This window comes from Populus nigra, chromosome 2 (assembly GCF_951802175.1).
Source record: "Populus nigra chromosome 2, ddPopNigr1.1, whole genome shotgun sequence".
NCBI lineage: Eukaryota > Viridiplantae > Streptophyta > Magnoliopsida > Malpighiales > Salicaceae > Populus > Populus nigra.
The window spans coordinates 270,675-342,763 of record NC_084853.1 but is presented as its reverse complement, the minus strand read 5'-3'; positions in this window follow the sequence as shown (position 1 = coordinate 342,763).

Here is a 72,089-nt window from a genome sequence, read left to right as displayed (position 1 = left end):
AATACTTCAACTTAAAATGATAACATACTAACATGATATCTTTTAAATGTGGGATATAAAACTTTTTGAAATAATCTTTTAAATTTCATTATTTATAACATGTATAGCCTATATTCATATGAATTGTTTCTTAATTTTACACTATCATACAATGAAATTGTTGCAAGCATTTAAGTTATTTCCGAATGGGGAGTCTATTATAGAAAATCAGCAATGAAAACTGGTTTGCTGCTGACCGCACAATTCGACAGCAGAAACTGTTTCACTGCAGACACTTCAATTTCGGCAGCGAATGCTCTACTTCGCTGTAGCCAACACACTTTTAGCAACAAATGCTAATTCGCTGCAGACAACTCAATTTCGACATCGAATCACAATCTCGCTACAATCAATACACTCTCAGCAGCAAACGCTGATTCGCTACAAAACAACTCAACTTCAGCAGCAAATGCTAATTCGCTGCAGCCAACACACTCTCGGCAGCGAATGCTAATTCGCTGCAGACAACTAAATTTCAGTAGCGAATCACAAATTCACTGCAGAACTACACTTTTGGTAGCGAACGCTGATTCACTACAAATAACTCAATTTCGGCAGCGAATCACAAATTCATTGAAGACAACACACTTTCAGTAATGGATGCTGATTCATTATAGACAACACAATTTCAGCAGTGAATGCTAATTCGCTGCAGGCATTCGCTACTGACAGCTTAATTTCAGCAGTGAATCACAAATTCGCTGCAGAACACACACTTTCAGCAGTGAATGCTAATCCATTGTAGACAACTCAATTTTGGTAGCGAATCACAACTTTGTTGCAGAATACACACTTTCAGCAGTGCATGCTAATTCATTACAGATAACTCAATTTCGGCAGTGAATGACAAATTCATAGCAGAACACACACTTTCAGCAGCGAACGCTGATTCACTGCAGACAACACAATTTCAGCAGCGAATGCTAATTCACTGCAGACAACAAGATTTGGCAACGAAAACTGATTCGCTGCAGGGAACACCATTCGATAGCGAAACCTAATTCGCTGCAGACAACACAAATCGACAGCGAAAATTCTTTCACTGCAGATAATACAAATCAGCAGCGAAACTAATTCGTTGCATACAACATAATTTGACAGCGAAACTGGTTCGCTACAAGCAACAAAAATCAGCAGGGAAACTATTTCGCTGCAAACACTCCAAATCGACAGCAAAACTAATTCGCTGTAGACAACACCCTTGATAGTGAATCTAATTCGCTGTAGGTAACACAATTCGGCAGTGAAATTTCCTTCGCTGCAGATAACACAAATTGACAACGAACTAATTCTCTGTAGACCACACAATTCGGTAACGAACTAATTCACTACAGACAACATAACTCTGCACATAACATCATCTTAACATATTATTATACAATTTCATCAAACACAAGCAGAAATTTATGTCATCAACACCAACATAGTTCTAGTTTTGGTTTCAGTAGGGTCTAAGGTCTTAATGACTACATACATGCAAGAATCAAGATAATAACGCCATCATGCATTTTGTTTTAGTTTAAGTATGTCCTTAAGAGTTCAACAAGATCATAATTTATGCATTTCTTCATCTCATTCCACATTTCATTCAAGTTCATCAATCATTCCACTTAGATCTCCCATTTAATTATTTTTGAAACCATGAGTGCATGAACACTAAACATTCTACTTTGGGGTTTTCATCCACTCCTTTTTCTGAAATCGTGAGGCAGTAACAAGCCAAGGAAGAATACTTCTTTCTTACCTCATATTTTTTACAATTTTAGAGCAGGTTTTGGTGACATGGTTCTTTCCTTAATCTCTGTTGTTTCCTTCTCTTCCATCTCTATTGTATAGCGGGTCCGTCACACTCCCTCTCCTCTCATGGTTTCAGTCATCAACATAACTCCCTAGCTCTCTTCTTCAAACAGTTAAGGTATGGAACATGAAACTAGTGTAGGTGGGTCTTCTTCTTGGAGAGGGTGGTTGTTGTTGCAATCATAGCTACTGGTCAGTTATGGGGAAGGGGTCTAGACTCCTTCTCCTTCCATGGCTTCGACCACTTCTGTCTTTCCTAGATTTTTTAGGGAGAGGAAGAAGGCAAGAGCTGCAGCCTGTTTTGGAAAGAGTGCCCCTTCCTTTCTCATTGCTGCATTTATACCCCTCTTAAATGCAAAAAGGTGTTTGGATGTTGGACCAAGGCTATCCTTATCCCCCTTTTGAGTTATCCTTGGGCTGGTTTCTATTCCCATTCTCCCTTAGGGTAGGCTGGTCCAACACTAATTCTTTGTTAAGTTTTACTGTGTCACTGTCGATTTAGAAATCGGTAGTGAGAACTGTGCCACTGTCGATTCATAAATCAGCAACCAATAAATGCGTCGCTGCTGATTTAGAAATCAGCAGCCAAAAATTGTTTCGCTTTTGATTCAGAAATCGACAGCAAAACACTTTGCCGTTGCCGATTCAGAAATCAATAGAAAAACTGCAGCGTTTCCGATTTAGAAATCAGCAGCCAACTGTGCCGCTACCGATTTTTGAAATTAGTAATGATGGTGGAGTCATTTCGGCTTTACTTCTCTTTTTTTTTTTGGTGTTTACACTCATAAACACAATTCCAAAGAAATCCAACACACATCTAGGATAAAAATAATGACTGTTGCCTAAACAAAACAAAACCACTTGATCTTCGCCACATGTGTTGGATCCTGCATTATTACCTTAACATTTAGTAGCCTCCAACAAATAATTTGATGCTTCATCGTCGATCAACTTCCAGACTGGATAATCATTGACGTGATGCCTTATTGGATGGTTGAAATTGCTAAAAAAAACGAAGTTCCTCTTATTCTTTTCTCTGTTTTCTCTGCTGTTGCATATGTGTTTCTTAGGTATCCAGAGTGCTTAGTTGGCGATGGTTAAAAAAATATATATACTTCGTGGCCCCAACTGTGGCTTTACAACGGCACCTGCGCCTGTTTCAAAATCACATGTTTTGGCAAAAACTTTTTGAATCCCACCATTATCGATGATTGCTGCTGCCTCAATTGCTGCATGTACATCTCAATTTCATTGCTTTGACCTAAGCTCCTAGCAGAGGCAGCTCTAACAAGCTTCCTGTAATCGTCATTTTCGTTAACCCGCGAATCACTTCTTCCTCCCCTCTCTGCAGCTCCAGAACTAGATAGTGCTACAGTACTCGCTGCTACACACACACACATATATAGTTAGTTAGTTATTACTTGTTGTACCATGGATGTTATTTTGTTTTTTGCAATCTAGGGGTTTGGACTAGTTTATATGTATTTTGACTAATCCCTCGAAACCTTGAAGTTAATGACCAGGTAAGCCTCTAGTGACTCTGAGATTTGTAGTACTTGAATTGATAACATCTGAAGAATAAATTTAGAATCTGATCAATTGAGCTATATCCTTCAAGATTACCATAGATTCCATTTTATTAATAAAGATATTGACATACGATAGCAAGGTTGTTAAAAACGTTTTTTTGACACGACATGAAATATACAATATAAACTCGGATCGTAAAATTATCAGAAAAATATTTTAACTAATTATATATTAACAATTTCAGTCAAGTAGTAAATAATAATATAACACAATTAAAATAAAAGTGAAATAAACAATACAAATGTCCAAACATCTTAAAATACATAATTCAAATAAAAATTCATGCATGGTTTAAATAACTTAAAAATACGAAAAGAAAAAAAAGTAAGATTGAACAACTATGTTTTATTGATAGAGTTTCAGAACATTTTTTAGAAGACAGGTCTTGAAACACATTGCAGGCAACTAATGAGATTATACAACATTCTAAGGTATATCACCAACTTCAAAAAAAATTTAATAGAGACCAATACAGTGAACCCGTGACAACGAGAACAAAAACGTATAAAATGACATCAATTTAATCTCATGCCACCTCACCTTCCACCCTTTTTATGTTAGTAACAAGTCCTATAAATAATGTCCAAATATCCCACCAAGCAAGACATGTATTTCAAATTCTCTTTGAGCTTTTGTCGTCTCTCTTTGTAATTAACAAATGGTTAGTCTAAAACATAATATTTCTCTCTATATAAGTATTCATATATCTTATTTTATTGCTTTGATTCCTCACCATCTACTTCTGTCTTCCCATGGTTTCGATCCTTCGATCATGCCTTCTCGGCCTAAAATACAGTATAAGGCTTTCCCATACCCAAGATCCTCTAATGCCGGTGTTAGTTTGCTAAGATTGAAAATTTGAGATTTGGGCAACAGGGAAAGGGGAGAATGGAGAGTGGGGACTATGTAGTGGAGTATCAGGGAACTCGGACAGGGAGACAGTAAATTTTTTAACTTTTGCGGGTTAAAACTCGAAATCGGTCAAACTCGATCAAAATCAATCAAACTCGGTCAAAATCGATCAAACTTGTAAAATTAGTCCGATTTTACCGATTTTAACCGAGTTTGACCAATTTTGATCGAGTTTGACCGATTTCAAGTTTTAACCCGATTTGACATGTTATATACATATTGACTCGTAAAATCATAAAATTTTAAAAGTCAACTCGTGATTTTAACAACCTCGTACGATAGTACATAAAATAAATATAGATGAAAAAATTGATTTGCATATCACGTGTATGAAAAAATATTGTGTCCGGAACCGTTATTTCTTTCTTTCTTTAATTTTTTCTTTCTCTCTCTTGTTTTTTTTTTTTTTTTTGCCTCAAGCTTTTTGTATTGCATTTCATGGATAAGAAAAGGTGCAAATGCACGGGTTGGCATTTTAATTTTCTGGTCATTTCCTAGCTGTTTGGGCTTGCCCCAAGCACCAGAGTTTGCCCAGCAAAAACTATAACAAATTTAAAAATTCAGACAGAACATTCACTTTAGGAACAGAAAGTAGAGAAAAAAAGCTCGATACCCAGTGGTTAAACATATAGTTTCTCAAACTTGCGAACTACGATACGGTCAGTAGTCATTTCATCTTTGTCAAAGAATAGAACTTGAGGCAGCTTTTTGACTAAAAAATCCTGTCTTGACTATTCCTTCAGTCTTTTGGATTAATGCAAGCAAGAAATATTTGAGATCGTGGAAGTGATAATAGTTTAAAGTATTGTTTTATTTAGAAATATATTAAAATAATTTTTTTTATTTTTTAAAAATTATTTTTGATATTAGCATATTAAAATAATTTGAAAATATTATTTTTTTATTTTTAGAAAAAAAATCAATATTTAAGGTAACGTGGTTTGCACGGCGTTCCCAAACACAACCTTATTCGGATTTGAGACCAGCCATGCGTAGCTAGATTTTTTTTGTACTGTAGGTATCCGGGTTAGTTTACATATACCTTTCGACTAATCCCCTGAGACCCTGAAGTTAATGACCAAGTAAGCCTCAAGTGACCCTGAAGTTTATAGCACACAAATTGGTGACCTCTGAAAAGCAACGTAGCTAGATTTTTTTTGGTAACCGTGAGTGTCTAAGCCAGCTTACATATATCTCGAATAATTCCTCAAGACTCTAAAGTTAATGATCAGGTAATAGCTTTAAAATTTATAATATTCGAATTAACGACTTGCATGCCCAAAATTTAACCGGTTGAACTCCACTCGTAATTAATGTAGCTAGATTTTTGTTAGGAAGAGATGGAGAGGTTTTGTCACATTGATTGTGTCAGGTTAACGAAATAAATACAACAAATCTTGGGTAAGATAAATTGAAAAGGAAAACTTAGTTATAAGGGATCAGATTCACCAAGAGAAGATATGACCAGTCTCATCGATTCTTGGAAACAAGTTGGAAGGAATCAATTGTTTAATAATTGAATGCGATTTTCTGCATTTTATCAACTTGGAACTGGAATTTAAAGTATTTATATAAACAAAATAATAAATGTTTTGTATATTTGAGTTGAGTTCAGAATGATATCTATCGAGTTGGAATAAATTGTCATCCTTATCCCTTTATTAGTTTCTTGAAAAGAATTTGCTCAAGAAACAGTTCTCATGTGATGACTGGTTGGGATAATGTTATTGGGGGAATATATGCATCGACTCATAAAGATTTAACCTCCACGTTCTGTGTCGCACACCACTTCGCAAACTTAGGCAAAAAGATCAATTCACATACCCTGATGATCATATATATATATCTTCCTTTTCCTTCCACGATTTTTTGCAATGTTGTTGACAAACACGGGAACATGGGGTCGGTCGTAGAGAATTTTTATTCACAATAAGTTTATTTGTATTTCATTGGGTCTGCCAACAAGGATTGGAATCACCAAAAGCAGGAATTTCTCGTTTTCTTTAGTCACATTATCTGATATTCTCATTTATTTCATTGGGTCTGCCAACAATGTTATCAACACTATTCATTAACAGATGCTGTTAACCAAACTTTTCCCATCTATATAAAGGTTGGCTTGGCCTCACACATATAAGCCATAGCAAGCAAACCAACAAAACATACAGACAACCACTTGTCTTGTGTGTTGATTGAGTAATTGTAGTTATTAACATGGCACGCCAGGCAGATCGCCTTATTAAGATTGGGTTGGAGGGCTTTGCGGCCATAGATGAGAGCTTCGGCCGGGCAAAGAGGCCACCAGTTCTGAAGATCCCCAATGCTCCTCCGACATGCCAAATTCCTGCAACAAAAGTTATCGACAGCGACGAGGCAGCTCAACTCTATGGCGGGAGGGGTTATATTAATTATCGCAAAGGAAAACCAGTTCCGTTTTAAAGATCTAGATAGCTGGTGCTTAATTGGCAATTACCATATCTGTCTTGCATGCATCACATCCTCCAGTACTTGTATTATATATAGTCCTGCTGTGATATATATATTCTCCCTCTACTAAACTTGGACGAGGAGAGGTAGAACTAGAGTCAACAGCTTGTTAGTTCTTCTGTGATATAAATAGAACTTCTGCTGTTATAGTCAATCTGTGTCTTCTCTGTGATTTATCATCATTTTCTATTTGGCTGTTCATATATGCATGGTCATATTAATTCTTGCTAATTATCACCGATTCACCTCTTAGCATGGAATTGAAAGATGACATAATTTGCTGTTCATATATGAAACTCTACAAGGTGTGATTTCACTGACTTGTGAGTTTAAAATTATCAGCACAAGAAGCAAATGACGCGAGGGAAGCGTACGACACTAAGATTATTGTACTGCAAGCAAGAGGATAAGATCATAAAGAGCACAATGAACATAGCTCTGCTACTGTCACGTGCTTGCATAAATCGCAGGATATGAAACCACAAGTGATGACAAGTTTCCTATCGATCTCTATCCTGGGTTTAGGGATGCAGATTTGAGTTACTATCAGAGACTTTTAAATACCAATGACAATACCGATAGAAAAAATAGTATATATTTACTAATTAAAAATCATGACATTGTTTCAAAGAAATTACAGGTGAAATTCAAAAAATAAAAAAAACAAGACAAGTATTCCCTCGTTAATTTTGTTGGAAAATCTGACACGTGTCAATATTTCCAATAGAATTACCGATGATAATTTAACATCGTTAATTTCTATCGGGGAATCTATCGGTAATATTAAAAGTTATAACTAGCAGCACGACCCCCCATTCCCCTTCTCCCATTCCTTCTTCTTCTTTTCCTTTTCTTTCAACAGAAAACAATAACCTTCCCCCCTATTTTGTCATAAATTTAGCTCTCATCATTACAAATCTGACTACCTCAATACTCAGTTTGTCAGTATTCCTATCCTGGTTCAATTTTGTTTTGAAGATTCATTACATCAAGTAAGCAAACGTAACTCTTTTTTTGTTGTAACCCATTTTTTAATGTTATTTTCATGGCTTTTTTGTGTGTTGTACATATAGTTTTTTTTGTGTGTTTACTTGTTTTATAACTTTTTTCTAAAGAAATTTATTGTATGAATAAATAATTTGTACATGTTAGAGTTTGTTTGAGATTTTAAAAAATTATATTTGTTTGTCATTTGATGAAATCGAGTTTGATTTTGTAACTTAGGTGTGCTATAATAAAAGAAATAATGAGTTATTTAATGGGTATGTTTCATATTTTATCAATTTTATTATTAAGTTGAAAATTTCAGTAAATTTGGAGAAATTTGAATTTTTGAATGATTAAAGGGTACTATCAAATAAATTGAATAAGTTTGAATTGAGCCTATGATAACTAATTAGTTGGGTATTGATAACTTGTTTAGTACACATTATTACTTGTTGTCATCAATAATCTATATATAGTTTATATAAGTAATGAATGATCGTTCTTGGATATATCAAGTTCATCTGAAGGGTTATGTAAGATAAATTATTGTAATAAGGTTGAGAGTTTTATTAATTACACACTATCTAATCCGAAGAATATCAGTGTAAACCCCCGGTTATAATTTTTTTGGGTTATTAAAATATGAGAAATTTAACCAATAGTAAAATGGGTTAAATTAAATTAAAAAAATCTCAAGATAAAAATAGTGAAATTAATGAAATGAAAAGTGAATATAGCACTAAATTGTTGAAACGAAAAACAGTTGTGGGGACAAAATGAATACGTAAGACCAAGAGAGGTCAATATTCAAATAATAGAAGGTTAGGAGTTTATGTACAAATGATAAAAAAGGGTGTTGATAAATGTGCAATTAACAAGATGATAACACTATAAATATCATTCTATTTTTTCTCTTGGAGTGACTTGCAAGAGCAAGAGAGAGTTGAGAGAGAGAAGACATACTAATGGCAGAACATCCGACAGCTATAACTCCACCTTCCACCGTTGGATCAGAATAATATTTAGATGTGTTGTTCTACTCCATGTTGTGTACAGTTTCACCAAAGGGATCTTCTATATCAGTCTCGTTTCAGAGATATTGTAGAAGGAAATTTTTTGGGAAAAAAAACTTCTGGATAGTTTTCGTCACCGACTGTTTTCTCCTTCGTCCACCATCAAATCGGGCTATAATTTGGATATGTTGTTCTTCCTGATTCTGTCTAGATTCTTAAAAACAAACACTTGGTATAGAAGCTGTGCTTCTCGCACAGTATGTCTACAAGTTTGAGGTCAGTTCGGTTAAACCCATATTTCTGGAAATTTCACCATTTGATGAAGTTGATATTTGGATATGTTATACTCATAATAATGCATTATAACTTGACCATATGGATTGTTTGTAATAGTATTTGGTTGTTATTTATGGTTGATTGAAACAGTTGTCAAAATTGGTTTTGTGTGAATTTAATGAAATTAGCATGAAAAGAGTGAAGGAACTCTTGGTTCCTTAAGGCCATGCTTTCGGTCAATTATGCATCAAAGATGGAAGATTGAAATAAATAAGATAAATTGGCTTTTAAAAAGATATTTTTGACACTCTTAAACGGTATGTGATATGGCTAGGGGTTGAGATAAAAGAGAAAAAGTTAAATTGTGAATGTTATGTGTAAATGAAAAGGTTGATGAATCTAGACAAATTCATCTCCTGACTTTTAGAGAGAATTCGAGTAGGATGATGAGGGAGTTAGGATCACATTTCTTCATAGTATTTGTAGTCTTGGATGTTAACTAGCTAAGGAAGTTGGTTTTGCTCAAATTAGAGCTGTAGAACTCTAGTTTTGGGTCACCAATTGAGACTGGGTCATGACTGACTCTATAAGGCAATAGGAGTGATTAATTGATGAGCAATTTTGACTATCTTAGAGGCAGAACTAGGTTCTCTTTCATTCAGAGAACTTGTAGCCTCATGTATTAGCTTTCCAACGAGACCAATCTCGCTTGAAATGAAGTTCTATAACTCTAGATATAGTTACAATTCTGAGGAGAGTTCGGACAGTAATAGTTCAATGTCAAGACAGTAATGGTTGGACAGTAACAGTCCAATGTCTAGACAGTAACAGTTCAAATATAAGAAAGGAATGATAACTATGGTTGGATAAAGGATGACAACATTAATGGATGTAATGAGAAAAACGTAAAATATAAAGAAAGAAATGATTGAAAGAAAGATCTATTAGTTGTTGATATGATTATTATAAAACATATCCTTAAATGAGGAAAATTTATGAGATTAGCCTGTTACTGCAGGAGGAACCACCGGTGTGGTGCAACAGCAGCAACAGGGGAGCATGAGTAGAGCTTCTATTGCAGGTAGTTGACTTTCACCTTCCTTTTTAATAACGTTGAATAATGAAATACTTTATCATGAATGTTATTGTATTGTGTTAATTTAGATATCAGATTGCCAAATGCTTAAATGTTGACAAATGGTTGATTAGCTTCGGCTAATGGCAGCCAAATGGATGACCGGGACAAACAATTGATAAGCTTCAGCTAATGGCATCCAAATGGACAACCGGAACAAACAGTTGATTAGCTTTGGCTGATGACATTCGAAGTGGATGGATGGGGTGAGTGAACGGTTAACCTCGACAAATGATGCCTTAAGGGGATGGTTAGATTTAAGATTATGGCTGATTGCAAGAATTGGTGCTTTTATATGTACTACAAGTTGTTTATACCAGAAACATGAAGGAACTACAAATGTCACGCTTCAAACATGAGATAATGTTAATGCTTCATTAAACTACTAGACTGTTTCTTATCATCATCATTATTAAGTAATTGCATTATTGTAAATATTTTGTATTACAGCAGAAACGTCACACCAATAAGGTGCCTAGAAAACCCAATACACGGGAACCTACTTTTACAAGGAATCATGTAGTTGCATTCTAAATCATGATGTATTTTGTATGAATCAATGTATTGAATGTATAACTATTATTAGATTTTTTTTGTTTAAATTTATGATGACTATTTGTAGGATAGAATACAAACTCATGTCTATGCATGTATATTTTTAATGTGAACTTCTAATCATGCATACATAATATTATATGTTTATATAAGATTCACTTTTAAGTGAAATGTTGATTGTTGTTGATATATGTATTGTATCTTGATGATGTGAGGGAACAAGTTCGCCGATTACCGACACGATATGTGTCAAGTATAAAAAAATAACATTTACTGTTGTTTTGGGCTTGAAAAGCCGGGTTGTTACAATTAGTGAAGGCGGTATTAGATATCCATTTAAGAGATGTAAAAATAAAAAGTTCCTTGATCTGGATGTTGTTACAATGTATCTTCTACAAAAAGAGTTCATGGAAAAATACTTGTATACGGAGAACCCTATGTTTCTGATGAGACTATGATAGAAAGGATGGTTAACTCAACTTTTAGTTCTAGGAACATGCATGAAGTTATAGATGATAATAGTAATCATTATAGAAGTATGGCGATGGATGCAATGAGAATGAATCAGGATTATGCAGGTGAATGTTCAAGTGTATATGAGAACTAAATGCATATGTAGATATGTTTTTTGAACTTTTGAAAGATTCCAACAAACCATTATGGGATAGGTGCACAAATCACAGTAAATTATTGGCCACTATATATGTGTTCACCATTAAGTCATATCATGAGTAAAGTAAAACCAATTATGAAAAAATCATTGAATGAGTGAAAGACATTTTACTTGAAGGGAAAAGGTTGAAAGAGAACTTCTATAATGCTAAATCCATGACAAAACCCTTTGGCATAGAATACCAAAAAATTGACATGTTTCTAAGCTTCTGTATATACTACCGTGAAGATGTAGATTTTACCGAGTACAAAACCTGTGGGTATGCTCGGTATAAACCTAAAACTAGTAGGGGAATGACTCTTATTGCATTTAAAAAACTAAGATACTTCCCAATCATTCTTAGGCTACAAAGGTTATTCATGTCTTTAAAGATCGTTGAGCATACAACATGACATCATTCATATGATGCAGTAGATAAAGTCATTGCATCCTTCTAATGGTGAAGCTTGGAAGAAGTTTAATTGGTTGTAACCTCAGTTTTCAATGGAACAACTAAATGTACGTCTTAGGTTATGCACAAATAGATTCAATCCATTTAGACCATTTGCTACACTCTATTCTTGTTGGCCAATGATAGTCATAGTTTACAACTTGCCACCAGAGATGTCTATAAGGTCGAAGTTCATGTTCTTATCTAGGGTCATACTTGATCCTAATAGTTAATGTAGGATAGATGTTTGTTTTTGATCATTGATTGATGAGTTGAATTAGTTGAGGTTATTTAGGACTTTAATGTATGATGTCTTGTGGAAATATAATTTTTAGATGAAGACAGCTTTTATATAGACTATTAATGATTTTTCTACATATGAGATGATTTTTAGTTGGAGCACACATGTAAAATTATCGTGTCCATATTGTATGGAAAATAATAAGACCTTCACCTTAACAAATAGTGGAAAAATATCTTCTTCTTTTTTTATTGCCACTGGTGCCAACTAATTATAAGTACTAAAAGAACAAAAAGAACTTATTTGTAAATAAAGTTGAAAGGGATGTTGCGTCACCAATACCATCGAGTGAAGAATTGTATGATGTGGTCTTGCAATACGAAGACATTATATTTGGTTTTCAATTTTAAAAGTAGAAGTTTCCTAATTTTGATGTGACCTATAATTAGGTAAAGTGAAGTATTTTTGGGAACTTTTCTATTGAAAAACTAATCTTCTTTGTCGTAATCTAGATGTCATGTATATGAAAAAGAACATGTTTAAAAACACTTTTAACATGATGATTGACCTGAAAGGGAAGAAAAAGGATACCATGAAGGCTAAAATGGATATACCTTTGTTTTGTCATGGTAAGAATATGAAATTGATTTATGATGGACCACGGGTTGCAAAGCACAAAGCAAGTTTCATCTTAGAAAAATAATGCACAATCACATATCTACCAATATCTTAAAAGTCTATGTTTTCTTGATAGATATGCTTTGAACATATCTAGATTGGTGAATTTAGAGGAAGACAGATTATATGGAATCAAGAGTGAAGAGTACTATATGTTTATACAAACACTCTTTTGTAAAACCAAAAAATAAAATAGGATTAGGCCGACCTATGCTAAGAAAGAATCAAAGGAAACAAACCGATTTGCTCTAAGTGGACATTATGGGAGGAAAAACCCGACCTATGCTAGGTAGGGATTGGGGAAGTAGAAAACCAACCCTAGGTTATCCAAATAGAGAGAATAGGAACAAGGTTAACCAGCCCCCTAAACATCCCATCTTATGTATGAGTGATATAAATATAAGAGGGAGAAAAATAGATGACTCTTCCTCTCCCCTTAAAGCTGACAATAACCATAGCTGCAGTAGCTCACCCCTTTCCAAAGAAAAACTAAACCAAACCAGCATGCATGTCATTTCCTTGAATGTTTAAGTGAAGGAAGAGTTAGAGAACATAAGAATAACTGAAAACATGGAAGAAGAGGAGGCTTAAAAGGCCGGTTGGAACAACCCAAGAAAGAGAGAAGAAAACTGTGAGGAAGAGAAGAAGAAATCTCCAAACCTTTCTAAGATAAGGAAGGGGGAGAGAAACTTAAAATAAAAGGTTTAGAGTTCTTACATCTTTAACTCAAGATTTAACAACTAAATGAGAAGACTATAGTAGAATAAGGAATGAAAGGACACAAGTGCATATTTTTTAAAAAGAAATATGAATGAATATGAATGATTTGGAATGTATAAACCTAAAGGGAGGGCCGACCAAATTGAAGGGCCGGACAAAATGCGAATTGAGGTGATGAAATGCATGAATTATGACCTTGTTAGAATCTTAGAAAATGCTTGAATTGAAACAAAATTTGTGTTTATGTTATTGTCATGAATTGCTTATATGTCATTGAAGGATTTGTGTGACTATGAATCAAAAGTATGAATGTATAATATAGCATGTTAATGCATGTGAAAGATTGAAAGAGAGGGATAGCTATGTTTCGACCAAGAGGAAGAATCTTGAAGAATCTTTGCATGATGAACACCTTTAGAATGACAAGAGATAATGTGGAAATAGAACTCTTATGTGTTGTAGAATTGCTATTAATTGTATTGATGAATTGGGATAATACATTTGAGAACATGGGGTGAATGATTGTTGGCAATATCATGTTGCGGCCTTGGAAAAGTAGTTAGAAGAACCTTGAAAAATATACATCTTGAGATTTAGTTGTGCATTGTTTGATAAATTTGTGATAAATTGAATGTGGTTGGTTATGGTCTATGTTCAATTCAGTTTGGGTGTGTTATAAAGGGGGAAAGCTTAGCACAAATCTTATAAGTAACCTAGGGAAATAATAGAACTAGAAATGACTTTGTGTTCGCTGGCGATTCCATACGTCAGCCATGAAATTAGTTTTCGTTGATGAATTCTAGGTCAGCAGAGACTTAGTTTTCGTTGACAATTTCTGAGTCAACAGTGATTGTGATCGCTAATGATTCCGTACATTAGCCGTGGAAGTAGTTTTCGTTGATGATTTTTGGGTCGGTAGCGCCTTAGTTTTCGCTAATGATTTTAATGTCACCATTGACTTAGTTTTCACTGATGGTTTCTGAGTCAACAATGATTGTGTTTGCTGACGATTTCATATGTTAGCCGTGGAAGTAGCGACCTAGTTTTCGTTGATAATTTGTGTCTCCAACGACTTTGTTTTTGCTGATGATTTGCGATCTAGTTTTTGCTAACGATTCCTGTGTCACGAGCAACCCAATTTTTTCTGACAATGTTTTATGATAGCAGCGGCTCAGTTTCGTTGATGAATTTTATGTCAGAAATGATTTAATTCTCGTGATGATTTCATCGTCGATTTGACCCAACTCACTATGAAACTCAAGAATTTAACACTAGGATGTTCATGGGTGACCTACTTTTTAAAATAAAAAGAAGTTTCTTAATATGATGACTTTCTTTGTATGATTGTATGATGGCTGAACACTTGAATGTGAACATGTTGGAAGGAATCAATTGTTTAATAATTGAATGCGATTTTCTGCATTTTATCAACTTGGAACTAGAATTTAAAGTATCTATATAAATATCAATATCGATAACTATTTATTATTAAATAGAAATAATACATAATGGTAAAATAATAAATGTTATATATATTTGAGTTGAGTTCAGATTGATATCTATCGAGTTGGAATAAATTGTCATCCTTATCCCTTTATTAGTTTCTTGAAAAGAATTTGCTCAAGAAACAGTTCTCATGTGATGACTGGGTGGGATAATGTTATTGGGGGAATATATGCATCGACGCATAAAGATTTAACCTCCACGTTCTGTGTCGCACACCACTTCGCAAACTTAGGCAAAAAGATCAATTCACATACCCTGATGATCATATATATATATCTTCTTTTTCCTTCCACGATTTTTTGCAATGTTGTTGACAAACACGGGAACATGGGGTCGGTCGTAGAGAATTTTTATTCACAATACGTTTATTTGTATTTCATTGGGTCTGCCAACAAGGATTGGAATCACCAAAAGCAGGAATTTCTCGTTTTCTTTAGTCACATTATCTGATATTCTCATTTATTTCATTGGGTCTGCCAACAATGTTATCAACACTATTCATTAACAGATGCTGTTAACCAAACTTTTCCCATCTATATAAAGGTTGGCTTGGCCTCACACATATAAGCCATAGCAAGCAAACCAACAAAAAATACAGACAACCACTTGTCTTGTGTGTTGATTGAGTAATTGTAGTTATTAACATGGCACGCCAGGCAGATCGCCTTATTAAGATTGGGTTGGAGGGCTTTGCGGCCATAGATGAGAGCTTCGGCCGGGCAAAGAGGCCACCAGTTCTGAAGATCCCCAATGCTCCTCCGACATGCCAAATTCCTGCAACAAAAGTTATCGACAGCGACGAGGCAGCTCAACTCTATGGCGGGAGGGGTTATATTAATTATCGCAAAGGAAAACCAGTTCCGTTTTAAAGATCTAGATAGCTGGTGCTTAATTGGCAATTACCATATCTGTCTTGCATGCATCACATCCTCCAGTACTTGTATTATATATAGTCCTGCTGTGATATATATATTCTCCCTCTACTAAACTTGGACGAGGAGAGGTAGAACTAGAGTCAACAGCTTGTTAGTTCTTCTGTGATATAAATAGAACTTCTGCTGTTATAGTCAATCTGTGTCTTCTCTGTGATTTATCATCATTTTCTATTTGGCTGTTCATATATGCATGGTCATATTAATTCTTGCTAATTATCACCGATTCACCTCTTAGCATGGAATTGAAAGATGACATAATTTGCTGTTCATAAATAAATGAAACTCTACAAGGTGTGATTTCACTGACTTGTGAGTTTAAAATTATGAGCACAAGAAGCAAATGATGCGAGGGAAGCGTACGACACTAAGATTATTGTACTGCAAGCAAGAGGATATGATCATAAAGAGCACAATGAACATAGCTCTGTTATTGTCACGTGCTTGCATAGATCGCAGGATATGAAACCACAAGTGATGACAAGTTTCCTGGGTTTATGGATGCAGATTTGAGTTACTATTAGAAAATTTTAAATTCCAATGACAATACCGATAGAAAATATAGTACTAGTAAATTACAATAATATTTACTAATAAAAAATCATGACATTGTTTCCGTCAAAAATAACCAACATAAAAAGTTTTCTTGATGAATATCAAAGAAATTACATGTGGAATTCAAAGAATAAAAAAACAAGGCAAGTATTCCCTCGTTAATTTTGTTGGCAAATTTGACACGTGTCAATATTTCCGACGGAATTACCGATGATAGTTTAACATCGCTAATTTCTATCGGGGAATCCATCGGTAATATTAAAGTTATAACCAACAGCACGACCCCCCTTTTCCCTTCCCCCATTCTTCTCCTTCTTTTCCTTTTCTTGCAACAGAAAACAATAACCTTCCCTCCTATTTTGTCATAAATTTAGCTCTCATCATTACAAATCCAACTATCTTAATACTCAGTTTGTCAGTATCCCTATCCTAGTTCAATTTTGTTTTGAAGATTCACCACATCAAGTAAGATAACCTAACTATTCTTTTTTTTTTTGTTGTAACCCATATTTTAATGTTATTTTTATGGCTTTTTTGTGTTGTACATATAGTTTTTTTTTTGGTGTGTTTTCTTGTTTTATAACTTTTTTTCTAAAGAAATTTATTGTATGAATAAATGATTTATACATGTTAGAGTTTGTTTGAGATTTTAAAAAATTATATTTGTTTGTCATTTGATGAAATCAAGTTATTTAATGGATATGTTTCATATTCTATCAATTTTATTATTAAATTGAAAATTTCAGTAAATTTGGAGAAATTTGAATTTTTGAATGATTAAAGGGTACTATCAAAATAGATTAAATAAGTTTGAATTGAACCGATGATAACTAATTAGTTGAGTATTGATAACTTGTTTGGTACACATTATTGGTATTGATAACTTGTTTGGTACACATTATTAATCAATACTTGTTGTCATCAGTATTCTATATATATTTCATATAAGTAATGAATGATCGTTCTTGGATATATCGAGTTTCACTTGAAGGGTTATGTAAGATGAATTATTATAATAGGGTTGAGGGTTTTATTAATTAAACACTATCTAATCCGAAGAATATCAGTGAAGGCGGTATTAGATATCCATTTAAGAGATGTAAAAATAAAAAGTTTCTTGATCTAGATGTTGTTACAATGTATCTTCTACAAAAAGAGTTCATGGAAAAATACTGGGTTAGTTTGTATACGGAGAACCCTATGTTTCTTATGAGACTATGATAGAAATGATGGTTAACTCAACTTTTAGTTCTAGCAACATGCATGAAGTTATAGATGATAATAGTAATCATTATAGAAGTATGGCAATTGATGCAATGAGAATGAATCATAATTATACAGGTGAATGTTCAAGTGTATATAAGAACTAAATATAGATGCAGATAGGTTTTTTGAACTTTTGAAAGATTCCAACAAACCATTATGGGATTGGTGCACAAATCACAGTAAATTATCGGCCACTGCATAGGCGTTCACCATTAAGTCATATCATGAGTAGAGTAAAACTGATTATGACAGAATCGTTGAATAAGCGAGAAACATTTTACTTGAAGGGAAAAGGTTGAAAGAGAACTTCTATAATGCTAAATCTATGATAAAATCCTTTGCCATAGAATACCAAAAAAATTGACATGTGTTCAAGCTTCTGTATATACTACCGTGAAGATGTAGATTTTACCGAGTATAAAACTTGTGGGTATGCTCGGTATAAACCCAAAACTAGTAGGGGAAGGACTCTTATCACACATAAAAAACTAAGATACTTCCTAATCATTCTTAGGCTGCAAAAGTTATTCATGTCTCTAAAGATCGTTGAGCATATGACATGACATCATTCATATGATGCAATAGATAAAGTCATATTGCATCCTTCTAATGGTGAAGCTTGGAAGAAGTTTAATTGGGCTAACCTCAATTTTCAATGGAACAACTAAATGTACGTCTTGGGTTATGCATAAATGGATTCAATCCATTTTGGTCATGTGCTATTGTTGGCCAAAGATAGTTATAGTTTACAACTTGCCACCAGAGATGTTTATGAGCTCGAAGTTCATGTTCTTATCTACGGTCGTACCCGATCCTAATAGTTAAGGTAGGATAGATGTTTGTTTTTTACCATTGATTGATGAGTTTTGAACTAGTTGTGGTTATTTAGGACTTTAATGTATGATATCTCGTGGAAATATAATTTTCAGATGAAGATAACTTTTATATGGACTATCAATGATTTTTCTGCGTATGAGATGATTTTTGGTTGGAGCATGCATGTAAAATTATCTTGTCCATATTGTATGGAAAATAATAAGGCCTTCACCTTAACAAATAGTGGCAAAATATCTTTTTTTTAATTGCCACTGGTGCCAACTAATCATAAGTACTAAAAGAACAAAAAGAACTTCTTTGTAAATAAAGTTGAAAAGGATGTGGCATCACCAATACCATCGAGTGAAGAATTGTATGATGTGGTCTCGCAATACGAAGACATTATATTTGGTTTTCAATTTTAAAAGTAGAAGTTTCCTAATTTTGATGTGACCTATAATTAGGTAAAGTGAAGTATTTTTGGAAACTTTTCAATTGAAAAACTAATCTTCTTTGCCATAATCTAGATATCATGTATATAAAAAAGAACATGTTTAAAAATACTTTTAACACGATTATTGACCTGAAAGGGAAGAAAAAGGACACCATGAAAGCTAAAATGGATATACCTTTGTTTTGTTATGGTAAGAATATGAAATTGATTTATGATGGGCCACGGGTCGCAAAGCCTAAAGCAAGTTTCGTCTTAGAAAAATAATGCACAATCACATGTCTACTAATAGCTTAAAAGTCTACGTTTTCTTGATGGATATACTTTGAACATATCTAGATTGGTGAATTTGGAGGAATACAGATTATATGGAATCAAGAGTCAAGACTGCTATATATTTATACAAACACTCTTTTATAAAACCAAAAAATAAAATAGGATTAGGCCGACCTATGCTAAGAAAGAATCAAAGGAAACAAACCGATTTGCTCTAGGTGGAAATTATGGGAGGAAAAACCTGGTTTATCCTAGGTAGGGATTGAGGATGTAGAAAACCAACCCTAGGTTATCCAAATAGAGCGAATAGGAACAAGGTTAACCAGCCCCCTAAATCTTATTTTTAGTGATAAATAAAGGGGGGGGGGGAAGAGATGACTTTTCCTTTCCCCCAAAAGCTAACAATAACCATAGCTGAAGCAACTCAACGCTTTCCAAAGAAAAACTAAACCAAACCAGTATGCATGTTATTTCCTTGAGTGTTTGAGTGAATGAAGAGTTAAAGAAAAAAAATAACTGAAAACATGGAAGAAAAGGAGGCCTAAAAGGTCGATTGGAACAACACAAGAAAGAGAGAAGAAAATCGTGAGGAAGAGAAGAAGAAATTACTGAACCTTTCTAAGATTGTTAAAAATCATGAGGTAATGGTGGTATCATTTCCTTGGTTGGGTATTATTTCATGATTTCAGATAAGGAAAGGGGAGAGAAACTCAAAATAAAAGGTTTAGAGTTCTTACATCTTTAACTCAAGACTTAACAACTAAATGAGAAGATTAAAGTAGAATAAGGAATGAAAGGAAACAAGTGCAGAATTTTACAAAAGAAATATGAATGAATATGAATGATTCGAAATGTATAAACCTAAAGGGAGGGCCAACCAGATTGAAGGGCTAGACAGAATGCGAATTGAGGTGATGAAATGCATGAATTGTGACCTTGTTAGAGTCTTATAATATGCTTGAATTGAAACAAAATTTTTGTTTATGTTATTGTAATGAATTGCTTATATGTCATTGAAGGATTTGTGTGACTATGAATCAAAAGTATGAATGTATAATATAGCATGTTAATGGGAATCTATATATGTTAGATTTGATAAAATGCATGTGAAAGATTGAAAGAGAGGGATAACTATGTTTCGGCCAAGAGGAAGAATCTTGAAGAAACTTTGCATGATGAACATCTTTAGAATGACAAGAGATAATGTGGAAATAGAAGTCTTATGTGTTGTAGAATTGCTATTAATTGTATTGATGAATTGGGATAATACATTTGAGAACATGGGGTGAATGATTGTTGGCAATATCATGTTGCGGCCTTGGAATGGTAGTTAGAAGAACCTTGAAAAATATACATCTTGAGATTTAGTTGTGCATTGTTTGATAAACTTGTGATAAATTGAATGTGGTTGGTTATGGTCTATGTTCAATTCAGTTTGGGTGTGTTATAAGCGGGGAAAGCGTAGCACAAACCTTATAAATAACGTAGGGAAATAGTAAAACTAGAAATGACTTTGTGTTCGCTGGCGATTCCATACGTCAGCTATGAAATTAGTTTCGTTGACGATTTCTGAGTCAATAGTGATTGTGTTTGCTAACGATTCCATACATTAGCCGTGGAAGTAGTGTTCGTTGATGATTTTTGGGTCGGTAGCAACTTAGTTTACGCTGATGATTTCTATGTCACCGCCAACTTAGTTTTCACTTATGTTTTCTGAGTCAACAATCATTGTGTTTGCTAATGATTTCATATGTCAGTCATGGAAGTAGCAACCTAGTGTTCGCTGATAATTTCTGTGTCACCAACGACTTAGTTTTTGCTAATGATTTGCGATCTAGTTTTTGCTGACGATTCCTGTGTCATGAGCGACCCAATTTTTGTTGACGATGTTCTGTGATAGCAATGACTTAGTTTCATTGATGAATTTCATGTCAGAAATGATTTAATTATCATGATGATTTCATCATCGATTTAAGCTAATTCACTACGAAACTGAAGAATTTAACACTAGGATGTCCATGGGTGCACTACATTTAAAATAAAGAGAAGTGTCTTAATATGATGACTTTCTTTGTATGATTGTATGATGTGGGAAACACTTGAATGTGAACATGTGTATTCTTGAGATATGTATGGTGATGGTTTATATGATTGCTGAATGTGAATAAGCTAATTAATGATCATTTGATGTGTCAGGTGGTACGACCGGATGAGAACACGCCACGAGAGGAACAAGTAGGTAATCTCCACCCTTTTCTTAAATAATATCGAATATATAAAATGATGTCGCATAAAAGAATTATTCTATCTTATTATATCTTGTTGTGACTGATAAATTGTTCATGGAATATTTGATTGGGTATTGTGATTACCCTCGACTAATGGCATCCAAGATAGATGACTGAGTTTGGATATTATGATTAACTTTGGCTAATGACATTCGATTTGGATAACCAGGTTTGGATTTTATGATTAGCTCCAGCTAATGGCATCCGAGATGGATGACTGAGTTGGGATATTATGATTAACTTCTTCTAATGACATCCGAGATGGATGACCAAATTGGGATGTTATGATTAGCTTCTTCTAATGACATCCGAAATGGATGACCAAGTTGGGTATTACAACTTAGCTTCGCCTAATGGTATCTGAATTGGATGATTGAGTTATGTGATTGATCGTGGTTAGTGGTGTCTATAAATGATGACCTGGTAAAGTGAAGTAACTTAATCACGATCGACGTATTAACTCTGGTCCTTGCAACTCCTATGGAGAGGTTGAGACATATGAATAAAGATAATATAATTGATGAAAAAATGAGGGTTGAATTATGTATGTAAAGAGTAAAGGAAGAAATATACTCGCTTAGGTTATTAATAGAAAGTAGTAATAATATTCTTTTAAATATTTATTATCATGTTTAGATTGTTTATAATTCTTGTATCCATTTTGCATTGTAATAGGGACGCCATACAATTAAGGTGCATAGGAATCCTGACTCATGGGTCCATATATTTTGTTATGAACTATATATCTATATGCTAAGATGTTATGTATTTCGTTTGAATAAATGTACTAGTTGTGAAATTGTCGTTTGACACTTTTGTAAATACTTGTAATGATAACTATATCAGAACATGAATGTAAACTTATGATTATGTAAATATAATGTTATGGGTATGTGTATTGAGTTCTCTTTTATGGGGATGTTGATTTACGAAATCATATGGGTATTATCCTATACCAATGAATGAAACCTATTGGTTGGTTTTGGAATACTATTGTGAACAATATCGATGATGTAACAACTTACAAAAAAAAATATTACCATGAATTTTGATCATGAAATGATAAGAAAGCTTGAGCTATTACACATTTCTCTTGCTTACAAGAATTTATTGCCAGAAGAAATATGGGATGCACTTATGAAGATTAATAGCTTTTTTTAATGATATATGCTCTAACAAGTTGCATACTCAACACATGAAAAAGTTTGAAACGAATATCATTCAGACAATCTGTAAACTTGAGATGATATTCCCTCAATTCTTTTTCGATTCAATAGAGCATCTACCATACATTTACTGTTTAAGGAAAAAATTGGAAGTGTTGTCCAATATAGATGGATGTATCCATTCAAAAGGTTATGAATTACATATGCGTCTTAAGTAAATTTCTATTAACTTGTTTTTTAATTTAAAAAATTCATTTATTTAATCTCTATTTAGTTCCATGCAGATACTTGTCTAACCTTAAGAAAAAAATCTAAAAACAAGGCGTATATTAAGGCTTCAATACACGAGACTTATATTGTTAAAGAGATTTTAATATTTATCTCGTACTATTTTAAGCTTTACTTGATGTCAACAAGAATCAACCACGTTTCAAGACATGATGATAATGAAGAAGTGTTTTTTAGTGATAATTTGTCAATATTTTCCCATCCTAGATGAACTTTATCAAAAAAATATAGTGAGGGGGAGATACTTGACATAAATCGAATTCAAACATGCATATAATTATGTGCGATTTAACTATGATAAATTTAGATCTTTTATTCAGTAGGTACAATATTAACATTTTGCTATTTTTAAATAATTTTATCTTATACTCTCATATAAACTGATAGATTGAATAATTCATTGTAGACAATATCGTTAATATTTCCAATCCTAAAATTCACTTATAACTGAATCTTAAATTTTCCTATTACAAGATGAATAATTTTCCATATGGTTTAAAACACATGTAAGCAGTACTTAATAATTTTTAACTCTCATAATACTTAATTTTGTTAGACCCTTTTCTTTAACAATTAATGTTTATAATCTTGTATCAAGTTTATCAAATGGAAGGTAATGCTATTGGTAGCTTGAATTTACTATGTTTGGGTCATGAAAGAAATGTCAAGTGTATTAATGAGTATTTCATCAATGAATTTGTCTTTTATACTGAAGAGCATGGTCATGGTAGAAAGACCTATAATAGTGGAGTTTGTGTTAAAGGATCTACTTCTAATGAGGTTATAGTTGATTATTATGGAAAGTTAGAGGAGGTGATTGAATTACAATATCATAGATAACAAAATACAATCTTTTTATTCAAATGCTATTGGAATGATACCACTGATAGAGAAATAAGAGTAGATCTCAACTATGATTTGGTCAAAATTAATACAAAGGGTAAACTTTATAACATTGACGATGACTTTGTTTTTTCTAAACAGTGTCAACAAGTTTATTACACATACACTTATTTTTATAAAAAAGATCCTTATAAAGTTGATTGGTTATCCATTGTGAAATCTAAATTTAATGGTCATATCCAAGTTGTTCAGGATGAAAACGATGAAGTGACTGCGAGAGACAATGTTTTTCAACTTGATGAGTTAGTTAATCCATATCAAGTTGCTTCGTCTATCGACTTCGAAGAAAATTCAAATTTTCATGTCACTGAAAAAAATTATGTTTATGTTGATGCTATTAAGTTAAAAGATATATTGATAACCAGTGGATATATAGAAGTCAATAAAGATGATGAGATTGATGAGGTTCAATTGATGAAGACGATGACGATGGACATGATGATGAAGAAATTAAAGAAGATGAAGACAATTTTGATTAAAAGGATTTCAAACTAGTTTTATATGTAAAACATCGATGTGTAATGAAATTGACATTAATATAATGTTTCCGTAAATTGTTGCTTTACATTAAATTATTGTTAACACAATTGGAACGTTTATTATTGTGATTTTATTATATTTGCAAGTTAGATACATAGGGAATACAAAAATATTGGGAAAATAGAAACTTCTTTTATACTTATAGAAATATTGACAAAATGTGCAATACCAACAAAATTACCGACTGATTTCATTCCTCAAAGAGTTCTAAAGAGTTAAAAAAAAATTACAAGATTTTATCACTGGACATTTGAATCACTGATAGAATAAAATGTCATCAAATAATTTTTTTTTTGGTAGTTTGGAAAACTTTGAGGGATTCTAAAAATTTTTAGTGTTAATTAATTATCAATAAAATTATCAACGGACTGTAAAAACTATTAAATATTCTACTTATTATTAATAATTTTGTTGGTAATAAATGATGTGTTATTTTTACTAATAGAAATATCATGAATAATTCCATCAGAAAACAAAGCTAATCAACAATAGACCAAAATCTCTAATTCCAGAACCCTCGTTCTCTCTTCCTCTCATCTCCTCTCCCTCCATCCTCCTCTCCTTCTCCTCCAACTCAAAATTCCTTCCTTTTGATCAAGAAGACATGCCCCGTAACAAAGACAAAGAAAAGATTATTTCTTCACTGTTTGGCAGCCCAATCAATCTATTACTCTTTTATTTCTTCACGTCACCGTCTAATTCACCAGTACTCACTTTTTTTTCCTTCACTAATTGGCAACTGAGAAAATCGAGAAGAAAATATTTCAAATCAAATTAATTAGTTTTGATTACTGTTAATATTTGATTGATTAGTTTGATAATTTTTTTTTATTTTTGCATATTTTTTGTTTATGAAATAATAAAGAAGGAAAATTGATTTGTATTGTATTATTTATAGTAGATTCGAATCTGCAAATATTTCATCCATCAGGTTCGTAGGAGAAGATTTCAGGTGGATCCCGCCCGCCACGTGATGCTGATGGTATGCTATATTACTTTTGTTTTTTTATTTGGGTTTTTTTTATTATTATTATAATTAGCAATATGAGCTTAGACATTGAGTGATTTAGGAGAAATGTGATAGTTTGGTCATTTGCTCGATTTCATGTTGAAAACCAAATAATGGAGCCAGTCTTCGGATGTAAGATAATAAAAAATTTCCTTTTTATTTTAGCTGAGAAGTTTTAATCAAGTGGTAAGTGTGAATTACAAACCTCAAGCAAATATTATTAGGGTATGGGTGTTCATGTAAGAATTTATGTGTTTCTTTTTTATTTTTTAATTATTAACCAAACGGACGATGGGAATGTGGCTTTTGAGATAGTATCATTTGATTACATAATCATGAGTTACAAGATTTATGACTTCTAATGCATGAATTTGGTCCAACTTGAATGAGTTATTGATGCGTATTTTCTTGTTTTAAAATTTTAAATAGGCTCCCATATATAAGAGCTACTATCATTTTATTTTTTAAATAGGATATTGTGATAATATTATTAATATTTTTTATCAAATTTATTTAAATGAGAAAGAGAAGATTAGTAGAGACAAGGATGGAAAAGAGCGTTGCTGGTTCTTTTGACAGCGTTTTTGATGAGCATAAGTAGGCAATGCTACTAGGTGTCGACCATGATGTGACGCCTCAAACATTCTCTCTCGACGCAGGCTTGTCGGGTGCAAGTGCCACTTATACAGTGGGTGTCTCTCCTAGGTGAAATGTTTACAACGAGAACTATATTGCTCAGTGGATGCCAACCACAACATGTAAGTTTGTTTTTCTTTCCCGTGCGATAAAAAAATAAACAACAATGGATAAAGTTTGAATAATTAATTTTAATGAGCAAATTAAAATTTACAAATATTGAGGTTGCTTGTATGATAACATTGACAATGAAATTGTTGATGGAAGTGCTTTTGTTTCAATGGAGTCAGGTTCCTATGATTGATGCTTGTTTTTTAAAGTTCAAGGTTGGTATATATATAAGCAATTTATTTTTTTTAAAATTTAATTCAATTAGTTTTTAATTTTAATAAACTAATTATTTATGAAATTCACGTTTAAGGAAAATTTTTATTGGGAGGAGATTGACAATGGTGTGACCAGGAGAGTGGGAGATTCATAACGCTATTATGTAAGATTGAATTTAAATTGTGATATTATTTTAAAAAAATATTAAAATTTTGTATTTTTTATATCTTATTCAATTTTTTTTTGAATCAGGTTGTATGATTTCTGGTACAATATCTAAAAAAAAAATGCAAAAGATAAAGGTTTTCCATGTTGGGAAAACGTGGGCATGTGAAAAAATTTTCAAACCTCCATACATCACAAAGGGTATGTGGGACACTTATCTCCAATATATGACATCTTAGCATTTCTTAAGGCCATCAAAATCTGCTTTAAAGAACCAGATCAAGGAGATTCATGGTTTCATGACCATATATAATACCGACAAAATTACTATTAGTTTATTTTCTCGGTAACATATATATAAATGTAATTCTTCAACGAATTATTTCATTTGAAAATATGCATATAATCACTGATGAATTTACCATTGGTTTATTCCATCAGTAACATAAATATTATAAATCTCGGCTTGAAATTTTGTCAACCTAGGTTAAATAAAGTACTTTCACTAAAAAATAATAAATTCAAAGGGAAAATTCCTATGAATGGGAATGAAATCTTTTAATAGTTTGTGTAAAATCCGGGGTAAAATTTTAAGAAGTTGAAGATGTTTTAACTAGTCTAAATGAGTATTAATGTGACAAAATTGTTAACCCATAAAAATTTAAAAATAAAATAAATAGTAAATGAGTAAATAAAATTAAAATGAGTTTACATACGTGATAAATAGGTAAGAAAAAAGAAAAAAAGAAAGACATGAAAAAGTATTGGTATAAACCTCGGTTGAAAAATCAATAATGGTACTATGAAACGGTAATAAGCCCGTAAACAAACTAAATGGTGGAAAAGAAAAATAAATATATTGCAATAAGAAAATGGTCATGAGTATTTAGTAGAATAATTAGTAAATTCTATGGAAGGATGAAACAAGAAAACTTGGTTTTTTAGTGTAAAATCACCTATTGATTAGTTTTACTCTACCAGCATAATTCTCAATCCAACTGCCTGATCGAGATGAAATTTTATAAGGAATCTTTTGACACTGCTTAATCTTGGTTAAAATTGTAGGGAAATCGGAGTTCAGAAAGGTTATTCAAGAATAAAAATAGTCAGATAAAAAATAACATATATGTTCATTAATGATAATTTCATTAATAAGCTAGCGAAACTGAAAATTTAGCTTCTTCTTCTCTTATAACTGCTAGCCAAAAAAAAAAAAAAAAGGAAGAAAGTAAAATAAAAATTATGAGAGCATCTACCATTAAAACAACTTGAGAGAAACCAAAAATTTAGGCAAGATAGTGAGGGAGTAAGGGTTTAAACACAATCAACACAAGATTTAAGAGAAAAATTAAGTGAGAGAAAAGGAATAAAGAGAGAAAGCTCATGGAAAAGAGGAAAGAAAGAAACGAGGAGCTGAAAACTTTGACTAGTTAGCATTTAAAGTTCATATTATTGTCACATAAGATGTTATAAATTTGTTTGTACAAGTCTAAGTAAGGATTAATGAACTTTATGCTAAATTCCTAAATTTTAAACTACGGTTCTTAGATGATAAAATTAGGAAAATGACAAATTGTGATAGTGTGATGTTCTTGGGAAAGAATAGGAAGTACTTTAAATGATGCATACTTGACAAAGAAAATTTGGTGTTTTGCGAGCATTAATAACCGACCACATTAAGGGAAAATAGGAAAGGGTCGAAAACCAAATTATTGACTTATGTGTATTTGGTTTGTGATGGTGTGTTAATGGTGCTTTGAAATGAATCTAATTATTGAAGTTAAGTTCCAATGTTCTTGGACTAAGAACTTTAAGGGAGGTTTAGTTAATTGATTGGATAATTGCATGAATTGAATGAGTTCACGTAAAGGGAATAGATAATATGTGGAAATGATCTTGGAACTTGTTAGTAGGAATCGAAGAATTGTTAGTATATTCACAAGAAGGGTTTATAAATACAATGAATTGAAATTGGATAAATAGAGAGGGATGACGTTTCATATGCGTGGAAAAATATTAATATGAATGGTTGTGTGTATACGTGTGTGTATGTACTGAATAGGTAAATTGTGATTTCACTCTTTAGGTGTAAAGTATAAACGAGTGCTTGAGATGCATACTTGTGAAGAATAAGATTTTGATTTACATGCGTGTGTTCGATGAACATGTAAAAATTTGATGTTGAAGTTTATGTCAAAGAACCATCTCAACCCAATAGCTTAAGCTGTTAGGTGAGGTCCCATGATATGATTTATATTATTCTTTAACACACCCCTTCAAGTGAAAGCCCTTTAGCCTTGAAACTTGCACAAGCCCAAATTACTTTGTGCTTAATTTTTTTATCAAATAAATGGGGATGGTGAGATTCGAACTCGAAACCACTTGGTCATCAAGGCTTTGATACCATGTCAATGAACCATCTCAACCCAATAGCTTAAGCTATTGGGTTGAGATGGTTCCTTGACATGGTAAGCTATTGGGTTGAGATGGTTCTTTGACATGGTATCAGAGCCTTGATGACTAAGCGGTTACGAATTCAAATCTCACTATTTCCATTTATTTGATAAACAAATTAAGTACAAGGTAATGTGGGTCTGTACAAGTTTCAAGCCCAAAGGGCTTTCACTTGAGAGGGTGTATTAGAGAATAATATAAATCATATCCTGGGACTTAACCTAACAGCTTAAACTTTTGGGTTGAGATGGTTCTTTGACAGTTTAAAGATAGAAGACAAGGAATATTATTTAATTAAAAGTAGTTAAACCTACTGGAATGAATGAAATGAATTATCAATGAAATGTATCTTATTGATACAAGCGAGGCTTCGAGAGTGGTGTCACAGTCCTAGGCGCGAGGGCGCGCCAATGAAAACACTGCTGGGATATCGGCAGCATGCATGGGCAGAGGCAGCATGCATCGGCATAGGCAGATTCGGCAGCAGTGCGTAACGGGTGCGTGCGAACATCGGCAGCATGTTCGGCACGACTTCAGACTTGGATAGAGGGCTGTCCAAGACATGCAGTAGCACAACAAGGTTGGCAGAAAGGGCTCAGCTAACTGGCTTGAAGGTCTGTGAGGTGGCAGACCAAGGGAAGTTACAAAGGGGCAGTTGGAGGCAATTTTCGGCAGTTACTGTTTTGGTCCAAACTGACCAGCTGTATAGATCTGTCTAGGGGTGACGATTTTATATGTAACTTCCATGTTCTCTTGAGATAAAAGAGAACTAATGAAGTGTAGCCTGCAAGCAGATTGGTGCATGGCACACACAACTAGTTTTGTGTATCCTTTGTTTCGGAATTAATAAAGGTTGGGAATATTTCCTGTAAACGGTGCTTGCATTTCTGATTTGATTACTTGTGTTCTTATTGATTGTCTATTACTTGAAAGAATTCGGGGAAAGATCTTTGGGTGTGTGAAACACCTTAGTGGTAGGCTAAACACGAGTTGGAATTGTGAGGAAGGCTGAGTCTAGTGTGGGACTAGACTGCCGCGCTGGGAGTAAAATCTTGTCGAAAATTTTATCCCCGTGTCAAGTGGTATCAGAGCAAGGTCTGTTCTGTTTTGAGGACTTGGTCCGAGAGTGAATGCCATCAGGCAACATGGAGTCGATTCAAGAGAGACTCTCTCATCTCGAAACTGTTCTTGGTCCTGTGGCCGAAAATGAAGAGCAATCTATGAACGAAAAACTTGCATACGCAGTAGAAATGGCTGAGAGGGCTGCGGGGCAGTATGTGGACTTTGCGGCAGATGTGAGTCGTAAGTTCAAAGATCTTGAGGGCGAGATCGCTGTTCTGAAGAAGGCAGTAGTGAACACCCCTGGGGGCGGTGGTTCATCCAAACCAAAAGTTCCAGAGCCAAAGTCGTTTGGTGGTGCAAGAAATTCCAAGGAATTGGAAAATTTCCTTTGGGACATGGAGCAGTATTTTGGTGTGGCAAAGATTGGGGCCGACGAACAAGTGAACATCACAGCGATGTATTTGTCGGGGGATGCAAAGTTGTGGTGGAGGACTCGGATCAAAGAAGACTTGAATGCAGGGCGTCCCAAGATTGATACTTGGGATCGGTTGAAACAAGAATTGAAGGACCAGTTCTTGCCGAACAACACGTCCTGGCTAGCGAGGGAAGATTTGAAGAAGCTGAAGCAGGACCGATCGTTGAGGGATTATGTCAAAGAATTCAGTTCTTTGATATTGGACATAGAGAACATGTCCGAAGAAGATAGGCTATTCAATTTTCTTTCCGGTTTGCAACCTTGGGCACAGGCAGAATTACGTAGGCAGAAAGTGAAGGACTTGTCATCTGCCATCGCTGCCGCAGACAGTTTGGTCAATTTCAAGACAGGGACGCGAGAGGGAGCTGTTCTTGTCCCTTCAAAGTTTAAAGCCAGAGATAAGAGGGATGGGAAGAGTAAGAACAAGAAGCTTGGTGGGGGTGGATTTAGACCTTTTATTGACAAAGGAAAAGCCAAGCAAACAGAAGCGTCGACGAAAGAAGCCAAGCCAAATGCTGGATGTTTCATATGTGGAGGGCCGCATTATGCTAGGGAATGTCCTAAGAGAGAAAAATTGAATGCCATTCTGGTGAATGAAAGTGAACCTGAAGAGACAGTCACACGCGTCAACCCAATACGTGTGTTGAATTGTTTGATTGCGGTGGATGATTCGGTGGACGAATCCAGCCCTGCTGACACTGATTTGGTGTGTCTGGATGTTTTGAGACAGGGTAAGTTGGGTGCTGTGGACACTCTAATGTATGTGAAGATTAGAGTGAACGACATGGAAATCAATGCCATGTTAGATTCGGGTGCAACGAACACATTTGTGGCTGACAGGTTGGTGACGCAGTTGGGGTTGCGGCTGAGCACTAGTCAAACAACGATGAAGGCGGTGAATGCCAAGGCGCAGCGGATAATGGGAACTGCTTATGGGGTGCCTCTGACATTGGAAAAGTGGCAGGGGAAACATGATTTACTGGTGGTGACCCTTGACGACTTCGACTTAATTCTTGGCCTAGACTTCTTGAAAAAGGCTAAGATTGCTTTGATGCCGTATTTGGGTGGGATTTTGATTGCCAGTGAGACATGCCCCAGTTTTGTGCCTTGTTACAAAGATTCGGTGGCCGAAAGCAAGAAAGGCAGTAGTAGCATGATTTCGGCCATCGCAATCAGTAAAGCCTTGAGGAAGGGTAACGAAGTATATGTGGCAGTAGCAATGGGAGGGGATTCGGGACAGAGTGAGCAGGTGCCGGATGTCATTGCTAGTGTATTGGAGGAGTATGGGGATGTTATGCCTCCTGAGTTGCCGAAACAGCTTCCACCAAGAAGGGCTGTGGATCACCGAATTGAACTTGTGCCAGGTGCGACACCACCGTCGCAGCCTCCATATCGTATGTCGCCTAGAGACTTGGGCGAGTTGAGAAGACAGCTCGAGGAATTGATAGACGCTGGGTTTGTGCGTCCATCAAAAGCTCCGTATGGTGCTCCTGTTCTATTCCAGAAGAAGGCTGATGGTAGTCTTCGCATGTGTGTAGATTATCGTGCACTAAACAAGGTGACGATAAAGAACAAGTATCCGGTGCTGCTGGTGCAGGACTTGATGGACAGGCTGAGTGGAGCATCTGTCTTTATGAAACTGGATTTGAGGTCTGGTTATTGGCAAGTGAGGGTTACCGAAGGGGATGAACATAAGACGACTTGTGTTACGAGGTATGGGTCTTATGAATTTCTGGTTATGCCATTCGGCTTAACCAATGCTCCAGCTACATTTTGCAACTTAATGAATGATGTATTGTATGAGTTTATGGATGATTTCGTTGTCGTATATCTAGACGATATAGTTGTGTTCAGTAGAAACATGAATGAGCATGTAGTGCATCTTTCTAGAGTTTTGTCCCGGCTGAGGGAGCATAAATTGTTTGTTAAGAGGGAAAAATGTGAATTCGCATGTGCTGAGATTATGTTCTTGGGACACTTGGTAAGCATGGACCAAGTGCGGATGGATCCGAAGAAGATACAAGCCATTGTAGAATGGGCAGCCCCTGCTACGGTATCGGATTTGCGATCCTTTTTGGGATTGGCTAACTATTATCGTCGGTTTATCAAAGACTACAGCAAAGTGGCCGCTCCCCTTTCTGATCTGTTGAAGAAGAATTGGAAGTGGAACTGGACTGATGGGTGCCAATGGGCATTCGAGAAACTGAAAAGGGCTGTTACGTCAGCGCCAGTGTTGAAGCTGCCTGATTTTGAGAGACCGTTTGAGGTGCACACAGATGCTTCGGATAGGGCTATTGGAGGAGTTCTTGTTCAAGAGGGACATCCAGTGGCCTTTGAGAGTCGTAAACTCAACGAGGCAGAGCAGCGGTATTCAACGCATGAAAAAGAAATGACAGCAGTGGTCCATTGTCTTGGTGTATGGCGGGTATACTTGTTGGGGCCGAAGTTTGTTGTGAAGACAGATAATGTGGCCAACACCTTCTTCAAAACTCAGAAGAAGTTGTCGCAGCGGTAGGCTCGGTGGCAAGAGTTCTTGGCCGAGTATGACTTCGAGTGGGAGCATAAGCCTGGGCGACACAACCAAGTTGCGGATGCACTTAGCAGGCGTTGTGTGCTTGCTACTGTTTTTTCTTCTGTGCAGGTGGAGTCGGACATGCTAGAGAGACTTCACCAAGCTGCCGAGGAGGATGCAGCTTATAAAAAGATGGCTGATCACGTACGAGAGGGGACTGTACGAAGATACTGGCTGGAAAACGATCTCCTATATGCCAAAGGGGGTCGAGTCTACGTGCCGAAAGGGAAGCTGCGAAGATTGTTGATGTCGGAGACACATGACCCGCAGTGGGCAGGACATCCAGGGAGGGAACGGATGATTGCCTTATTGTCCCAAACATACTATTGGCCGAAGATTGATGAGGATGTGGAGTTGTACGTAAGGACTTGTCTAATATGTCAGCAAGACAAGACCGTACGGCAGCGAGAAGCAGGCTTGCTTCAGCCCCTGCCGATTGCGGATAAGCCATGGGTTTCGGTTTCGATGGATTTCATCGTGGGATTTCTGAAAGTGGATGACATGAATGCAGTGATGGTGGTTGTGGATAGGTTCTCCAAATATGCAGTGTTTATTGCCGCTCCATCAGTGTGTACAGCAGAGGTGGCAGCGAAGATGTTTTATCGGAATGTGGTGAAATACTTTGGGGTTCCGACAGATATTGTTAGTGACCATGATGCACGTTTCACTGGCAGGTTTTGGACAGCTTTGTTTACAATGATGGGGACACAACTGAAGTTTTCCACGGCTAACCATCCTCAGACGGATGGGCAAACAGAAAGGATCAATGCTTTGTTGGAGGAGTACTTGCGGCACTATGTGACAGCAACGCAACGGAATTGGCTAGAGCTGCTGGACAGTGCTCAATTTTGCTACAACCTCCACAAATCATCTGCGACGGAGGCAAGTCCCTTTGAGCTGGTACTAGGGGCACAACCCCAAACTCCCATGGAGATCTCGGTGCAGAAATCAGGGGGGAAAAGTCCAGCAGCATACCAATTTGCGATGGAAAGGCAGGAGTTGTTGGAACAAGCTCAGGACAGTTTGCGGAAGGCCAGCAAACGAATGAAGAAGTATGCTGATTTGAAGAGAAAGCCACTGGAGTTTGACGTTGGTGACAAGGTGTTACTGAAATTAACACCTCAGATTTGGAAGAAGATTACAGGCAGATTGGCTCAACGGGGGTTGATACCAAGGTATGACGGGCCTTTTGAAGTTAGGGAGAAAGTGGGGGCTGTTGCGTACAGGCTGATCTTGCCAGAACGCATGAAACTTCACCCTACGTTTCATGTTAGCTACTTGAGACCCTACTACGAAGATAAAGAGGACCCGGACAGGAACAAGACACGGCGTGCTCCACCAACGGTTCGGAAGCAGTTTGACGATGACATTGTGAGGATAATGGATCATCGTAGACTTGGGCAGCATAGAAAGAACCGGAGGACTGAATTTCTAGTGAAATGGGCTAAAACCGAAGAGGTTTCGTGGGAGAAAGATACTGATTTGTGGCAGTACGAGGACAAGGTGCAGGATTACCTCACATCGATTCCGACGAGGGCGTCAGACTCTTTAGGTGGGGGTGGTTTGTCACAGTCCTAGGCGCGAGGGCGCGCCAACGAAAACACTGCTGGGATATCGGCAGCATGCATGGGCAGAGGCAGCATGCATCGGCATAGGCAGATTCGGCAGCAGTGCGTAACGGGTGCGTGCGAACATCGGCAGCATGTTCGGCACGACTTCAGACTTGGATAGAGGGCTGTCCAAGACATGCAGTAGCACAACAAGGTTGGCAGAGAGGGCTCAGCTAACTGGCTTGAAGGTCTGTGAGGTGGCAGACCAAGGGAAGTTACAAAGGGGCAGTTGGAGGCAGTTTTCGGCAGTTACTGTTTTGGTCCAAACTGACCAGCTGTATAGATCTGTTTAGGGGTGACGGTTTTATATGTAACTTCCATGTTCTCTTGAGATAAAAGAGAACTAATGAAGTGTAGCCTGCAAGCAGATTGGTGCATGGCACACACAACTAGTTTTGTGTATCCTTTGTTTCGGAATTAATAAAGGTTGGGAATATTTCCTGTAAACGGTGCTTGCATTTCTGATTTGATTACTTGTGTTCTTATTGATTGTCTATTACTTGAAAGAATTCGGGGAAAGATCTTTGGGTGTGTGAAACACCTTAGTGGTAGGCTAAACACGAGTTGGAATTGTGAGGAAGGCTGAGTCTAGTGTGGGACTAGACTGCCGCGCTGGGAGTAAAATCTTGTCGAAAATTTTATCCCCGTGTCAAGTGGGATCGCAAATGAGCGAATTTAAACCTATAGGGAAGATGAGGTGATGAACTCCTACCTAATGGAGAAGCAGATAGGTCTTCGTCATCTCATCTTTTCACTTTGATGTATTATTTTAGAATTAAGTTTGTTATCAAATGAATCTTAAAAATGAAAAGGCAAATAAACAAATAAATAGTTTGGTAATATATAAGTCGGTCGCATAAGCGGGGCCTATTTTTATATAATATATGATATAAGTTGGTCGCATGAACGGGGGCTATTTTATTTTATATAATCTATGATAAGCGGACCATAAGAGCAAGGGCTATTGTTATGATAAGCTAGCCACAGGAGCGGGGACTATTGATATGATAAGCCGACTGCAGGTGCAGGGGCTGTAAATATACATACATGGACAAGCTGGTCTCTAGAACGAGAATTATTTGAATATATAACTGATGAGTTGGTCGTAGGAGCGAGGGCCATCGCTATATGAAATTTAGTCAACCATAAAAGCATAGACTAAATTGTTAGAGTGTTAAACCAATTTCAGAATTTATAATTTCGATGCATATAACATAATTTATTACTCGATGAAGATTATTGGTCTAAGGCAATGATAGATCTTTTTTTGTGTGAGAATGTTGGATTAAATCATGCATATTAAATAATGAAATGGCAAACGAAATGATTTAATAACAAATTATATTATGTCTTTTTGAGCTACAAATGTTGGGCAACAAGTTGAAGAATAAACATAAGTTTTTTTTTTTGTTTGTTTGTGGAAAAACAACATTTTCTTTATAAGAAAAAAGATTATATAATAACTTATTAAAAATTAATTGGATTCGTAACTTATCAAAGATTAACTGAATTCATGGTGTCATTCATATATTTAGCGTTCTTAGATATAATGTTATATCTAAAATCAAGCCTTTAATTCTTAGATATAAAGTTACCTCTGGATCAGAGTGCTATTAAACTTGATTTTTAACTTTTTAAATTATTTAATTTGTTGAGAGTTGCTTGAACATATGATCAAGAGTTCTTCGTCAAGAAAGTTCTTTATCTCCCGTCATAATGAGATTCGTAGGCATCCCCTCAATGCTTTACATGCCTTTAAAAAACAAAGGAAGGAAAGAGGGAAATGCTATGGGAATATACCTTTTCTAGCTCTTTTCCAGTCCACAGAACGCATCTTAACAGGATGAGGATTCTTTTCATCAACTTTATCTACATGTGAACCTCTATTATTAAATGTAATGAGATGTTCTTTAACTTTCTCCATGTTTCATCTTAGCCTAGAAGGATTATCCTACCTCCTCAGCATCTCACTGCACTTGTCTACAGATAAACAAGAATATTATTGCTTCGGAAACATACAGATTGAAGCATCGGATTTCAGTGAGGTTTTGATGGCATGAAAAAAAATGGGTCCTATCCCAGAGAGTTTTCTTTTTCTGTTCTGCATATAAATGAAATATACAAGTCGCGATCAGAGTACCCCTCCAAGAAAATGATCTCTCTTGGAAAGTTTCGAGGAAACTGAGGCATATAATACAACATATCCTGTCCCATAATATAAAAATGATAAATCTTAATCTTAGCACATGATCAGAACCCATTTTCCTTTTGTTCTTAACAAAAGGGAAAGCCACATCTGTTTGTACTCTAATAATGGAATGGAAAGGTAAAGTGTCAATAATGCCTTCCAAAGGTAACCATGTGCCCATATCTATAAGTTCTCGATTGATGTCCATTATTACAGAATCTAGCATATCCTTAAATAACTAGAACAAAGCTAGAATAAACTGCCTTCATTGATTATTTTGCATTATTGGGTAGGACACATCTGCACTGGTTATTTCTTAATAATCTATTTTGTGGGATTGCGCTTAAAATACATAACTTGTTCTTGTTAATTGAAATACAGAATTTATTGAGTAGGACACATCTCTGTATACCAGTGCTTGTATTGCGTCAAAAGTCAAAGTAACAACAGTGTGTGTCTGTCTGGATAGACTGGTATGCTTGTGAACATGGAAGCATCCAAAGTCCAGAAAGCTTTAATCTAAATATATTATTTAAAATATAAAAAAATAAATTTAAAAGTATATAAAATTAAAGTGAAAGTAAAAATAAATTCTTTATTGAAATTACACTCTTCGATATTTTGTGAAATAAAATTCATCTATAATCGAATCTGAATCGATATCTTCAACAAACTCTCGTTTAATGTAAATCATCATAAAATATGCTAAGAACTCCTATTTCATTTTATTGTGAAACATATTTTTAATATGCTTCATAGCTAAAGATTTTCACTTTTTGGTGGCAATGAAAACATGCATAGTTAAAATAAGACGATTCAACTTGTTAATAAAATTATTGTGTTGCAACTTATTTATTTCGATTAATCCTCGATATAATTTGAAAATGGTAGACATGTTCTGAAAGATCTCATGATATCACATCAATATGATAATGCTCTCGCTAAGATCTTAAATAATGCATCTTTTATTTATTGAAATCTTCATAATAGAAATTATCAACAAGCTTGCAAATAACATCAATTTTAAATGATTTAAAGTTGTCCTTAGGTTCTAAAGCAAAGCTAAGTATAAGAAGTTGTCATATCATTGAATGTAGAATTCGACTCTTCAAACTGAAAATCTATTGCTGAGTTAAATATATTATAATGATAGTGTTATAAACTGTCAGCGATCCTTGTTGCTAACATGAACGATATATAGCCTTTTATATAAGTTGAGAATAATAGAATGTCTTGGGTTGTGCCTTAGCCAACCTTACTACTTATATATTTGTGGTAGAACACGACAGTAACTGTAGGGATTACAACATTGAAATAATTCTACATTAATTTCCTACTCAGATATATACATGCTATACATTTTATAATATGCCCCCTCAAGATGAGAGTGGAGGATCGACCTGAAACTTGAACCGAAAAGCAGTAAAGGATGCAATAGGAAGCGGTTTAGTGAAGACATATGCAAGTTGATCCCGAGAAGGAATAAATCGAATGTGAATCTCTTTCTTGGCAACGTGGTTGCGGACAAAGTGATAATCCACTTCAACATGCTTAGTATGGGCATGGAAGATATGATTTGCTGAGAGATAGGTCGCGCCAAGGTTATCACACCAAATGGTAGGAGTAGAAACTGAGGGAACCTGCAGATCTGTTAATAAGTAGTGAAGCCAAATGACTTCAGCGGTACCATCAGCTAGGGCTTTAAACTCCACCTCAGTAGAGGAGCGAGCAACTATGCGTTGTTTGCCGGATTTCTAAGAAATCGGCATCTGACCAAAAAAGACAAGGTAGGCACCCATAGACTTGCGATCATCAATACTACCAGCCCAATCTGCATTTGTAAATCCATGTAGAGCAAAAGAGGAGCCTCGAGTGGTATGAAAACTATAAGATGTTGTGCCTTTAAGATAGCGTAGAATACGCTTAACAACGGCCCAATGAAAATCTACAGGAGCACGCATAAACTGACAGGCTCTGTTAACAACAAAACAGGTATCTAGACGGGTGAAGGTAAGATATTGAAGAGCACCCATGATTTGACAAAATCATGTAGGATCATAAAATGAATTATCCGATAATATAGTAACTTTCGAAGGAGAGATTGGAGTATCAGGTTTGCAGGAAGTCATACCAGCTCGAGTGAGGATGTCAAGAATATATTTATGTTGAAGCAGCATTAAACCCATACCTGTAGACTGAACTTCAATACTTAGAAAGTAGTGAACAACGCCTGGTCACGAAGCTTGAATTCAGAGCTTAGTAACTGTATTAGGTGGTGAAGCATGGCAAAGTTGCTACCCGTAAGCAGAATATCATCAACATACACCATAAGATAAAAGATATTTGATCCATCAGACAACATAAATAGGGAGGTGTCAACCTTGGAAGCCCGGAAACCAATGGAGAGCAAAAAATCATGCAGACAAGTGTACTATGCTCTCGGTGCCTGTTTTAAACCATACAATGATTTGTGCAATCTGCATGCATGAGATGGAAGAGAAAAGTCAACAAAACCTGAAGGTTGTTTCATGTAGACCTCTTCAGTAAGAACGCCATTAAGGAAGGTATTATGAATATCAAGTTGATGAATCTTTCAATTTTGTGAAACCGCAATAGAGAAAACCAATCGAACGGTGGCTTGCTCAATAACTGGACTGAAGGTTTCAGAATAATCAATGCCTTCCTACTAGGTAAAACCTCTAGCAACAAGATGCGCTTTATAGTGCTTAATACTACCATCAACACGACGTTTGATCCGAAACACCCATTTATTGCCAACAACGTTCATCGAAGGATGAAAGGGAACCAAAGACCAAGTGCAATTAGAGCATAAAGTTGTGATCTCATCACACATAGCATTATGCCAAACTGTATTCTGGTCAGCATCAGAAAATCCAAGAGACTCATAAGAGGGAGAATGCAGTACCCGTGTGGAGGTAGAATTGGCAGCAGCTTAAGCAACTAGATTTGCTATCTTTGGCTGCCGCGATCTGAGAATCATATGATGCCTGCTGATCTCTGGTGGAGACGCAGGGGAAGATGGTAGCAGGGAGGAGATTTATGGCAGCTGATAAGAAGATAGATCAACCATAAGTTTCAGTCCAGCTAGAGAAGATGAGAAAGAATCACCTGTAAGCATAGGACTGTCAGCATAGGAGAGGTTGTAAGCAGAGGCTGAATCTGCAGTAACACTGGACAAGGAGGGCAAAGCAGAGGAGGGACTAGAGATTTCCCCAAGACTAGGAGGGGATGAGACCAATTGACAAGCTGAACCTACATCATAATGGTTGGATAAACATGCATGGGATGATGGGCAGGGAAGAGGTGGAGGCTGTGGTAGGGTGGCTGTTTGGAGTGGCATAGTTGAATTCTGATGGCTGTTTGGAGTGGGTATTGGTGGGTGGTGGAGCAGAGTTGGGAGGGTAACAGTGGCGGGTTAGGTGGGGGTTGTGTTCGAGACCTTTGTAATCTGTTCAGAATTATCAAATGGAAACACATGTTCATGGAAGCGGACATGACAGGAAATATAAATACAGTGAGATGCAATGTCAAAACATCGATAACCAAGGTGCGAGGAACTGTAACCAAAGAACACACATGAAGAGGAACGAAAATCCAATTTATGATTATTATATGGACACAGAAAAGGAAAATAGAGACGCCTAAAAGTAAGCAAAAAATGATAATTAGGGGACCGTTGAAATAAACAATCAAACGGAGATCGATGGGCAAGAGTAGGAGTAGGCATGCAATTTATAAGTTAAACAGAGGTTTCAAAAGCATAATTCCAAAATCAAAAAGGTGTTTTACATTGCCCTAGAAAAGTAAGTCCTGTTTCCACAATATGCCTATGATGACGCTCTACTTTGCCATTTTGTTCACGAGTGTGAGGACAAATTAGATGATGATGGATACTAATAGTTTGAAAGAAGGTGGACAGTTTGCGTTATTCACCGCCCCTAATTAGTTTGAACAGATTTTATTTTTAATGAAAATTGACGTTCAACGAGAGTCTGAAATTAATGAAAAACAGAGTAAACATCAGACTTGCCAAAGAGAGGATAATACCATACATATTTGGTATAAGCATCAACAAAGATAACAAAATAACGATAGTCATCTGAAGAGAAGAGGGGAGTAGGGCCCCATACATTACTAAAAATTAATTCAAGCGGAGCAGAAGTTTTGTGACTCGTAGGTCCTAAAGACAAACACGATGATTTCCGTAAAGGACAACTTTGACATTGAAAATTAAGATGTTTGTTGTTACAAATGATCTTATTTATTTAAAAATACATGAAGTAGGATGACCTAGTCATGATGCCATAAATTGGCAGAAGCAAAAGTGCAGGGAGACCAATAGGCTTGAGGAACTGACATGACAGAAGACTTGGTCAGGGCATAGAGACCATCTTTACTCTAACCTGAGAGAAGGACTTCATTGGTGTTGAGATCCTTGATATAAAACACATGAGGGTGAAATTCAAAATAAACATTATTATCAAGATAAAATTTCTGAACAGAGAGTAGAGGTTTCATAATTACAGGAACATGAAGAACATTAGATAAGGTGAAAGAACGATGTGGTGTATATATTTTTGTATGACTGAGATGAGATATAGGAAGGCCCTTACCATCACCAACATGAAAATTATCATTACCAAGATACGATTTTGAGGTAGTCAAGATGGCAAGATCACGTGTGATGTGTTGATTGGCATTGGTATCCGAAAACCAACTAGCAGAACCGGTTGAGGAGAGATTACACTGTACTAGATTAGCAATAGGCTGGTGGCCATAACCCCGTTGTTGGAGTTGTGGATAGTGGGGAGAGGTATGGCTGAAAATTTGACACAGTTGGCAACATGGATTTTGCCCCCTACTTTCACCGAAGGAAGAGCTTTGGAAGCTGTGATGATCTGGTTTGGAGCCAGCAAATTGGTTGCCTCTGCTGCTGAGTTGGTTGGGGTGCCAACCATCATTGAAGCGGCCCCTGCTGCGACCAGAATTTCCAAAGGTCTAGTGTTGTGCAACAAGGGCAGACGATGAGGCGTTGGGTATGGGCAGTAGAGAAGCATGTATGGCAGCCGAAGATTTGTGAAGAAATTCATGCATGAGGAGATGACTGTGAAGATCCGCATACGATAAAGGTTTGACCTTGGTAATAAGGTTTGTAACCAAGTCTTTAAACTCTCCCCGAACACCACGAAACACATATAAGCTGAAATCCTCAAGCGAAACCAGTCGGCCAGCAGTGACTAATTCATTAAACAAGGCCTTAGCTTTTTGCATAAATTGAGTTACTGATTCATCACCCTGTCGAAGATCCTGAAGAGAGCTATGAAGTTGCATAATACGAGAGTTTGAGGTGGAAGCGAGAGCTTGCTCAATAGTGCTCCAGGCAGAACAAGAACTTTGGCAACTAACAACAAGATGAAGAACTTTGATGGATAGGGAGGAAAGGAATGCACTCAAAATAAGTTCGTCCTATTGTTTCCAGCGAAGAAAGAGCGAATTTACCTGAAGAGAGGTACCATTTCTGGCACGAACATGTTGAGATAGACATGTGTTGGAGCCATCAACAAAGCCGAAAACTTGACCTAGGAGATACGACAGCATCTATATACACCAATATAGATAATTGGTGTTCGTTAATTTGAGGGAGATGACTTGATGAGTGTGAGATAGGGAGATTATGCTTGCGGCAGTAGAAAGTGAAGCTGCATCAGACGTAGGGTGCAAGAAGGAAGTATTGTGGGGGTTGAAGAGAGTTTGTTCACCAGCCACGACAGAGGAGAAAATAAGAGGTGATGCAGCAGAGGAAGATAGAGGAGCCACTGCAGGAGAAGAAGTCTGCACCGCTGGTGTTGTAGAAGAAGAAGAAGTAATGGACAGTTGTTCCATTGTAGGGGAGGTTGTGAGGAAAGTGTTTTAATTATTTTAGGGCTTTGATACCAAGTTGAGAATAATAGAATGTCTTGGGTTGTGCCTTATCCAACCTTTCTATTTATATATATGTGGCAGAACACGACAGTAACTGTAGGGATTACAACATTGGAATAATCCTACATTAATTTCCTATTCAGATAAATACATACAATATATTCATAATAATATAAAAGCATTTATATGAGGTGCATCAATTTCTTATTATGTGTAAATAAATTGCACATATACAAGGAGAATATCAAATTCAGCATTTTTTAAAGTTTGAAGCAATGCTTTAGTAGTTGAGATAAGATTGAATTGAATTTGTTGATGGATACTATCTATTTGGTACCAAGGCAAACAATTTTGCAGTGTTAATTGTTCTTTCAATTATATAGTGTTATTTTCGCTTATGGCACTAGGAATCCAAAGCTCTGCTCTGATCGAGGATAGCCATGGTGGGCGGCCTTACATTACTAGAAGGCCTGGAAGACTCCCCTTAACTCAGGTACATCAACATCATATATACCAACATCAGCAAATATTTATTTACCATGGACCTCAAATTTCCACTGTGCCGATGCCAGAAATCACTAGTAATGAGGTAGCTCCACACCGTGGAACCATGGTCACTACAAGATTTCACAGTTTTACCGACGGAAATATTCTGTTGGTATGTGATTAAGAGTTCGTCGGTAATTTATTTACTGACGTCCTAACCGACGAAATACATTCGTCGGATTTTCGTTTGTCGATAATACCACTGTTCGACACTATATCAGTCGACAATATAAAAAAACATTTGCCGATGGTTTTACAGATAGAAATTGCGCGCCAATTTTTTTTTTCTCGCTTGAAATATACCAACGAATTTATCCCGTCGGTGATAGTGTGACATACTGATGGATACATACTATTGGTAAAGTTGTCGCTGAGTGTTTGAAATACCGACCAAAGATATCCGTTTGTACATTCGTCGGTCATTATGGCATGTACTGTCAAATACCGACATATTAAGTCCGTCGGTAACGTTGTCGGTGAGTGTGAAATATCAACCAGATATATCCATCTGTAAATTCGTTGGTGACTGTGGCAACTACTGTCAAATGCCGACGGATATATTCCGTCGGTAAAACCCTCTGTGATTATTTTTAAATATGTTTTTAAAAAATTATTTAGAATACATAACATAAAATTATATAAATTAATGGTAATAACAACCAATTATGCAAATAAAATTTTTATTAAACATAAAAAAAAAATTAAAGTTAAATAATATTCATTACAAACTGAATGTGTTTTTAAAAAAATATTAAATGAACTATTAAAAGTAAATACTATTTATTACAAATTAATATAAAGGTGGAGCTGGAGGAGGAGGAGGTTGGTGGTTATACGACAAAAAAGGATGAGGTGCACATGTATCACCACCCTGTGATGCCATGTTCATGACCATTTTGCGAACTATTCATGATTTCGCTTTGTGTTGTGCATACTCCGCTTTGAGTTGTGCATACTTCGCTGATAGGTGGTCGTATTTTTCGGTGAGCTGAGCCGTGTGAAGCTGCAAGGCCATGAGCTCCTTAGATTGGGTGCTCGATACTGATTGGGTGCTCCCAACGGTTGAAACACTAAAGGCCGCCCGCAAGTTCCCGGCCGTAGTGTTGGAGAGCCCGTAAACCCGATTTTTATCGGGTCCACCAGATGATCCAACCTCCATCTACAAATGCGGATCGAATTCCGGATGGGTCAAAGGATCGTCCCCATATCTCTTCCTCAACCAGCTATTATAGGTCTCCTGAAAGTAAAAAAAGTAATCATCATATTCAATTCAATAAAAATAATAACTTACAAAATAAAATGGTTGAACAAACATACCACGAAGTGTTGAGCACGGTTGTCAATGAATTGTTGCGCCTTCTTTTAGCGGTCTTGACTCTACACGTGCGTCTCCACAAACAGCTCCATCGGGCTCGGCTCATGTCCAAGAGATGTAGCCTATAATGAAAAAAGATTAATTAACAAAAAATTAATTTAACGATACATTTCATTTAAATTATTCTTACCATCCGTTTTGCATGCACAACAAATAGAACGGAGCCGCCGGTGTGCATTGTCACCGAGCCATGAATTGGCCGATTCCGGTTGCCAGCACCGGACTGTGAGCGTCGTGTGAACCGCTCAGACGTCACATGCTCAAGATAGCGCGACCATATATCTTCTGGGATGTATATCGGTTTGAAATCCCTCCAAACCGCCATGTCGTTCCAGCCTTGGAGACCCCTATCTCTTGTGGTTTTTTTTGCTTTTTTTTTTGTGATTCATACCAAAAATCACGCAACCTACTTTTGTAGCGAGAAATTAGACGTTGAAACATAAATTTGTTTTAAAAAAAAAACTTGTATTGTTTTTTATGTTACCTAATTGTCGTGTGATTTTCCCACACCCTCCTCACAACTTTGTTATGCGCCCTGTCCCAGGCGAATTTGTGCTGTGTATAAATAATTAGATAAATAAAAATAATAATTTATTTACAATTATATTAATAAATTATTAGAAATAAGCTGGAAATTAGAAATTAACACCAACCTTAAATCTGTTAAACCATGCATCGATTTGAGGTATCCATTCAGGATGTCTAGATACCTGATTCCTTTGAAATAATGGAATCTCCATCGATGATTTAAACGTCGATGATATTACTCGGGCGACCTCAATGTTTATGAACCTGAAAATAAATTAAATAAATTAAATTAATGAAATATTGATTAGTTGTTCATAAATTATGTTATAATTTAAAAGAAAAAACTAAAACCTTAACAAACTTACATTGAAAGATCGTCCTTCCACTGTGCCTTATACTTGCGGGTGAACTGATTTCGCTACGAAGGCATGCCACCTCTGCACTGTGAACCCGCGCTGGAAGAGGGAGCATCGGTTGATGGCGTAGGTGGCGTAGGTGCCTCTTCATGAGAGGCACCTAAGGATACGTCATCTTTGTTGCTAGAAGAACTAGTTGCGACCATACATGAGTGACGAGCTGTGGTTTTCGTTCTACGCATCTACACAATTGTATACGAATAATTATATAATTAAATTCAAATGTTAAAAAAAATTCGACAGCACCTCCCCTATACTAGATACTACCCAAATCCACTAACCTGCAAATATTGACAAAAGCCACAACCGATTGACTCCATCTATACTAATATTGTATATAACATAACATCTATACATATAACATTCATACTAATTACAAGGTAAATTCAACATTAACAACATATTCAATCATTATATAAATACAAACAACAGAAAATATTCAATAAATTCAAAAAAAAAAACTCTAGACTAACAATTAAAATTAATGCAAATAATTAAACACAAATCATGCAATAATGTAGTAAAATTACAATTATTCCAACATATTCAATTATTTATTCTAAGGTAAATTAAACATTAACAATTACAATTCAACAAATTATTCAATCATTATATAAATACAAACAATAAAAAATATTCAATAAATTCAAAAAAAACTCTAGACTAACAATTAAAATTAATGAAAATAATTAAACACAAATCATGCAATAATATAATAAAATTACTAATTATTCCAACATATTCAATTATTTATTCTAAGGTAAATTAAACATTAACAATTACAATTCAACAAATTATTCAATCATTATATAAATACAAACAATAAAAAATATTCAATAAATTCAAAAAAAAACTCTAGACTAACAATTAAAATTAATGCAAATAATTAAACACAAATCATGCAATAATGTAGTAAAATTACTAATTATTCCAACATATTCAATTACTTATTCTAAGGTAAATTCAACATTAACAATTACAATTCAACAAATTATTCAATCATTATATAAATACAAACAATAAAAAATATTCAATAAATTCAAAAAAAAACAACTCTAGAATAACAATTAAAATTAATGAAAATAATTAAACACAAATCATGCAATAATATAGTAAAATTACTAATTATTCCAACATATTCAATTACTTATTCTAAGGTAAATTAAACATTAACAATTACAATTCAACAAATTATTCAATCATTATATAAATACAAACAATAAAAAATATTCAATAAATTCAAAAAAAAACTCTAGACTAACAATTAAAATTAATGCAAATAATTAAACACAAATCATGCTATAATATAGTAAAATTACTAATTATTCCAATATATTCAATTACTTATTCTAAGGTAAATTCAACATTAACAATTATAATTCAACAATTATTCAATTATTATGCCAATACAACAGTAAAATATATTAAATAATTTTATTTTAAAAAAAAACCTATAGACTTTAGGAATGAAATATGCTTACCTTAATAATGTGTTTATTTCAAGACTTTATCTACATTATAAAAATACACAAAAACAAAAAACATAACAAAAAAAAATAGCTAAAAAAAAAACTTCAACGTAAAATGAAATAGAGGAAACACAATTTTAACGTAAAATGTGTTTATTTCAAGACTTTTAATTTGATGAAGATTCAAAAGAAAATTAGTTAGAGATTGCAGGTAAAAGTCTTGAAGAAATGAGAGGAAAAAATCGAAACTGAAAGGTGAAGAATGGAGAAGATGAAAAAATGAACTGAAGGGGCGGTCGCAGGGATTTATAGAAAAAAATTACCGACGGATTCACCGATGAAAATTAAAAGTAATATTATTTTAATTTATTCCGTTAGTGAAGTTTCAAAAATCCGTCGGTAATTTTTGAATTTCGCACTAACGTTTTGTATTACCCTCCATATTTTTTGCGGTCCGTCAGTAATTCCGTCGGCAAAATAACACGGTCAGAGATGCATCTAATGCACCACTCTTTGAAATTCACACAGTCCGTCGGTGTTGTTGTCGGTAATAGTGACCCGCCGCCGACAACATACCGATGGACTGGAATCTGTCGGTATGGACGTTGATGATAGTGAGATTTCAAGTAATTATTTTTTAACTCTCTGTGAAATGTCGATGGATATTTGTCTGTCGATATGGACGTCGGTGATAGTGGCATTTCAAGTAATTATTTTGATTGCTAAACTGTCAATCGCATAAAACAATAACAACAATGCTTAAACAATACATAAACTTATAAAATAAATATTTCATGTTACAAAATATATTATCTATAATAGATATTACATGAAAAAAAATGTTTTACATAAGGCTTCATTTTGATAGTTAGTCCGAATTTTCTTCTTCTTTGTCGTCAATTGAATAGTCATCACCTCCATCACAATCTTCAATATGGATATCATCATCTTCATCGACATTTGCTGGTCCACTAGAGCTCAAAACAACATTCAACTCCTCTGCATCAACATCAACAAGACTATCATCGAAAACATGAAAATTTGAATTTTCTTCCAAGTCAATCGAAGGAGCAACTCGATATGGTACAACCAACTCACTAACTTGAAATACTTCATCTCGCACACTTGTGTCTTCGTTCTCATCCTAAACAAGCTCAACACAACCCCTGGGTTTCATTTTTAAAACGGACAACCAATCCACTCTTGATCAATCCTTTCTAAAAGAAGCGGTGTATGTGTAATAAACTTGTTGACATTGCTTTTTGAAAACAAAGATATCATTTACGTTGCGAAGTCTAGCTTTTGAGTTGATTTCGACCAGACCATACTGCGGATCAACTCTGATTCCTCTGTCAGTATGACCGGCCAACAAGAATAAGGAGCAGCAAATGACCCGAATGGGTTGAATCCGTTTGTACACAACCCAAGACACACGTTCCTTGATTCATCTGAAAAGTAAGGATGCACACTGTTAAAGTGTTTCTACGCTTCTTCGTTAGAAGGATGCACCATCACTCCATCAACCGCATCATGTGATTGGTGCCATGTCATGTGATCAGCAGTCCTTGGTGACATAAATAACCTCTGCAATCTAGATGTGAATGGGAAGTATCTAAGTTTTTTATATGCCACTAGAGTCTTTCCCCTACCAGTTTTGGATTTGTAACTGGAATGCTCGCATGTCATGCACTCGGTCATCTCAGCATTTTCAAGGTAGTATAATATGCAGAAGTTAAGGCACGTGTCAATTTTCTAGTATCTTAAACCAAGGGGTTTCATCATTGCGAAGGCATACAAAGAGGGGGAGGTTTATAATAATTCAAAATGTTGTTATAATATAAAATAAAAAATAAAAAAAATAAAAAAAAGGAAAAAAAAGGTGAAAGATGGGGCCAAAATGGAATTAAGAAGAGATGGGACTATAAATACCCATCCCTTCTCTCATCCATGGCGACTGATAATAAGAAGGAGGAGGGGGGGAGAATATTAGATTTTTCCTTCATCAAAACTAGGAGAAAACACCTAAAATTAGTAAACTCAAATAAGCCTTGGAATTATTAAGTGGAGGAACACAATCGGGTGGAAGAATTAACAAGAAAAAAAGTGAAGAATTGGTGGAGAAAAGAGGGGGAAGAGTGGCTGACTATATACAAGGAGAAGAAGGTTAAGATTCTTCTAAATTTGTGAAGTAAAGTTTAGATTTCTATCCAAGTAAGGAGTTCAAATTCCAATTTCTATGAAATCAACTTCAATTTGATTAGAAGTTTATGCTTTTCTTGAATTGAGAATTAGGGTTCTTTAGCATAAAATGTTGGGAAAATGCAGAAATGAGTGGGGTTAAAGGGATTAAAATAATCTAAGTGCCTTAAAAAAGAAGAAGAAATGAGTGCATAAAAGAGAGGAAAGGAACTTTTGGTTCCCTTGGGCACGTTCTCTGTTGGGATACTGCAAAGAGGGAATGAAAACTTATGATGTGCTTAATTAATTAATTTGGTACAAGTGACCTTAAGAAGACATAAAAGGAGACGGGAATGCCATGAATAAAGGGAAGGCATGGCTGTGACTGATGAGAAAGTAGGGATTTAAGATGAATTGGAGATACTTTCTCCATTAGCAAAACAAGGCAGGTTCGTTGCCCTGTTTCCTGGGGAAATTTGGACCTGAAAAATACAGAATCCAGGGAGGTTCCCCCATAAAAGTTGTAGCCGTGAGTGTTAGCTTTCCAACGAGACTGACCTTTCCTAATTTGGAGTCCTGGAACTCTAGATACAGACAAAAATCTGAGGAGAGGTCAAGTTGCCACCCTTGTTGGCAGATTCAGCCAAGTAGATAAAACAACGAAATTTAGCCATATTAAGGGTAGAATTTGTTTTCTTGCCCTTCATAAAGTGTGTCTTGATCTTAAAAAATAATAAACTATGATCAAAATTGAATTTATGGTGTCCACTTGGACTACTAATGAGCTGAAAAGTTAAAGGATAATAATGAGGAATGTAAGTGAGAAAGAAAAGATTGGTAAAAGAGAAATGAATATTATTTCCATTGTTGCTGTTGCGTGTGATATGGGACTAATATGGAATAATGATGGGTGGTTGTGGTTTCAGGAGGAATCGCGGGAGGAGTACAACAACCACAGGGGAACGCAAGTCGAGCGTCTACAGCAAGTAGGTATTTATAATTATTTTAACCAACTATTGAATCATAAAATTTTGGTGCTTATTGATGAGGAAAAGAAAAGGGAAAAATAAAAGGTAAAATGATGGAAAAAAAAGAGAATCGAAGGACTAGATTTAGTTTATAGGTTCTTTTGGAGAAAATGAACAGAAACAACAAATCTTGATAATGACTGTTTCTTGAATTTGACAGTAACAACAGTATGGGAGGCTAATGATGCTAACCAAGTTGGTTAACATCGGCATTACTAGTACATGGGAGGAGAAATATAAACCTTGATTAACTATTCGGGTTCATAATAGTTAATAATATCGACATGTGACGTCGATATTGGCAAAATTTATACACTTGATTAACTATTCAGTTTCAGAATAGTTAATAATATCGACATGTGACGTCGATATCGGCAAAATTTATACACTTGATTAACTATTCGGTCTCAGAATAGTTAATGATATCGGCAAGTGACATCAATATTGGCAAAATTTATAGACTTGATTAGCTTTCTAAGGTGAAAGCTAATGATGTCGAGAATTCTTGACATCGACATACCTGAAAACCTCCTAAGGTAATATGGAACAGTGATTTACTATTTTAGTTTTAAAATAGTTAATGACATAAACGGTTACGTTCGTGTTGGCATTTTCATGAAACTGATTAATTGTTCCTAGGACGGGCAACTAAAGACACTAATGGAGGTCATTGGTGTCAGCAATAGTCTTTTCGATGTTGAAGGGGGGAGAAGTAGTTAACAGAAACAAATTTTTTATAACCTTTAAAAGGGGTTTATGGTTGTATTGAGAATCTCATACGATTTTAGTAGATAAATATGCTGTTAATTTTTCTTCTGTAGATTACTTGTATTTTAATCATTTGTTTTTAATTATATGAAAAATTTATATTTTTTGCAGGTCCCTTCCAATCACGTCAGGAATAGATTTTAAGTTCTTTGATCCCTTTTTGTATAAGTTAGAAACTTAAGGATTTGTGGTGTAATTTTGTTATGCAGTAAACATGTAACCTGTATAGAATATTATATTTGTAATATTTTGTTTTTGAAATATTAAATGTATTAACCTATGCTTGGGATATTAGAGTGTACTAAATTGTGTTAGAATATTAAACTATGTTGTGTTATATATATATGTATATATATATATATATATATATATATATATATATATATATATATATATATGAAATCTTTGTGCTTGAATTGGCTCTTTTAATTATTAATTTATTGTGTGTGATGTAAGGTGGAGTTTGGGAATAATTATGGTCCTAAACATAATATGGAATGAATTATGCAGTTGATTTTACTAAACATGGATGTGATTATGGATGAGATGTAATTCTAGGTGTGTGCAGGGTACATTGTCGATAACTTGGAATCTCTTGGTATAGGGGAGACTCAGCCGAAATTTCATTAGAAATTTCGGCGAGAGAGAAAAAAAAATTATGCTTCATCTACCATTTATAAAGGGGAAGATTAATGAATAAACTAATAGTAAAATTAGGGTTGTTACAATTATGGACTTCGCAGCATAGAAGTTCTCTTTCAACCTGTTCCCTTCAGGTAAAATGCTTCTCGTCCATTCAATAATCTTGTCATACCTTGCCTCACTCAACCCGTGATCTAACTTAATGGTGAATACTTATGCTACGACCGATAACTTACTGTGGTTCGTGCAGCCATCCCATAATGGTTCGTCAGAATCTTTCAACAAATCAAAAAACCTAGTTGCATCTGCATTAGGTTCTTCTTCTACAATTGGACATTGACTCACATTACTATGATTCATTCTCATTGCATCCATAACCATATTCCTGTAAGGATTAGTGTTGTCATTTGTCGCTTCATGCACGTTGCTAGCACTAGAAGTTGACCCAACCACCCTTTCTCCCATTCTCCTCTTACAAACAAATACTTCTTCGTGTGCATACCAACACTGGTAATTCTCCATAAACCCTTTATGTAGAAGATGCATCGTTATAACATCTAGATGCAAATACTTTTTATTTTGACACTTCCTACATAGACACTTAATACTGCCTCCAGTAAAATTTCTAGGAATAGATGTTGCAAAATTAATAAAACCCTGAACCCCGTTACAATAATCCATCCTCCGTAATCTTTGGAGTGAATCTCGATACATCCATGAACGATCATCCATGACTTCTATTGAACCTCTATAAAATTCTGATGACAACATGTATTAATTAACTATGTTAGGTAAATAAATTTACAAAAAATATTGGTTTGCCTCAAGATTATCCAACAAACCAATTACAACTTCTCATAAATATTAAATATTCATTATCAATTATCAACGTCCATACAAATTAATACATGTATATCAATTTACGGAAATTACAACTCAGCAATACCATTGATGATAAAAATTAAAACGGACCCATTAAACAAGCTATTAATTATTTCAAAATAACACTTGTAATTCGGTAATTCAATAAAGTTTCAACAATTTACAAACAAATACAATTTTACAAAATCTAAAACAAACCATAACAAGTATAAAATTATGCATTCATATACTACAAGTTTGTTTGAGAAATAACAATAAAACATGTACATCTACTAACAAAATACATATCTCAGTTTGAATCCCTCGGTCATTCCATCGGTAAAATCGTCTGACATTACCACGTTGTTGCATATTTCCAGACAAACTATATACCCCGTTGGCGAAATGTTGGTATATACCAACGTTTCGCCGACGGATCTATGCTGTCGGTATATACCGACAGACTTTGAGACGGAATTATTTCCGTCGGTAATTCCGTTGGTTTTCACCGGTTTTCTAGTAGTGTATTCTGTCGGTAATTCCGTTGGTATTAAGTGAATTTCTGGTAGTGGGTGAAGGAGCCTTTTCTAGCCATCCCATACCGTGGAGCCATGGTGAAGGAGCCTATTATTGCCAGCAATGGGGTAGCTCAAAATTATGGTGGTCTGGAGAAACAGCATGTTATCACTAGCGACGAGGCAGCTAAGTACCATGGTGGCTTTGTAATAGTGGAGCATGGTAGGAAGAAACAATTATGTTCAGCTTATTAGGGTTCATATAATATAAGTTACAAAACGTACTTCTTGTCATATATGGAAGTATATAAATCTGAGACGAATGGTCTTTGAATCTCAAGGTCTCTTACCCGTATAGCTAAAGTACATGTGCTCGCAAAGTCGCACTAATCTGAGAGCCACTGAAAGCTTATATTATCATTAACTTCAGGGTTTATGTGGTTAGTTTAGGTGCTCTCAAGCTAGCCTATACAAATACGGAATTGAAAGACAGAAAAGAAAGGCCTTCAACATCCATCCACAGAAAGCATAAATGCAGGAATGCAAACCCAGCTAGTCCTTCACAGCCAAAGCATATCAAGGAGTACGTACTTTGGTGATCTGCATATAGTTTTGCTTTTTTGCATAGAGAATTGTGCCCTGAGGATGCTGAAGGGCCATTCCTTGTGCTGAGGAGGCCATTCATGTTTGTTGTGGAAAAAGAAGAAGAAAACAAAAAAATCCAATTCATGGATTGAAAAAGCTAAAGACCAGAATTCTTCCTCCTCCACATATTAAAACGGCACCATGAGATCGGAATGACAAATGGTCACTAGTAATACAGGGACCTAATAATCGGTCTATGCATATAAAGCATGCATATAATATCGGATTAGGTCATGACTCGACCAAAAAATTTATGGTCAGACGAGTTAATTTAGATTGTTTTAAAATGATACCATTTAAAAAAAATTAATAAAAAATTGAAATAATATTGTTTTGAAAAACAAAATCATTAAATAATCAAATCAGATCTCGCTTGAATTTTGATCAAATCAATCAAATTACAAGTTGACTTATTGAATTAATTAGATTTGATCGAGTTAACTTATGATACAGTTTGACATGTAACCTAGCCCTAGCTAAATACTAGATTGACAATTACTAAATTAAAACCAGCTGGGTTTTATTGCAATGATTTAAAGAACACATTTCTTCCATTAGAATATGTTCATTAATTCCATATTAAACAACATGTGAAAGTTATGTACTCTTCCCAAGCAAAACACAATAAATCTTGTGAAATGCACATGCTTTTTTTGTGAAACTTCCTTGTTCTTTGATTTTAAAAAAATATCAAATTAATTAATAAAGATAAAAAAATTGTAATAATCTCTAAATGCATGTAGAATTGATGATCCTCAATAGTGAAGATTCTGTCAAAGCGTAATGGATATGAGAGAAGTTAGTTAAAGAGATTTTGACTTGAAAAAAACCTAATTTGAGGTGTTAGACAATTCAAGCTGGTAGATCCAAATAATCAATGAATTTTCTAAAATGGGAGATATTATCAAAGAGAACGGATATGGAAGAATTAGTTAAAGACATTTATGTCTATATGTATATTGTTACTGTAATTTATGATTAATAGGTTCTACAAATAGGGGATTAATGAATATTTATAAAAAACATTGTAGAATGAGTGTTATTCTTTTCTCTTTTTTTTGTTTTTCAGATTTTGAATTTATACAAGAGATTTTGATATGCTTTTTAATGGATATATAAATAAATTTAAAAGAAATGTAAATCTAAATATCCTATAGTTTCACTATTGAAATAAAATAATAATACAGCATTTATAAATGAATTTAAAGAAATGTAAATAAAAAATATCCTATTAGCTCAAAAGGTTTTAAATGGACTCGCCTCTAATAATAGAAAAATTGCATATAATTGGATTTTTAAAAAACATAAAAAGCATCCCACAAAAAGAAAATGATAGTTAACAATATAAATTCCTTCCTCTCTCTCTCTCTCTCTCTCTCTCACTCACACACACACACACACACACACACACACACATATATATATATATATATATATATATATATATATATATATCATAAACTCTTTATTAATTCCGCATCTTAGATTATATTTTGAATGAAAATGAAATGAAATATGCTTTCACATGGATTAGCTAGAATATTGAAGTAAAAGCATCAAACAATTCTTATCTGCCTTGCCACCCTCATGACATTAAATACCTTTGCCTACCCCATATCTTGAATTTGTATTTTTAAACCTTTTTATTTTTCATCTCTAAGGTAGTGGGTTTACTAACACTATTTCATTTTGAGTATGCCTTCGAACCCTTATCCTTAAAGTAGTGCATTTTCTAACCTTACCTTTTTTCGAGCGCCCTCATCTCTAAGGTAGTGTATTTTTTAACCCTACCTCCTTTTGAGCACGTCTTCGAGCTCATATCTCCTGGACAGTGTGCATTTTGAGCCCTATCATATCGTACTTTTAAGACTTTTCATCCTCACCTAAGCAGGTCACCTATGACAATGAGACAATTCCAAAAAATCTTTATATTTTTCCACATTTTCATTTTCTATCTGGTAGGTCACCCATTACAATGAGATCATTTCTAAAAAATCTTTGTGTATTTCTAAAACCAAAACTCTATATTTTTCACCAATCGGGCAAGTTGCCTGAAATAATTAGACCACTTCTGAAAAATCTTCACAATTTTTCTCCATCGAGTAGGTTGTTTGGAACAACTTTACCAATATTTCAAAAAAAATCAAAAGAAAAGAAGAGGAAGGGTTTTCATGTGTATTTTCTTTACAAACTTACTATACAAAGTCAAAAGAAAATGAATTTTCCAAAGCCTTCGCGCCGGAAGTATTGTAAAAAGGGGGCAACTATTATAACCCAATTTTGATCTATTTGATTTTAATTTAATTTTAAAGGGGTTAAAATTTAAAATTTAAAGATTAGGGGCGTGAATGCAAAATGTCAAAACTTTAGTGACCAAATTGAAGAATGGTTGCCTCAGCCCAAAACGATGTTGTTACACATGTCTTATTTCTTCATCTTTTTTCTCTAGAAACAGAGGATCCATTTGCAAAAAAAAAAAAAAAAAAAAAAAAACAGAGAGAGGAAAGAACAAAATCATGGAGACCTTTATTAAACCCATTAACACAGCCAAGGTTAGCCCACTTTTTACTCCTTTTTCACCCTAAGATGTACCAATAAAACATGAAAGGAGCCATCACCAATAGTCTAGCAATGGCAGGACTGTGGATGTCCTCATCCTACCCAAACGTGGAGCCAATTCACTCTATACAAGTTGGGAAAATAAGGATAAGGATCCCTCTCAAGGTTTGGCTTTATAGAAGGGGGGGGGGAGAGAACCCATAATGAAAAACATAAAAGGTAGAGGGAAGAGAGACAGAAAGGAGGAGGAAAAGGACATTCTCAAGCCAGTGCTAAGACCATTACCTCCGTCTCCATCTTCATCTTCGTCTGCGCTCAGGTAAGTCTTCATTGTTTTCTCCCCTGTCTTGCTCTTTCAAAAGTTCTCAGAAACAGTGCGAAGGTAATTACAATTACATTCGTATTGTGCAGTGCACGCGTGAGTTAGCTCACACATGCCTACTACCTGGACCGGTTACTGGTCTAGACCAGTAACCGGGTCGGGCTGGCTGGGTATAGCCCAGCCCATACGGCTGGGCTAGACCCAGCCCAACATAAAAAGAAAAAAAAAGAGTAGGTCAGACCTGGGCCTCAAGCCCAACCTAGACTGTGCTTATTGAGGGTGTGTTTGGAAAAACACACTCTTGTGCCTTTCCCATGTATTTTATTCTCTCTTTGTGTTGATATCTGGCCAAACGAACCCCTTTTTTATATTAGAAAATTCTAAAAATATTTAGGGATCTTCATTGATTTATTTATGGTCCCCTTGCACATTGTTTTATTTTTTTTCTTTGCGTATTGTTTTTCAATTCTATGTTACATGTTCAATCTACAGACTATTACTGTTAAATGCGAACCTGTTATGCAATGCATTTTTTCCTTCTTGTTTAAAAGAGTAAATAAAAAATGTAAACAAAAGAGAAAGGCATAAAAAAATATCATGTGCCATAAAATCTCTATCAACCAGTTAGGGTTCCTAGTGACGATAATATTAGGTAGCAACTCCTTGAACTATACATTTTCCTTTAAGAAATAAGATGTCAGATATCTTTTCTTTTCTTTTTTTCCATTGAAAAATTTTAATTGATCGCTGCGAAGTTCAGGTTTGACAATAGTTACCAAGACATCATACCCCAAAACATTATCATTCTCTCTAATGAAATACCATATTAATACGTATGTAAAGGATATTTATTTCTCATTAATGATCATATCAGGAATAATTATCTCTTATTAATGTTATTAGAAAAAATTACTCTCCAATCCCTACACTCAAATAAAAAAACAAGATTCATGGGCTATAAATATATCATGAATCACCCAAGTAAGAGGTTTATATTTTCCATTCTCAACATACATATACCATTTTCTGATATAATTATTGTTGTCATACCAAAACTATAACAAACAGTAACGGCACCTGGGAACTGGTCCCTCCTTCTCCGTATTAGAATCTGGTTGGCTGTAAGTGGGTCTTTCGGCTTAAAAGAAAACCAGACGGCTCCATTGACAGGTACAAAGCTTGCCTTGTAGCTAAAGGCTTCCATCAACGTCCTGATCTCGATTACACTGAGACGTTCAGCCCTGTTGTCAAGCCTACTACCATCCGCATTGTTCTCTGTCTAGGCCTTCAGCATGGTTGGTCTATTACATAACTTGACGTTAACAATGCCTTTCTTCAAGGTTCTCTTTCTGAAGAAGTCTACATGGCTCAACCCTGGGGCTTCATTGATGATCAACTGCCACACCATGTTTGTCGTCTCCGCAAGGCAATCTATGGCCTTAAACAAGCTCCCAGAGCTTCATATAATGAGCTGGCCACGTTTCTCCTCTCACAGAGCTTTGTCAACTCTAAAGTTGACACATCTCTGTTCATCTACAATCATGGTGGAATACTTGCTTACTTCTTGGTCTATGTGGATGACCTTCTTATCACTGGCAACAATGGCAGGTTCTTGTCTTCCTTTATTACTGCATTGTCTTCTCGGTTTTCTGTCAAAGATATGGGTTCTCTTCATTACTTCCTTGGGGTTGAAGTCTTGCCTACCTCTTCTGGCCTCATCCTATTCCAACACAAATACATATATGATTTACTTGTCCGCACCAACATGGCTGGTGCAAAGGAGGCAACCACACCATTTTCCACAACTAACAGTCTTACTATCTCTGACGGTTCTGCCTCCATGGATGCTAGTGAATTTCACAGTGTTGTTGGGTCTCTCTAGTATCTCTCTCTCACTCGTCCAGACATAGCTTTCACAGTGAATAAGCTCTCTAAGTTCATGCATAAACCTACTCAGCTTCATTGGCAAGCAGTCAAGCGTCTGCTACGCTACCTCAAGGGCACCATTCATCATAGCCTCTCCCTCACCCGCAGCACCTCCACTACATTATCTGCTTTCTCTGACTCTGATTGGGCAGGTAACCCTGATGACCGCACGTCCACCACTGCCTACATTTTGTTTTTGGGAGGTAATGTTGTCTCTTGGGCTTCTCGCAAGCAGCGTTCTGTTGCACGCTCTTCTACAGAAGCCGAATATCGGGCAGTTGCTGCTGAGTTAGCTTGGGTTCAGCAGCTCTTACGTGACCTGCATGTCTCTCCTCCTACTCCACCAACTGTTTACCGTGACAATGTGGGAGCAACTTACCTTTGTGCCAATCCTGTCTTCCACTCTCGCATGAAACATATAGCTATTGACTTCCACTTTGTACGTGATCATGTCAGCCAAGGTCTACTTCGGGTCTCTCATGTTTCTACTACAGATCAGCTAGCCAATGTTCTCACCAAGCCTCTCCCTCGCCAACGGTTTACTCTTCTTCGATCCAAGATTGGTGTCTCTGATGGAGGCACCATCTTGCGGGGGCGTATAAGAGTAAAAGAATAAGTCTGCATATCTTTAACAATAACTCCCCGTATACTTAGGATAATTGCTTCCTTAACCTCAGGACATTTGTTTCCTTCTCTGTGTATAATTCTTCTTTCCTATTCTGATTGTAACTCTCATTGTAATCACTATATTAAGCATTGCTGTAATACAAGCAAATCATCTTTTCATAAAACCCCACAAGAATATCATCATAACCTAACAACCAGCAGCTCTATCAATGTCCATCCAACAACAAAGAGGCTGGATAATGGGGTGCATAACGTGTTCAGCGTCTTGCTGCTTTCTCTCGAGAACGTTATATGCTTTACTTTAGAGAAAGAGTTGTTTCTTTCTCGCAAGCTCAGTGACCGGCAGACAGCATGGAATGGAACAGCTTACTTAGCGAAGTTTTCTAGATGAATCGAGAAGACGCTTTCAAATTATGCTAGCGAGCCAAATAATAGCACGCCACTATTGAAATCCACAAAGGATTTCTCTCTATGTGCACACGAGAACAATAATTTCACTATTATTATTATTATTATAAGGTCATACTTCGCTTAAGTTACTAAGAGTAATTAAGTCCTTTATATCGATAATTTCTCTTTTTTTGTGTGTGTTTATATGATATCTTCAGAGTCGTATTCTTTAAAAGTGAAAATGTATTAGTGCGTTAAAGTCATCTATGTTGTATATCACTTTTCATGGAAAATACTAGAGTTGTACCCCTCCAACAAAATGATCTCTCTTGGAAAGTTCTGAGAATCTGGGGCATATAATACATTATATCTTAATTTTAACACATGAACCCCTGTGGTGGGATCAGAACCCATTTTCCTACTGTTATTAACAAAAGGGAAAGCCACAACTAATTGTTTGTACTATAATATTGCAATGGAAAGATATCAAATGACTGTCCATTATTACAGAACCTAGCACATCGTTAAATTAAGTGACGTCACTGATTATCTTGCATTAATGAGTAGGACACATCTTTAATGGTTGTTAACTAGTAATACTGTTTTGTTGAATTCACTTAGAAATAGGGAACTTGTTCTTGATTGTATTGCATCAACATTCAAACTAGCAACAGTGTGTCTGACTGGATAGACTGGTATGCTTGTGGAGATGGAATCAGCTAAAGTGTAGATCGAACCCCATATCTTTTGAAAGCTTCTGTTGATTGTGATGGCTCCATAAAGCAGGAAGCTAGCTACAAGCTGCCTGCTTTCTGCACATATATATAACGCTTCCCCTATGACTTATTCTGTACCAAGGCAAACAATATTCCAGTGTTAATTGTTCTTTGAATTATATTGTGTTATTTGCACTTATGGCACCTCAGGAAGATCGCCTCACAAGGATAGGAATCCAAACCTCTGCTCTGATCGAGGATAGCCACGGTGGGCGGCCTTACATTACTAGAAGGCCTGGAAGACTCCCCTTAACTCAGGTACATCAACATCATCTATACCGACATCAGGAAGTATTTATTTACCATGGAGCTCAAATTTCCACTGTGCGGATGCCAGAAATCACTAGTAATGAGGTAGCTCCATACCGTGGAACCATGGTGAAGGAGCCTGTTATAGCCATCCCATACCGTGGAGCCATGGTGAAGGAGCCTGTTATTGCCAGGAATGAGGCAGCTCAAAATTATGGTGGTCTGGAGAAACAGCCTGTTATCACTAGCGACGAGGCAGCTAAGTACTATGGTGGCTTTGTAATAGTGGAGCATGGTAGGAAGAAACAATTTCGTTCAGCTTATTAGGGTTCATATAATGTAAGTTACAAAACGTACTTCTTGTCATATATGGAAGTATAGAAATCTGAGACGAATGGTCTTTGAATCTCCAGGCCGGTCTCTTACCTGTATAGCTAAAGTACATGTGCTCAAGATGGCCTCCAAAAGAACCTTGTAATTTCTATCTTTAGGGCTCCTGTCGTCACTTATATAGTTTTCTTATCTATATAATGCAATCTGCTTTGCCATACTCTCTCTCTCTCTCTGTTTGTTAGCGTGTAAATAAACCCGTAGGCAAATTAAAGCCAAGGAAACAGGAAAGGACATAACAACACATACGGAAATGAAAAACAGAAAAGAAAAGCCTTCAATATCCAAGCTGGTAGATCCAGACGATCAATGAATTTTCTAAATTGGAAGATTATGTCAAAGAAAATGGATACGGAAGAATGAATTTTCTAAATTGGAAGATTATGTCAAAGAAAATGGATATGGAAGAATTAGTAAAAGAAGTTTCTGTTTATACGTACGTGGTTACCTGTAATTTATGATTGTTCTGCAAACATGGGATTAATAAATATTCAAAAATTGTATGATATTGGATTGAAATGGTTTTTTAATATGTTATTAGAGTCTTAATAATCAAGTGATTATAAGTTCGAATCTCAACACTCTATTTATTTAATAAAAATCAAACACATAAAAAAATTGCATATAATTGGATTTTTTTAAAAAAAATACCTCTCAATCATATATATATATATATATATATATATATATATATATATATATATATATATATATATATATATATATATATATATATATATATATATCCAAATTCTATTCCGTATCTTGGATTATATTTTGAATGAAAATGAAATGAAATATGCTTTCACATGGATTGGCTAGAATATTGAACTAAAAGCATCAAACAATTCTCATCTGCCTTGCCACCCCCATGACATTAAATACCTTTGCCTAACCCATCTATTGACACAACTTTAAATAATTTAGTCCAAAGGTAGAAACAGAACTTTTTTTTTTCCTGGTCCCTGAGGATCCATTTTGGAGCATCTTGTGGTTTAGTCCAAAGGTCACTGTTAGTCTTCACACTCCATGCAAAAGGAAATAATTTAAATATTCGAGCTAATTTGGCAACAGATAGATATTGTAGAAGGAGAGAAAAAATATATTAGAATCTTCCCTTGAAAGAAAGAAACAACGTTAAATGTTCAAAATTACTCTCAACTATATCATAAAGAAATATGAGAAACTAAACTATCATGCTAATAAAATATATATGAACAAATTAAATCACACTTGTTGAGTCGCAAATTAAATTAAAAAAATAATATTTTTACTTGTCAATTTATGTAAGTGATAAATATAAATTACCTCATATGATTCAACGATCATACTACTTATAACTTCAACACTAAAACTAAGCAAATTTAAAAAATTGACTCACTCTCGAAAACTTGAATAACAACATGATACAACAAATAGAGAAAAATAATTTCGAAATAATACTTTCTTTTTAATGATTTTAAATAAACCAACAAAAGCCTGTATATATAGACCTTGAAAGAGAAAATATATAAACAACCCTTGTCAATACCATATAAAGCTTTATGGTTGAATTTTATTTTATTTTTTATTTCTACCAATTTCACTAATGGTTTTTTTAGAAAACTTGAATACCAACATAATACAACAAATAGAGAAAAATAATTTAGAAATAATACTTTCTTTTTAATGATTTTAAATAAACCAAAAAAAGCCTGTATATATAGACTTTGGAAGAGAAAATATATAAACAACCCTTATCAATACCATATAAAGCTTTATGGTTGAATTTTTTTTTTTTTTCTACCAATTTCACTAATGGGTTTTTTAGATTAATTTTTTATTCATCCTAAATCGGTTTTAGACATTTTAATTAGATATGTTAGTTGGAGAACGTTCTCAACCAAGCTTTAACCCCAAAAAAATAGATGAATTTCATTTTTAATTTGACTCTAAATGGACTCAATAATCTTTTTTTCAACAATCTTACACATTAATGTAAATTGACTAACCGGTATATGAAGATTTACAAAATTAAAGAAATATAGTAAATTGATAGGTCACTATATCATAATATGTAGCTTTCGGGTTTGAATCTTCCTAGTGAAGTATTATCGGATTTAATTAGTAAATATAATGTTTTGAGCTACATTTAATTAGTAAATATAGTGGATTTTAAGTCTTTAATATCCCTCAAATATCATAGGATACCAAGTATAAATATCATAGGATACCCAGTACAGTTTGGTCCATGGTCCAAACCTGGATTATCGATAAATATACTTTGTTTTATAACTAAATATGTGATATTAAATCTTGTGCATCTTATAATATACATCAAGCTTTTAATAATTTTTTTCAACTCTCTATGAAATAACGACGGGTTATAGTCCATCGATGTATTCATCGGTGATTGTGGCACAATCCGGTAATTATTTTTCAACTCTCTGTGAAATAACGACGTGTTATAGTCCGTCGGTGAAACCATCAATATTTTTTATTTTTTGTCTATCCCCTTAATTGCAAATTTACAGCACATACAACACAATAACAAGAGCTGACAATTAAAGAAGAATAAATATTTCATGTTCCAAAATATTACATTATAAAAATAAGGCTTTACAACATGTTTACTTAGTCAGAATTTTCATCTTCATACTCAATTGAATTGTTATCATCAGCTTCATCGCACTCTTCAATTTGGTTATCATCTTCTTCAACAACATTCTCTTTTCCACTACTAGAGCTCAAAACAACATTCAACTCCTCGTCAACATCAATAAGACTATCGTTGAAAATATGAAAATTGGAATTTTCTTCTAAGTCAATCGAAGGAGCAACTCAGTATGGTTCAACCAACTCACTAGCTTGAAAGACATCATTTATCTGACTTGTGTCTTTGTTCTCATCCTGAATAACCTCGACACGACCCTTGGGTTTTGTTTATAAAACGGATAACCAATCAACTCTTGATCAATCCTTTCTAAATAAAGGGGTGTATGTGTAATAAACTTGTTGGCATTGCTTTGCGAAAACAAAGACGTCGTTTAAGTTGTAATGTCTAGCTTTTGAGTTGATTTCAACGAGACCATAATGAGGATCAACTCTGATTCCTCTGTCAGTTGTGTCATAACAATAATATTTGAATAAAAATACTCTATTTTGCTCGCTATGATATTGCAGTTCGATGGCCTCTTCCAATCTATTATAGTAGTCAACTTTAAACTCACTAGAAGTCGATCCCTTAATACAAACACCGTTGTTGTATGTCTTTCTTCTATGCCCATATTCTTTAGTATGAAAGACATATCCATTGAAAAAATATCCGTTATAGCACTTGACTTTTCTTTCAGGGCCGAGGCTTAGTAAAGACAGTGAAATAGCAGCACTACCTCCTATTTGATAAACCTTGTAAATTAAATACAACAATAATCAATAAATGGATATTATGTAATATTGGCGTACAATTAATTACATTGCAAGAGATAATGAGTTTGTGATAGGACTTATATGTGTTCTAAACCATGTGGCAAATTGTTCATCTTGTAATTGAAAGATCTGGGATTTGATGAGCTGTGAGTTATTGGACAGTAAGTATCGTCGATGTTGCCTGCAAGGTTGTTCTAAATTATATAAGTGTATGGTATCAAAAAACATAAATAGTACAGTCTTGACAAAGTTTAAGTCAAACATCTACTTACTTAATAAAAGGTCTCAGCTCATCACATTTAAATAGGACATAATTGTGTGCTTGTCTGAACTCTATTTCACACAAATATCTTCCCCTCACGACATTTTTAGTTGTGGGTCATCCAGGATTGTAGAATATTGACAAGTTCCCACTTGAAGACACTTCACCACCATCATCATATCGTGGAACACGATTGATCCTCGTTCTCAAATGAGGTTCGAAATAGTATGAGATAAATGTTGAGATCTCCTCAACAATATAGGCCTCACATATTGACGCCTCCAACTTTTACCTCAAATGGTAAATGTACGGGAAAATGCTCCATTGAGTCAAAAAATGATGGAGGGAATATCATCTCAAGTTTGCATATTCTCTCGACGATATTCGTTTCAAGCCTTTCAATGTGATCAACATTCAACTTGCTGACACGATCAAAGAGTTGATGTCTTATCCCAAGTGTAGGAGTGTCAAAGTAATAAATAACCCGATAAAACCGAGGTCGAACCACAGGGAGGTGAACTATATAAATTATAAATAACAACAACGACAACGACGACGGTGACAGCGACGACGACGATGATGATGGTTATGAGTTAAAGAGGACTTTGAGATGTAAGATAAATATGAAGATTAAACAATGATAAAAACAAATGTCAAGGTTAGAGGATCCACTAATAGTATTAGAGATCAGTAAAGTATAAACTCTTTATAAATTATCAGCATGATCATATTAATCATCTTATTTACATAACACCATACTTATAAATTTTATCAGATATTCATGATGCTAACTTATGTTGACAACAAATCAAGTTCCTCTCATAACAACGATGTCGGCCGAAGACTATGAAGGATCAAGTATTTGATGTATCAAGTGTTATACAACACAAATCTAAATTAACCATTTAACAAGCAATGTATTAAGAGTTAATAAGATAAAAATGATAAGACATGTTAATAGCAAACTTTCTTGGATATAAACATTAAAATCCATGTTGAGTTTATATTATACATATTTTAACACCATTAGTGAAACCTTTTCACCTTGACATAATTAACTTAGCTAGACATTATGAAGAAGAAAAGCATAAATAAACAATATAAGAACATAAACATGATATAAGTTAACTAAGTATAGTAAAGGAAATGAAAAGCATAAAGAAGAGATTAATGAAAGCAAAACTTAAGCATTACAAAAATATAAAGAAAGAGAGCAAGAACATGATCTTGATTTGAAAAACCAAGATTCCTAAATGAATGGCAAATGCCTCCTTCTATAGGCCAAAATTCAGAACTATTCATTTGGTACTTGATTATTGATGTAGTGGCCAACTATTGATTTAGTGGACTTGGTGGACAACAACACTCAAGCATTTTGGTTGGATGAAATGACATTGATGCAATCAGAATTTGGCAAAGTGTTCTGCATGATAGTTGTTGGAAATCATCGTATCTTTCCACCCATAAAATGTCAGAGCATTTGGATCACTAGAGCTTGAGATATGGCTAAACTACTGAGTAGTGGTGCTGGTGGACGTGGTGGATAGCCCTCAAGCTCTTGTCTGGATGAAATGTCATTGTTACCATCAGAATTTGAGCCAGTCTTCTTCCTGAACGTTGTTAGAAATTGTCCTTTCCTTTCACCCACCAAATGTCACGTCATTTTGCCTTCTAGAACTCTAGATATGGGTAAAAGTCTTAGTGGTGTTTGGGCTGGATTGTAGGACAGATTCTGACTTCTCTTTTGTGGCCAAACTTTGAACTTGAAAACGGTAGATTTAGGTCTTACACTATTCATGAACATTGTAGGCCTATGTCTTAGCTTTCTATCCATATAAATCAAAATGAAATCCAAGATCTATAGCTCCAAATATAACCTAATAACTAAACAGTGTTCCAATTTGAATTGAATCAGTATCTCCTTTCTAAGGTTAGCCTTTTCTTTGTCCTTTCACTTTCAATAATTAATCACATCAATCAATCCTTTGAATTGTGAGATATTCCTGCATTTAAAACGAGCATTTACCATAAATTAAAGCTATCTTATATTATCTGACTTGTTATTATAAAACATGCTCTAGTTAAGGAGTTATTGATACTTCAAGTGGAAAATGATGATATAAAACCTTGATAAAAATGCACTTTTAAGTACTAATCACACTCCCCAACCAGCCAATGCATCTTTAACCCATATAATGAGCTTTCAGTTAATGACTCCTAGACCAGTTGGTCTTAGGGCATTAGGTGTTAAGACACCCTTTCGAGCTTAATAACTCGGGTTGCAGATACTGATACGTAGATAATGCAATGTTTGATTCCCTTAAGCTTTTCTCCTCAATCCATGTAACAAGCGTTGGGCCAATAGCTCCCAAGTCAGTGACTTTAGGGTATTAGGTGTTAAAACACCCCTTCATGCTTAATTGTTTAGATTATAGAGGCTACGAAACCAAACTTATCTACGTTATTATTATTATTATTATTATTTGTTTTTTTTTTTGCAAATTATATACTATCACTTTCCCTTAGTTGTTACTTTAAACAAAAGAACATAAATAATGTAATAATCCAATATGCAACCCACAATCATATGTTAAAGTGTGTGTGAAAATGAAAGTTTAAGAATACTTGCTAAATTAGTATATAAGCAGAATCAATTGATAATAATGCGAGAGTTTGTAAACCTTATTAAGAATGTTTACTAAGATGCGTCTCAAGAGTCACTTTAACAAAAGAACTCCTTGACTCTATCATCTTAGTAACAACGGTTTTGCAAATAGAAAACACAGTTAGTTAAATTTTTTTAGGTATCGACTACTCTTTCCCCCCAACTATAACGAGACATTATTCTCAATGTTCTAAGGTAGAAAGATAGAGTATAGAAGACATCACCTGAAACAACGAACACTGATAAACATGAAACACACTTAAACAAATATAAGAAATAACAAAACAAAAAAATATGCTATTAATAAAACCAAAAGACACAAGGTTTCACAAACGAAGGCCCAAATCCAATGTAAGCTTTTTATGGCTTTCCTTAGTTGACCAATGTATGCGACTGATGGAGGGATCAATGATAGGGATGAAAGATTGTAGTTGGTCAATCAATTGTTTAGCAGTACCAGCAGAGATTATGATTTGTCATGCCGAAGATGTTAGAAATTTTTGTTCCACAGCTTGATCAAGAAAAGACGACAATTTATCATAAAAACCATTAACATTTAACAAACTGATAGGTTTATGGTGAATGTTCAGTTGGGCCCAAGAGGAAATATGAAAGATCTCTTCTAATGTACCCAGACCACCTAGTAAGGCAATGAAGGCATCAGCGTGTTTAAACATTGTATTCAGTCAATCAGACATTGTGGAGACTTGTAGTTCCTCTCCAATTGTTTTTCCAAGGAAGTCCTATTTTGCTAAAGCTTTGGGGACGACCCCTAAAACTTGACTGCCTCCTAAAAATGCAGCTATTGACACACCCCCCATTAAACCAAGGCTGCCTTCGCCATACACTAAATAAATCTTTCTCTCAGCTAATACCTGACCAAAATGATTTGCTGATTCTAAAAACTTCTTTTCTTTCCTAGGATTGGATCCACCGAAAACACAAATATTTCTTATTTGATGACTTGAGGAACCTGTCATTTCTACACACTTTGATATCTATTGAATGTGTGGGTTGAGTAGAAATGAAGGGAAGGACAATAAGATTTTATAGATGAGAAATTGAAAATGCAATCATACCACTTATATGTAGGCAAGCTGGAGTCTCTCTCACTTTTTCTCTTTTTTATTTTTTTATTTTTTTAAAATATAACATGCACATGTACATTTAAATATAACATGTGTATGTACAAGCAGCTGTGATTATGGCTCACATCTTCCCTTGGTTTTATGTTCAAAAACGGCTTAAATGCCCTCTATGGGTCGGTGATAAGCTTCCTATCCAGTTTTTAAAAAAACTGGCAAACAGGGTCTTTTTTAGTCAGATTCCCAAGACTATGTCTAGCATTTTCTTTATGGAATTGTGGCCATAAATCATGAATTGCACGATGCACATCTCCACTAGGGTGCATCTCAAGAGTCAATAGAAGATTATGTAAAGACCCCTTACTCAGGCCATCCTTAATGAACTGTATTTTATGTTCACGGTTTACAGATACCATTCCTAAAGAACGACATTTTGCATTACAAGTCCATCTAGCACATCTGTGATAGACTTTCAGTCGTTTTGCATGACGTTTTTTTGCAAAAGTGCTTTTACATGTTCCATGCATATATGAAATGAAAGAATTGGAGGACTCACCTGATAATCGGACCTTTGCTTCAATTAGCCAGCGAATATCTTTAGGAATTTTATGGCTCATTAACAATCTCAATCTTTAACACCTAGCATAGTAAATTTTTGTAATTGCATTCTAAGGCAGAGCGGGTAAATACTTTTTTAATTTTTCAAGAGTGGTGTCCATTTTTTTTAGATGAGAAGTGGAAAAGAAATGCAAAGGGAGAAAGAGAAAAGAATTGCACAAATATATACACAAATATCAGTTATCATGGAAAACTGAAAGAACCGACTTAAGAGTCACGAAGTATCGTTATCCGCCATTTGACCAGGGTGAGAGAAACTAGCAAAACAAAGGTCACACCAAAAAGAAACACAAAAACAATGTGAGAAAAAGAATCAATCTTTATATACAAGATCACCCAATTCAATAGAGTCATTTTCAACTGAAAAATTATCAAAATAAACTTTCAAACGATGTCCATTTGCCTTGAAAACATTACCATTATTTGGATGCTCGATATCACAGACCCCATATGGATACACATGTTTCACAATAAAAGGACCGCTCCATCTTGATCTTAGTTTTCCAAGAAATAAATGGAGTTGAGAATTATAAATCAAGATTTTTTGACCAACATTGAATGTTTTTCTCAGTATTTTCTTGTTATGAAACTCTTTGATTCTTGCTTTTATGAATGCTTGAATTTTCATATGCTTCATTTCTTATTTCCTCAAGCTAATTTATTTCTAATTTTTGCAGCTGACTAGCATCATCAAGGTTTGAATTGAAAGCTTTAATAACCCAATAAGCTTTACGTTCAAGTTCCACACGCAAGTGACAAGGTTTTCCATAAACTAGTCTATAAGGTGACATACCTAATGATGTTTTATGAGTAGTTCGATAAGCCCAAAGTGCATCATTAAGTCTTAAAGACCAGTTTTTCCTATTAGGGTTCACTGTTTTCTCCAAGATTTGTTTGATCTCCTTATTAGCAAGTTCTACTTGTCTACTTGTTTGAGGGTGATAAGGGGTGGCAACTTTATGTATAATTTCATATTTCTTCATTAAAGACTCAAATAACTTGTTGCAGAAATGTGTTCCACCATCACTTATCATGGCTCGAGGAATTCCAAATCGACTCAAGATATTTTCTTTCAAAAACTTTATCACTGTTTTATGATCATTGTTTCGACTTGGAATTGCCTCTATCCATTTTGAAACATAATCTACTACGACTAATATGTACAAGAAACCAAATGATGGAGGAAATGGATCCATGAAATCTATACCCCAACAGTAAAAGATCTTAATAACAAGAATAGGATTTAAAGGCATCATGTGACATTTCGAAATAGATCCCAACTTTTGGTAATTTTCATAAATCTTGCAGAATGCATGCATGTCCTTGAACATGATGGGCTAGTAAAATCCACTTTGTAAGATTTTTTCAGTTGTCTTTCTTGATGAGAAATGACCCCCACATGCCTAAGAATGACAAAATTTAATGACACTACTTACCTCATTGTCAGGAATGCATCTTCAAAATATTTGATCAGGACAATATTTGAATAAATGAGGGTCATCCTAATAAAAGTTCTTCACTTCGTTCAAGAACTTTCTTTTGTCTTGGGTGCTCCAATGAGCTGGCAAATATCCTGAAACAAGAAAATTAACAATATTAGCAAACCAATGATCCGTGACAAATGATCCATGACAATATTTTTGGTGTCTTTCTTGTCTTTGATTGTGATATCAAATTCTTGAAGCAAACCAATGATCCGTGACAATATTACCAAGGCATTGTAGCAACAGAAAGTAAATATTCATCAGGAAAGTAATCATTGATTTGTGTGATGTCAGTTGTGGAATCTATTGTCAATCTTGACAAATGATCCGTGACAACATTTTTGGTGCCTTTCTTGTCTTTGATTGTGATATCAAATTCTTGAAGTAACAAAATCCATCGTACCAATCTAGCCTTAAAATTCTTTTTTGAAAGAAGATATTTCAAAGTTGGATGATCACTAAAAATAACAGCAAGTGAGCCAACGAGATAAGATCTGAACTTGTCACATGCAAATACTACTACAAGTAATTCCTTTTCAGTGGTAGTGTAATTCATTTTAAGTACAACTTAAAGTTTTACTTGCACAGTAAATCACATAGGGTTTCTTATCTTTTCTTTATCCTAAGATAGCACCTACAACATAATTACTAGCATCACATATTATTTCAAAAGGTAATAACCAATCAGGAGGTTGAATGACAGGAGCAGAAGTAAGCAAGTTTTAAAGTTTAACAAAGGCTTCTTCACATTGTTCAGTCCATTCAAAAACATTCTCCTTTGTTAGAAGGTTACACAATGGCTTAGATATGACACTAAAATCTTTGATGAACCTTCTATAAAAACCCATGTCCTAAGAATGATCTAACATCTTTAATAGATTTTGGTGTTGGCAAGTTAGCAATTAACTCGATTTTAGATTTGTCAACCTCAATTCTTTTCGATGAAACAATGTGACCAAGAACAATGCTGTTTGTTACCATAAAATGACATTTTTCCCAATTCAGCACAAGATTCTTTTCTTCACACCTGCTCAAAACCTTTTCTAAGTTAGTCAAACAATCATCAAATGAATCGCCAAAAACAGAAAAATCATCCATAAAAATTTCAAGAAAACGTTCAACCATATCACTGAATATGCTAAGCATGCATCTTTGAAATGTGGCTGGTGCATTACATAATCCAAAAGGCATCCTTCTATATGCAAAAGTTCCAAATGGACATGTGAAAGTAGTTTTCTCTTGATCTTCCAATGTAATTTCAATTTGGTTGTAACCTGAATAACCATCTAGGAAACAATAAAATTCATGACCTGCAACTATTTCTAGGATTTGATCCATGAAGGGTAAAGGAAAATGATCTTTTCTAGTCATTGAATTAAGTTTCCTATAGTCAATG